Source organism: Gadus chalcogrammus, chromosome 2 (genome assembly GCF_026213295.1).
Source record: "Gadus chalcogrammus isolate NIFS_2021 chromosome 2, NIFS_Gcha_1.0, whole genome shotgun sequence".
Classification (NCBI taxonomy): Eukaryota; Metazoa; Chordata; class Actinopteri; order Gadiformes; family Gadidae; genus Gadus; species Gadus chalcogrammus.
In genome coordinates this window covers 22,699,684-22,770,752 of record NC_079413.1, presented here as the reverse complement: position 1 = coordinate 22,770,752, position 71,069 = coordinate 22,699,684, and the positions used below count along the sequence as shown (strand labels likewise).

The 71,069-nt window shown below is 44.6% G+C and overlaps 4 protein-coding genes, 2 long non-coding RNA genes and 2 pseudogenes across 18 annotated transcripts in view; 2 read left to right on the top strand and 6 right to left on the bottom strand.

Moving 5' to 3' along the window:
• The window catches only part of LOC130400277 (apoptosis regulator BAX-like), a 4,228-nt gene extending 1,132 nt beyond the window's left edge, over positions 1-3,096 (bottom strand). The window contains exons 1-6 of the mRNA XM_056605043.1: positions 3,066-3,096; positions 2,375-2,405; positions 1,973-2,137; positions 1,689-1,827; positions 1,359-1,463; positions 1-456 (exon numbers count right to left, since the gene is read on the bottom strand). The exon at positions 1-456 is cut by the window's left edge and continues 1,132 nt beyond it. Coding sequence (XP_056461018.1) covers positions 328-456; positions 1,359-1,463; positions 1,689-1,827; positions 1,973-2,133 — 534 coding nt within the window. The 5' untranslated portion in view covers positions 2,134-2,137; positions 2,375-2,405; positions 3,066-3,096 and the 3' untranslated portion in view covers positions 1-327. The remainder of the gene's footprint in view (positions 457-1,358; positions 1,464-1,688; positions 1,828-1,972; positions 2,138-2,374; positions 2,406-3,065) is intronic.
• A 1,328-nt stretch (positions 3,097-4,424) lies between these two features.
• Positions 4,425-8,403, bottom strand: LOC130400293 (uncharacterized). Of its 4 annotated transcripts, XR_008902783.1 has the most exons (6): positions 6,809-8,402; positions 6,493-6,594; positions 6,346-6,424; positions 6,171-6,249; positions 5,986-6,097; positions 4,425-5,203 (listed from the first exon to the last, which is right to left on the bottom strand). It is a non-coding gene; the product is annotated as an uncharacterized LOC130400293 (long non-coding RNA). The 4 variants fall into 4 exon arrangements; XR_008902771.1 differs by having other exon boundaries at positions 6,346-6,594; positions 6,809-8,403; XR_008902789.1 differs by having other exon boundaries at positions 5,986-6,064; positions 6,346-6,594; positions 6,809-8,403.
• Positions 8,404-17,228: 8,825 nt separating this feature from the next.
• On the top strand, positions 17,229-18,252 carry LOC130402580 (cAMP-dependent protein kinase type I-alpha regulatory subunit-like; annotated as a pseudogene).
• A 16,713-nt stretch (positions 18,253-34,965) lies between these two features.
• LOC130400200 (apoptosis regulator BAX-like) lies at positions 34,966-38,974 on the bottom strand. 7 transcript variants are annotated; one of them, XM_056605037.1, is made up of 8 exons: positions 38,728-38,974; positions 38,372-38,464; positions 38,147-38,271; positions 37,809-37,839; positions 37,414-37,578; positions 37,131-37,269; positions 36,789-36,893; positions 34,966-36,028 (listed from the first exon to the last, which is right to left on the bottom strand). In XM_056605037.1, exons 3-8 carry the CDS (start codon positions 38,172-38,174, stop codon positions 35,900-35,902), a joined length of 597 nt encoding a protein of 198 aa, XP_056461012.1. In that variant the 5' UTR covers positions 38,175-38,271; positions 38,372-38,464; positions 38,728-38,974; the 3' UTR covers positions 34,966-35,899. The 7 variants fall into 7 exon arrangements, with proteins under 7 accessions (XP_056461012.1, XP_056461016.1, XP_056461011.1 ...); XM_056605041.1 differs by having other exon boundaries at positions 38,840-38,974; XM_056605036.1 differs by having other exon boundaries at positions 38,372-38,974.
• A 1,994-nt stretch (positions 38,975-40,968) lies between these two features.
• On the bottom strand, positions 40,969-49,414 carry LOC130400319 (uncharacterized). 4 transcript variants are annotated; one of them, XR_008902812.1, is made up of 11 exons: positions 49,026-49,414; positions 45,215-48,901; positions 44,892-44,991; positions 44,613-44,632; positions 44,370-44,481; positions 43,948-44,035; positions 43,098-43,736; positions 42,981-43,000; positions 42,738-42,849; positions 42,320-42,440; positions 40,969-42,134 (listed from the first exon to the last, which is right to left on the bottom strand). It is a non-coding gene; the product is annotated as an uncharacterized LOC130400319 (long non-coding RNA). The 4 variants fall into 4 exon arrangements; XR_008902806.1 differs by having other exon boundaries at positions 42,738-43,000; positions 43,098-43,178; positions 43,581-43,736; XR_008902818.1 differs by having other exon boundaries at positions 42,320-42,461; positions 42,738-43,000.
• A 1,589-nt stretch (positions 49,415-51,003) lies between these two features.
• On the top strand, positions 51,004-62,492 carry LOC130400184 (proteasome activator complex subunit 3-like). The gene is made up of 10 exons (XM_056605035.1): positions 51,004-51,210; positions 51,648-51,680; positions 52,566-52,628; positions 54,012-54,116; positions 55,258-55,309; positions 55,463-55,590; positions 56,787-56,855; positions 57,621-57,743; positions 59,546-59,632; positions 60,475-62,492. The coding sequence occupies exons 1-10, from the start codon at positions 51,169-51,171 to the stop codon at positions 60,553-60,555; spliced, it is 783 nt and encodes a 260-aa protein (XP_056461010.1). The 5' UTR covers positions 51,004-51,168; the 3' UTR covers positions 60,556-62,492.
• Positions 52,276-52,394, bottom strand: LOC130376662 (5S ribosomal RNA; annotated as a pseudogene).
• Positions 62,493-68,245: 5,753 nt separating the features above from the next.
• The window catches only part of aoc2 (amine oxidase copper containing 2), a 10,777-nt gene continuing 7,953 nt past the window's right edge, over positions 68,246-71,069 (bottom strand). Inside the window, exons 5-6 of the mRNA XM_056605034.1 lie at positions 70,575-70,707; positions 68,246-69,198 (exon numbers count right to left, since the gene is read on the bottom strand). Coding sequence (XP_056461009.1) covers positions 68,917-69,198; positions 70,575-70,707 — 415 coding nt within the window. The 3' untranslated portion in view covers positions 68,246-68,916. The remainder of the gene's footprint in view (positions 69,199-70,574; positions 70,708-71,069) is intronic.

Sequence of the window (71,069 nt, the reverse complement as noted above, 5' to 3'; positions counted from 1 at the left end):
CTTTGCCCTATGTCAAATACAAATATAAAAAAATCTGTTTGTAAAAATAATTTTGCAATCTGAAGAAACCTATCCTTACAATACACCACTGAGTAACTGAATGTGACTGATACTGATAACAGGCTGGTATAACCGATTTCTCTGTCAAAATGAGAGTAAGATCAAAATCTGTAGGTGAAATGGAGTCATAACTACCACTAAGCAATCACCCAAATGGCTGGAAGCGGCCCTGGCCTCAGGCCCTCCGTGGCCCTGGCCTCAGGCCCTCCGTGGCCCTGGCTTCAGGCCCTCCGTGGCCCTGGCCTCAGGCCCTCGGTGGCCCTGGCCTTAGGCCCTCCGTGTCCGCTTCCAGGCGACGATGCTCAGGAAGGCCAGGCCGGCGATGATGATGATGGTCTGCTTGGTGGTGAGTGGCATGCCCTGCATACGGCCACTTAGCTCTGACAGACTGTTGCTCTGTTGATATGAGAGAGAGAGAGAAGGGGGCACACACAGAGAGAGAGAGAGATAAGGGGGCACACACACAGAGAGAGAGAGAGAGAGAGAGAGAGAGAGAGAGAGAGAGAGAGAGAGAGAGAGAGAGAGAGAGAGAGAGAGAATTATGTTAAGCCAGAATTTAATATGAGCCATATGTTAGCTATGATGTAAGAGAAGTGGAAAAGAACGATTCACAATTAAAGTACATAATTGCGATTTCAGGTGAATTGCTATTTTTAATTGAACAACTTCACATTGAGGGAGTGAAATTAAACCATTGGTAGGAGGACTCAGATCTCTTAATGAAGTGAAAGTAGCAATTAGTGTAAAACTGATCAAGCAAAAGTCCTGTACTTATTTAATAGCACATAAGTGTTAGAAATAAGGGTTAGGGTACCAAAAGTAAGTACTTATTAAGAATGGCCCATTTAAGAATCGTATGTAATCCCTGGAATATAAATAGGGATAGCTTGTAATTAGGTAATAACCTGCAATAATTTATCATGATGTGTAAATTGATTTATATTTTGTATTGATAATCTAAATCTGCAAAGTAAATGGGAAGTTAATTTAGTTTAATTAAGTCTTGTGTACAGACTTAATTCTGTACAAATATCCGTCCTGTTTCTTATTCCACCAGTGTAACTTTGCTGTAGTGTTCTGCATCTAAGGTCAGACTAAAGTAAGACTCCAGTGTGTGGGAAAGGCTTAACCTACCCATCCTCCATGGCTACCGACCCAGCCCAGTAGTAACCTACCCATCCTCCATGGCTACCGACCCAGCCCAGTAGTAACCTACCCATCCTCCATGGCTACCGACCCAGCCCAGTAGTAACCTACCCATCCTCCATGGCTACCGACCCAGCCCAGTAGTAACCTACCCATCCTCCATGGCTACCGACCCAGCCCAGTAGTTTCTCCTTGAAGTAATTCAACGCTATCTTGAAGATCTCAATCACCAGTAGAGGCAGATTATCTTCCATCACCTGGAAGCCACAGGGACACACACACACACACACACACACACACACACACACACACACACACACACACACACACACACACACACACACACACACACACACACACACACACACACATTTAAATAATTGTGAACCATATAGTTTGGGTGGTTGTGGGCTGATTTGTGTTGGTTTTTTGGTTTGTGTATAGTGTTGATCAGTGTTGTTTGCACACACACTAACACACACCTTTATTGCCATCCTTCCGGCAACATAGAACAGCAATATGATTTTATCCCAGGTCACTCCATTCTTAAACACTTTGCCTGCCAGCTGTGAGAACTTGTCCATCATTGAACCTGGCATTCGAATCACCCCATCGATGGAGCTTTGAGAGAGGAAAACAGAAATCGCAGGCATTATAAATGGATTATGGAATGCATGATTTCGAGATGAATTTGGATGCAAGAAAAGTGCTGGTTTGAAGTGCACTGAAAATTATGAAAAAGAACGAGCCAATGTAAATAACATACTCTTGTAACTCTTGGTTGCCTTTGAGAAGGGAGCTCTGTTGGCGAACCCTTCGGCCCAACTCATCCATCAAATCTCTCTCCGCCTCACTCTGCGGCTCGGGGCCCGGTGGCAGCGCCGGAGCCTCGACGTCCAGGTGGCCCTCCCTCAGCTCCTGCTCCATGACCCTAAGACATGCTGGGGGTTATCCGTCGCCTCAACACAGAACCATTAGCTATGATCACACTGCTTATTAATTCTTAACAGCTCACAGACATCTGATCCTACGTTTATTACTAATTATGTGTAAAGGACAACACTGTTCTGGGTGACCAGAACGGTAGAATTATATTAGCAGTTGAATTATGAGCATGGAATTTTAACGTATCTACATTTATAACTTGTAACTTTGATTGTAAGCTTACCCTCTGAGACAAGCCTCCGCTATCCGTTCATCTGTTAAAGGCACCCAGTGCAACTTTCGAGGCTTAAAAATAAACATTCAATTTCTAGTCTTTTTTACACGTAGTAAGTTTCAATAACTCCATACCATTACATACCGACATTCAAGCAGCAAAGATGAGACGTCGTTGAGTGGTGAGAACTGATAGAAAATCGATAACAACAATGCCGCCATTTTCTTTATTTTTTGTAACCTACAATAAATAAAGCAGGCTTCCAGTCAATGGAAAAATGGCTTCTCCCCACCGGCGATTGTTGTTGTTTACGATTTTCTATCAGTTCTCACCACACAGCGACGTCTCATCTTTGCTCCTTGAATGTCGATATGTAATGGTATGGAGTTATTGAAACTTACTACGTGTAAAAAAGACTAGAAATTGAATGTTTATTTTTCATTGAATGTTTACATAAAGTTGCACTGGGTGCCTTTAAGAAACGATTAACATTGTCAAACAACAAGCGGCGCTGGTTTATATTCATTATAAACCCGCGCCAGTTAGTTTCGCCACACCGCCTCTCTTGTAGCCATACTCTTGTAACTTAAAGTAATGCAAGTCGCCGAATCGCCAAATGGATAGGCGCCCCGCGCTGCGTGTTCTTATCTCCGTTACGCTTCTATAGCGGTCTTGAAAACTTTGGGGACGCTCCACTTACATGACTTAAGTAATGTAAATCGCCGAAACACCAAATGTAACTATTATCATATCCTTCTCGTTTTGTAGACACACCTGATATTTCATCTCCGCCACCGTCCATTGTATAGACCTTACTTTCTCCTTCGTCAACGATGTAAACCTATACGATTCAGTCTCCAGAGACCCGTCCAGGAAGTGCTTTGCGGGATCTTTTGATCCTATTGAAATAGCAAATTTAATGACAGGACAAAAATGACTTGTACTGGTAATTAGGCCTACGTTATGTATATCTAGTTATTATCAACACGTTGGCTTTACCTGCCTTGTTGAAATATTAATATTTGTTTGTTCAAGATCGTGTGGCTGTTTCATGGTTTGAATTATTTTATGTCTTAAAATTGTATGGCAGTCAAGGGCATCACAACCTAATGTTTGGTAGGCTATATTTAGAGGTAGGGTAGGGGGAGGATTGTTTCAAAACACAGATGACCAATGGTTTACCATTTCGTCATTTCAAAGTCGTTTCAGTAATGGTCAATTAGGGTCTGTCATGGTCCGCCCCTGGTTTTCCCATTCACCTGCCTGCCACCCTGATCTCCCCTAATTAACCCAACCACCTTCACCTGTGATCCCTCTCCTCTCTCTCCACTCATGCCCCGTTTACACGAAGGGAACGCCGTTTTTATCACAGAAAACTATCATTTCTAAAAACTCCGGCCAAAGTGGACATTTCTGAAAACACCGGTTATGTGTTGAATGAAAATGCCAAAATGATTTCTATGCTTTATTTTGCATGAACATATTTTCATAATGCCTAAAGTTCCATTCCAGTTATTTCAGAGTAAAATTAATACAAGTGAGACAGACTTTACACACACATCTGACTGGGGATAGGATAGGTTAATTCACTTGAGGTGGTAAAAAGGTTATGTTTTTAAACTGTTTATTCTCTTGCCAGAAGGACTATCTAGACTAGGCTATAAATAATTATAAATATTTTGGGATGTCTGGGTTCAGGGTCTGCGTTCAGGGACTAATCGACCAGGTAAACACGCGTCCTGCCGTGCTCCTCCTCAATGTATTGAGCTCCTCCGAGCTCAATACATTCATGATCCAAAATCTGACCGCAGCTGACCACAGATCTGGTGAACTGGGCTTTTATTTCCTTCACTTCATATGTTTCAACCAATCCTGTTGCTGGAGGCAGAGTTATTTGCAGACAAACTAGACCAGCCCATGAACATTTTAAAATGTAAATACAGACATTTCTGTATAATTAAGGTGTAACAGCTCCCTCTGCTGGACAACAGTCTCACACCAAACTACATTTTCCGTTTGAACCAACGTAGCTATAGTACATTGATTTGAGACGGGTTGGTGGATTGAACGTGTCGTAGTAGCAGAGAATGGCCTGCGGGGCAGTATGTACATTGTTAAATACATTAATAGGCCTGAATTTAGTAGTAATATGGAGGTTTCATATTTTTACAAAATGGATTATGTGAACATTGCAGAATAATAATCATGTATATTGAATGTATTGCGGGAGTTTAGCTTGACATTAACCAAGTTAAAGGACAATTAAATGAACCGTTACAAACATGTAGAAGTCAATGTGGGATTTTAATATATAAACAAAAACACTTGACATAAGTTTGATACAATTTTGTAAAGGAAAGCAGAGGAAAACATTTTCCCAAATGAATCTTTTCAAAATGTCACCACCATTCCGAAAGCAAGTGAAGAGGTTTTTGTAAAAGCAGTCCTCCCTGACCAGCTCTGTCCCTGACTCTAAACCCTGACACTCAACCCTAACGCTAAACCCTCTGAGGGCAGGAAGACGCGCCTTCCGTGTAAAGGTTCAAACCACAGAGAAGGAAGAAAAGAGGAAGCAGTAGAGAGTAGTGAAGTTAGTGACAGACGTGAGGGAAAGGCGTGTGGAAGCACACGGTTAGGTGGGGGGTCAAGAAGAACACTCCCACTGGAGGTCATTGATCCATCAGCCTCAGACTGCTGAGCTCAGCAGGTCTTCTGGAGGTCGAGGCTCAGATGAACTGAGGAGACGGGACCAGCAGGATGTCAGGATCAGGGCGGGTTTAGCTCAGGTGTGTCTACCCCCGACCAAACAGGATCAGGTGAGGTTCAGCTCAGGTGTGTCTGCTCGGACCAAACAAGGACAATGATTAGGTTCAATATTCAAAAGATGCAACATTATCTGAACCAAAGATAAGTCATTAAGGAGCAGGCAGGCTTTAGGGCGCCTTGCTCAAGGACGCATCGCTGTATTCTGAGGGCTTGAACCCGGCACCATTGGATTGAGAGTTGAACCCCCAACCCCCTACCTATTCCACTATGTCCAGATAATGCACATTTATGAGGAATCCTTGATGGTAGATTCCTGGTGGTCCTCAGGATTTGCCTTCCAGATGTATGGCTTCTCCATCAGTCCTCCAGATTCCTGGTCTGGTTACAAACGTAATTTGTCTATAATGTAAGGTAACAAACACAGGAGTAGTTGGGCTCTAACGCAAGGTAACAAACACAGGAGTAGTTTGCTCTAATATCAGGTAACAAACACAGTAGTAGTTTGTCTCTAATGTAAGGTAACAAACACAGTAGTCGTTTGTCTCTAATGCAAGGTAACAAACACAGTAGCAGTTTGTCTCTAATGTAAGGTAACAAACACAGGAGTAGTTGGGCTCTAACGCAAGGTAACAAACACAGGAGTAGTTTGCTCTAATATCAGGTAACAAACACAGTAGTAGTTTGTCTCTAATGTAAGGTCACAAACACAGGAGTAGTTGGGCTCTAATGGCGCGTAACAAAGTAGCAGCTGTAGTTTGTCTGGTAAACAACCACAATAGTATGCCGTAACTTGTACTGGACAAACTAATACTGCGTTACAACAAGTCTACTCTGTTTATTTTAGGCAAACTTACGAGGATCCTGGTTGGTGGAGTGATGTCGTCCTCCAGAGTCTTGGCTCCTCCATCAGCTCTCCTCAGCCAGAGTCCTGGTCTGGAACAAACAGCGCGAGTCTGGCCCTAAAGTCTGGTAACAAACATGTAGTTTGTCTTATTTTTAAGCCCTTTATTTCCAGTTTGTTTGGTTAATACAAACTTACAACCCTGGTTGGTAGAGTGATGGTCATCCTCCAGATTCACGGCTCCCCTACCAGCTCGCCTCAGCTCCAGAAACACGTTCTAGTAAGAAAACACAGCGGTTGTTGGTTAACGCATGTCAAAGTAACAGCTGTATTTTACCCTTTAAATCAACCATGTAAGTAAATACAAACTTACGAGGAATCCTTGTTGGTCGATTCCTAGTCGTCCTCCAGCGTCTCAGCTCCTCCAGCAGCTCTCCTCAGACAGTCCTGGTCTGGAACAAACAGCGGAAGTCTTGCTTCAACATGTGGTAAAACAGATGTAGTCGTCTGGTATATATACCCTCTGGTCCGGTGCTGCAGGCCCCTGGTCTCCAGCCTCAGTCTCCGGTCCATCCTGGCACCACAAGCCTCCGGTCCCCAGCCTCTAAGCCTCGCCTTTCAGCTACAACAGCAGGGTTATATCAGCATTTGCCCAACAATAAACTTATTTGACTCATCCGAAACCGAGTTACACAATTAATTGAACTATTATTTTATAGCTCAAGCCAAGGCCCGTTTTTGGGAATGAAGACAGAGCAGTCCACAAGTTTAAAGAAGTGGTTCAGGCCATGCATTGAAACTGACCTGAGAAGACTCTACTCACACAGAGCACTGACCTGTTCTGGAGGACTTCTGACCGGAGGTGGAGGTCTGGCTCTGGGTGAGGAGGTGGAGGTCTGGCTCTGGGTGAGGAGGTGGAGGTCTGGCTCTGGGTGAGGAGGTGGAGGTCTGGCTCCGGGTGAGGAGGTGGAGGTCTGGCTCTGGGTGAGGAGGTGGAGGTCTTGCTCTGGGTGAGGAGGCAGACACCTTGGGACAAACTACATGTTACCTTTTTAACCTTGTACAGTTCTAGAGTATCTTCTACTGTAACATGTGGGAATGACGGCCATTATTTTAGCTTTGATATTATCCAGTTGGTAACTCTGCACCAAAGTCGTTGTTTAACGTCATTCCATTGGGTAGGGTTTAACTTCTGTGGCAATTATTGACACCAGATATTTAGAACGTACGAAAGCTGAAGTAACAAAGAACACTAAGCAGTATCGATATTAAATCAAATATACTCAGCCATATTCAGGTGCTGGGTTCCGTTGAAGAAATGTCAAATTATCTTCCACCTTGAAATGATTTTCAGCCTTCCCTGATGTCAAAAATGGGCCCGCAAGTAGAACGCGGTTTTGAACGCAGAGAGTCCCACAACGTCATCGTGGTTAAAAGTACGGAGCAACCATCGGAAATTATCAACGTATTGTACGACGTACGTCTCAGTATCTATTTAATATCAAACTTTAGTTGATTAAGATAGGGGCAACAATTCCCAATGGAAACCGACTGAAAAAATTGTTTCCGTTGGCAACGACTCGAGGTTACTCAAATACAATCAAGAACGTTCCGCCAGATTCCCTCAGGGGACTCCCGTCAGACTAACTGCCAGGTGGTTTATTATGGTTGTCAAGACTACAACGTTCTATGCTAACCATTGGGACTAAATCAAGTGACCACACTCAGAACCTTCCACGGCGGGAAGCACAAACCGTCCGACTGGAATACGAACATTCCGGCCGGAACCAACCAAAGAAAAAACAGAACCAGCGCCTCACCTTGAGCTGAACGGAGGAAGATCCTGAAGTCAAGCGATGGTCTTCATTAAAACACAGCCAACAGACTTACCTTGAGGAGATCTGTTTGTTGCTGTTGGTCATTAATACTATTCAGTGTACCTTTACATTATTATGCACCCAGTGTGTACAAGTTATATCACTCAAAACCATACGAAGAACCAAACTACCATGTACGTCCCACAACAACTTTAAACCTAAAATCCGGGAATTATTCAATACAAAACCGTGTCTACATTTTACAATTATCTCGATTATTCAGGGTACAAACCACACAGAGCAAATCTAAACGTTGAGCTCACAGAGAGCCGACCATAGCCCTGCAACGTCACCCTGACCGCCTCATCACCAACAGCAAATCATGCCAGCCAGCCAACACATGTACAGCTCCAGTGAGAAGTGGGCATCTGAGTGAAAGCACTGCCCACAATAAAGATTTACAGACTTGACATTCCATTACCTTAGTCTGCTCCCTCGCTACTTATAAAACTCTACATCTCCATCACTAGAGTGTTGCATCCTACTCATGGGGGTGTGGTCTGAGTGAGCAGAGGTGCATGCTGGGATACAGTGCTGTCTGAAGTCTTCAGTTCCGTAGACACACCCCTCAGGAGAACCCAAGTGTTTGAGAATCTGTCGTGACATCAGTTACATGAGCTGGAATATCCTTCAAGATGGCGCCAGGATTCTCAGAGGAGAAAGGCCAAGAGGAAGATGTGTGGGTTCTCCCTCGCAGCCAGTGGAACACAACAACGGTCTTCATCAGAGTACCATGGAACACTTTGAAACATCCTCCTCTTTACACCTTGAAGCCCCAGTGAAGGTTTCCTTTCCTCCTCAGCTGAAGAGCACAACTTCAGCTCGAAGAGCGCACTAGCTGGAGTTCCCGGGTTGGTTCTGATTTAAGGGAACCAATCGTTCAGCTAGTCCTGTCCGAAACAATTACAGTTCAGCCTGAGAAGACGTGCAACTGGGAACAAGAGAAAATCAACAGGGCTCTCCATCAATCCAGCCAGGTAGGAAGAGCCGTCTCATTACAGATCTGAAGGTCATCTTGAACATCCATTGAGGTCCCTTTCCGACTTCAGACTACTTGTGGAATTCCTTTTGGTGTCCATCCTCCATTGATCCTGATTGGTGTAGTCTTAGTTTGAAGTCACTGATCTGAACACGCCGCTTGCATCCTTTTACACTTGATTTGGATACTCTCCTTCCTGCCCAGTGTGTTGGATATCGCTCCGGAGCATCGCTCAGGGCTCTTCATGTCTACTGGAGGCCCTTAAGTAAACGTGTGGCCGTCCATCAGGTATGATTTGGTTGACCATTCTAATCACACAGACCCCCGTATGAACATTATCACTGTCAAAGCAAGCCGGACACACACACATACATAGAACCCAGGACAGGCACGAAGAACCCCATGCCAGGTGTGAGTGGGAGACACACACACAGTAGAACCCTAGAGATGCTCAAAAATCTTCCATCTCATGTCAAACCCAAACACACACACCACTGAGCCATAAAAGGCCAAACAATCATGCAGGGTAAAAACCTCATAGCAAATAACATTCCATCATCCACCCCCAGCTCTCCTGCCAGGGCACCCAGAACAGAACAACCAATGTCTCCAGAGACGTAAATTATGTACAGCATTCTTCAGTGGCGTCCCACATTGGTGATGGATTATGCTTGGCGTCTCCAAAATGTGTCCCAGGTTGATTCAACATCTCTGAAGTCATGTCTTTGTAGTCCAGTGGTTTAGTGATTGAGGGGCCTTCACAGATGCAAACGGTGCAGCTTTAGTCAGCCTGAGGACAGGAAGGAGGTCATCTGTTCAGAAGACCACCCAGTGGAGAGGTGTGGCTCTTGAGGAGCAGGATCCATATGGGGATGGCCCCAAATAAGACCTTCTTGGAAATGAAACTGTTCCTGAGGAGTCACGATGCCTGGAGGGGACTGTTGAATGTGTTCCATGGTTCTCTGTGTCAGACTGACGTTGTGTTTTAGTCGTTGAGATGAGGAGCCCCCTCATCTCCCCCTGGTGTTTCTCCTTCTGAAACCCTGTCTCCATCTTTAAGAACATTCCAGTCCATGCAACTGACGACACGACAGTTTCTCAAACACTCGGTTTCCCCTGAGGGGGCGTGTCTACAGAACTGTAGACTCGAGACAGCTCTGTATCCCAGCATGCACCTCTGCTCACTCAGACCACACCCTCACAGTAGAGCAACACTCATTTGATGAAGATGCAGAGCTCAGGAGAGTAGAATGAAAGAAGACTAAAAATATCAGAACCAAACCCATTACTCCATCTTACAACAATAAGTTGGAGCCTGTAACCATTTTAACAAATCATTAAAACCAACATAAACCAAACACCTAAGTAACCCATGAACCAATAAAACATCCTTACTACTCAGATCAACCTTCAGGTAACAGGTTAACCCACCAGGAAGCCAAAATACATCAATGTGCCCAAGAGTAATGAGAAATTAATGACTTACAGTTTGCAGTTCATCTTCATGGTTAAGTTGGGATACTCACAGAACTGCAGTTAAATATCCAAGATAGACCTTTGAAGGAAGGAACAGTTTACTCATGGTCCAAATTTCAAATGAGAGTTAAAGGGACACTGTAATATTTTAAGTCATTTACTACCTCAAATCAACGTATTCATTCATAAATAAGTCCTCATTGGTGTAAAATTATCTCTGCCAAAAATCTTAACTAATTAAGAAAAACACTTGGCAGGCGAGCTGCGGCTAGTGAGCTAATTAGTAAAACTCAATGCAGGTTCGGCACCCTCTGGTCGCCTTTGTAACAGTGAGAGGCTATTTCAGCTCTGTGTTTGATCTTAAATGACCTCCCTCATTTTAATTAAAGGGATGAGTCTGATTTGACTGATTTAGATTCAAACTTCAAAACGAAAAAAGTCTTCATTCAATTCACCTTACTGTGTGCGCGAGTGAGTGTGTTTGTGTGTGTGTATGAGAGAAGGAAGCTTTCATCAAAGAGACCAGAGAGACTCATTCACTGGTTAAACTGGAGTCATCGCCTAACACACACACACACACACACCACATATAGATTCACACCATATGCACGCACACACCACAGATACACATATAGATTCACACCACATATAGATTCACACCATATGCACACACACCCGATAGATAGATAGATAGATAGATAGATAGATAGATAGATAGATAGATAGATAGATAGATAGATAGATAGATAGATAGATAGATAGATAGATAGATAGATAGATAGATACACACACACAAACCATAGGTATACACTAGTGATGGCAGTGTGACACTGAAGCTTCGATACGTGCTTCAAACCCTGATCTACAACTCCCAAGAAGCACTGCTTCGAAGCTTGCTTCAGAGCAAAAAAAATCACGTGACATGTGACGTCCGAAGCAGCAACTGGTTCGTTGCCTGAATGAATCCGACTGGTCCGCGGCTCGGTGGAGAAGCTTTGAGCAAAAAAAAGAAAACCGACTCAATCCATAAGCCGTTAAAAAACTAAGGCAGCCTACCCCAATACCAAATCTTTGAGTGTCTAACCCCATCCCACATAATCACCCCCTTTCAAAGTTACTCAAGCACACCCAACCACGTTGCCCGAAGCCAGGTCACCGCCTAATTATTTAATGAAAAAAAGAAAATAACAACACACAATCGGAGCAACAACCGTGTACGGGAGTTGCGAAGAGTATTTATGTAATAAAACAAGTGTGTCAACAAGATTAGGGTAGGGGATAACACACTGACTCTGGTGCAAAATACCGGGGTTCCAATCTCGGTACGAAGAATAGGGCATGGCAATTTTATTTATATAGCACAATTCAGGCACAAGGCCATTCAAAGTGCTTTACTGGGGCAAGATTGAAATACAATACATATTAGAAAAGCGAATGAATAAAACATTTAAAAGCGAATGAATAGAATAAGAATAAGTCAACATGTTATAGGTTTTTATAAAATGCTGTTTCAATATCCTAGTCTACTAGCCTATTTGGACATAGGCTGGTCTATCCTTTTAAGAACAATTTAGACATCTGTATTTTGATAAGATGCATCTTATTCGTAAATGTATCATAATAAAAACACGTGACATATGACATCCGAACCAGCAACTGGTTCGTTGCCTGAATTAATCACTTGACTGATCCGCGGCTCGGTGGAGAAGCTTTGAGCAAAAAAATCCCTCAACTCAATCCATAAGGCAGCCTACCTCAATACAAATCTTTGAGTGTCTAACCCCATCCCACATAATCACCCACTAGAGTTACTCAAGCACACCCAACCAACCTTGTCCGAAGCCAGCTGGTCACCGCCTAATTATTTAATGAACAAAAAAAACCACAATCGATGCTACAATCGTTAACGGGAGATGTGCATAGTAGGGTATGTATGTAATAGAACAACGTAAAGCATCGATTCGAGTCGACTAGGGGATAACACACTGACTGGAGTGGAGGATCCGGGCTCGAATCCCATTCCTGGGAGGAACGTTTTTATATGCCGTTTCAATTATATCCTAGCCTACATCAGTTAGCCTATCTGGACAGAAGGCTAGGCATATCCCTTTAAGAACAATTTAGACATCTGTATTTAGATCAATCTTTATTCGTGAAAAGATCATGCTATTAAGTTTTTGGGTTTGTGCGTCAAATAGTTTTCAAAGCAGGGATACGTTGAATCCACTGCAGCCTCGAACTTCGCCAGCAGAGGTCACTGTCACTGAAGCTTCGAGTAATGAACCCATTTTCGAAACATTGGCTCAACTGGTTCAATGCTTTATAAAAGCTTCATTTGCCCATCACTAGTATACACCATATAAATAGTGTGGTACCCTGCTCCCCCAATGAGCCGGGTTCCAGGTACAAGCAAAGTTTAAGCCGCACAATGTAGGCCTATTGCATACATCTTAGACAGATTATACTCACGGTCTCTAGGGCCTCCGTGGGCCTCTAGTCGCTCGCAGACCCGAGGGCTTCCTTCTTCCTCGCTCCCGTTCCTCCCAAATGACAGTCCTCGTGCTCCTTTTAAAATGTCTTCCTGGCTGTCCAGCCAGGTGTCTCCCATCTCGCTGATTGGGGTTCAACGGGCGCTCTCCGTCGCCGGCTGGTGGATGACGGTAGTATATTCCGTCCTGGATGAAACCTCGGGTCCGCCCGGACCGAGGTTTAGGGGGCGGGACGCCACAATACACACACACCATAGATACACACCATATAGATACACACCATAAAGATAAACACACCAAATAGACACACACCAAAGATTAACTTAATAGAGATACAAACGAGATACCCCCCCCACACACACACACACACACACACACACACACACACACACACACACACACACACACACACACACACACACACACACACACACACACACACACACACACACACACACACTCACTCGCGCACACAGTAAGGTGAATTGAATGAAGACTTTTTTCGTTTCGATCTGACTGGGGATGGGATAGGTTAATTCACTTGAGGTGGTAAACAGGTTGTTGTTTATTCTCTTGCCAGAAGGACTATTTCTATCTAGACTAGGCTTCTTATAAATGTTTAGGAATATTTTATTCGGGGCTAATTAAATAACATCCAAGGCTTTATCCCCAAATAAAACAGCATAGGGACGCCACTGCCTTAAGCTAACGTATTTATCCACGATAGCAGACACTTTAAATAAGGGTTATAATTACATGCAACTTATTTCAAATTTCCAATAGTATACTCGATACATACAAATATATATAAAGGAATATATATGAAAATGAAATGGCTAAAGTTAATGCAAAATTAAGATGTAGTCGAGTACAAACAGTCTACTCTCATTGCATTCTTTGGAAGATAATTCTGACTGATATACTGTTATCTTCCACAGCATGACATAACACATCTCAGGACGTGGTAGTGCTCCACCTCGTTGGAGAATCTTCATACTGAAGGGTATAGTTCTTCTGAAGCAGATGTGCTATGAATTCCAATATTAACACAACCGTAACAATGACCTACAAAAACTATTTGTGTGTGTGTGTGTGTGTGTGTGTGTGTGTGTGTGTGTGTGTGTGTGTGTGTGTGTGTGTGTGTTTGTGTGTGTGTTTTGTGATTTAGACCTCACTTGACCTCGCTGGGATGCTGACGGCGTTACCCGCCTACATTTTTTATCCTTTTGGCGGCCCTCAGTCAAATTTTGGGTTCCTAAATTGGCCCTCAGCTGTCAAAACTTTGAGAACCCCTGTTGTAGACCAAATTCGGAAAACTGTAGTTCCACCATAGAAACGCTAGAGGTCAGCAATACTCCCCGTCGCGCAATGACGTCGGTTAGGAAAAGTGGAGTCGAATTCATTTTAAACAGCGCTGTCTTTTCCTGTTTTAAAGGAAGCACATTTCCATCTCTCCTTGACCCGATGACGTTTTCCACAAAGGTTAAGTAAAGGATAGGAGATTTGACTATTCGTAGAGGAATAGGGACACAGCTAAGGAGTCTCACCCATAGATATATATATTAACTAGATGCTTCGTCCGCGCTGCTGGCCAATGGAGTCGAACGTCACCACTGGCGGCCATCTTACCACAGTAAGCTGCTCAGCCATAACATTGTGTTGGTAGTGGTAGGCCTACATGTACTTTTTAAACATCCATTACTTAACCATTTTCAACCGATTTTCAAACGGTTTGTGTTTGTTATAATCGTCAGAGATGTAGTTATGACACTGCATACTTTTGATAGAATAATGAAAAATAGAATAATGTTCTAAAATAGGTACAATATCATAACCACGTTAATAACGTTTGTAATAAACCAAACCGTTTGTAAATCGGTTGAAAATTGAGCAACTTATGGTTATTTAAAAAGTACATGTACCACTACAAACACAATGGGTGTGTTCGAAACCACCTACTTGCTTACTACTCTTACTAACTATGACGTCAAATTGAGTAAGCAGAACGTAGTAAGCGAGTTTTAGGTAAGCGAGTAGTATCAGAGAATGTCTAATATGATTCGTAGACGGGCTCTGGTAGTATCCAAATGTCTTCTACTTCCGGAAAGATTTTGTGTAAGCATCGCTAGCTTACTAGACGTACTCAACCGCCCCAGAATGCACTGCGTCTATTCAAAAGAACAGTGGAAGCAATGGCGCTAAACGGGGAGCCGCAGCAGCAGTGCTTTTAATAATTGTTTAATAATTGTTTTTAACATATCACCGCAAATCCTTAGGTTGAAGATGTACTGTGACGTTAAATGTGACGTTTATATATTTATTTATAATATTTATTAACGGCGCCCGGCCGGTAGGTTATTGACACGTCATTTGATTCACGTCATCTGAGGTGGTTAATTAAGAACGGCCTTCCGAACGTCGATTACTCAAAATGGATTACTCAATCATTGTTAAAGGATTCGAGAAGTAAGCCAAGTATTGAGTAGGTAGTAGGTAGTAAGCAGTAAGCAAGTAGGTGGTTTCAAACACACCCAAAGGACGCAAAAATGGCGCGGCTTTCGAGTGTGAGCGTCCTTAAAAGGACGGCCGTTGAGCATGCTTCCTTGACATTGGGAAACAGCCCTCCTGTCTGTCTCACCTCACACCTGGCCCTCATCTACAATCATGCTCACCTGGTCTTCATCCCCAATCAACCCCCTTCATAAACCCCTGGATTCCCTGCTGTCGGCGCCAGATCGTACTACGCACTACCGTGATAACTATACGTGCCTGGCTCTAGTGTTACTTGCTACCTCGCTCTCTTACTCTAGTCTCTCTTGTTGTTTTTGGACCACATCTAACTTTAGTTCCTCTGCCTGCAGTTACCCGGATCACTCACTCCAGCTCGCCCACCTCGCTCTTCCCCCGGCTCCCTCATCCACTACCTGCTACCCACCTTGTTCAATAAACCCCTTTTTATCCCTTCAACATCGTCTCTGTCTGCTCTTGGGTTCAGCATCGTCTACCATAACACTATGTCTCGCACCCAGTGCCTGTAGCACTTGGGAAATCTTTGGGTTTACCACACTGGCCTCAAAACGTACCAGTGAGGATAAGTCGTCTATCCTATCTCCCAGAACACACACTCTATCTACTGCATCTGTGTCTTCAACACGATTGTTCTCCACATCATCGGCCAAACAAACTTCGGAGCGTATCAATAATCTCCTCCATTGGTGACTATGATCCTGACACATACGAACGTTGTTTCTATTTATTTTTTTAATACATTTTATTGACAATTAGCAGCCAGGGGGTACAGAAATGGCAGACATAAAATACAGACACAAAAATACAAAATGCAGCATTAAATTAAATAAAAATATTATAAAGAGCACACACACTAGGTGTTTTAATAGCTTTCCCATTTCTAGAACATAGAATATTCCCCATGCATTGCCTTGTTTCATTCTCAAACACAACAAAAAGCGGTTTCTGATTAGAGTATTTACATTTATGAATATGCCATTTAGCTAATAAAATAATAAGGTTTATAATAAAATATTGGTTTGCTTGACTAGAGGTGTAATTGAAGAAACCAAACAATACAACAAACAAATCATGTTCAATACAAAAACAGTACATGTTCAATACAAGACACATACGAACGTGAACAAGGAAATTACGAGCAAGTGACGTAGTTCACGCCCGGACACTGATTGGCTGATACGTTTGCCACTTTGCAAATTGACTTTTTGGAAAACGTTTGGATTACGTTTTGGAAAACGTTTTGCCAAATCTTTTGCAAAGCCTTTTGCGGATTGAAATGTCATTTGAATATCGCAACACACGCAGCGTGGCGAAGTGGATTGCAATCACGGGGACGCTATAGCTTTTCAATTTGAATAAAGGAACTCAAAGAATATGTTATTCTATTTTTATTGTAATAACTTTAGCAAATTTAATTGATTTTTTTATTGTTTTTTCCAGCTGATATAGCAGAGCCGACTCCTGAGAGCAGACGTATCTGAAGCTGCATTGTCCCTTTGCATATTAAAATACACTTTGAAAAACGTATTTACAAATTACATTATAAAATTGCATAATGAATTGCCAATTGCATTGCCATTTGAATTTTGCTACATATATGCTTCCATAGTTGTCTTCTTTTAAGCAGTCAAGTGCACCACATCAGTTTGTTTATTTAAAAAAACATTTCTCACTTCAAACATGGAAGATAATGATTCAATAGCCAAACTCAGACATTTCTCAAAACTGGACTTTCAATCCAAAAAGGAGATAATAAATGATGGAAGACCAATGCCGGAGCTTAACGGGTTGCTTCAAACGACGGGACAGAAAGTAACGCGGTCTTTTCAAACAGAGTGGTACCGCCGAAAAGACTGGCTTTGTGGCTGTGCTGTGGGGTATAAGGACTCAATACAGTCAATATTGGTTGAAGATGCCAAAATAAACAACTCAAATTGAACCATGTTCAAATGCGATGTTTTATCCTAACATCCACTGTCTCCATTCCTTCGCCAGGACAGAAGGCTACAATGACATCAGGCAACATGAGCAGCGATGAAGAGAGGAGTATGAGAGAGTGCGAGCAGTACGTGCAGAAACACAACATCCAGCAGCTGCTGAAGGACTGCATCGTCCAGCTGTGCACCTCGCGGCCAGACCGGCCAATGGCTTTCCTCAAAGAGTACTTTGACAGACTGGAAAAGGTGAGGTGTCAATCATGAGCTGACATCTTGGGAGTCTCGTGTGCATTCTGCTCTGCTCTGAAGTCGGTTACCTTCGTATTGGATATTATATGCTGTTGTCTGAATGACCGATGTGCTGCTCTCACATTGGACTTGCTGCAGTTGTATGCTGTGATTTTGGTTTTTGATCATTTGGCGGGATAACTTAATATTAGTGTCCTCGTGGACTCACCAACCTTCTGGATTTTTAATTAACCATTTGACTAGCAACTGATACTGAAACAGGCAAAAATGATATTATATTACGCATGTAAAATGTTGATTTAGAAGCTTTTTTTTCGGGACCATTAGAACAGATTTAGATGGCTTAGAAATACAGACCATCTACAGTAACCTTTAAAACATACATGTGTCTAAATAGTCCCGAGGTTTCACGATTGAATGCTGCAGTAAAAGTCCTCAAGGAGTGAGGGAATGGAAGCGCCCAATGACCGAGCGCTCCCCTCTGGGCCTCGGCCCGCGCCACCAGGAGGAGAGCATGCAGATACTGCTGCAGCAGAAGGCCTCGGGCTCCCGCTCGGACTCCCGCTCGGACTCCCGCTCGGAGGAGGTCTCCCCCCCATGAACCCCGTGGTGCGGGGGCGCCGCCGCCGCGGGGCCATCAGCGCCGAGGCGTACAACGAGGAGGACGCCGCCTCCTACGTCAGAAAGGTCAGCCCCCGCCGCCGCCGCCGCGCTTCACCGCTGTCGGAAACGCACCAGACATGAGCTGCGTGTCCTCGAATGCGATTGGTCAGGCCAGACCTTTGGTCGACTGACGGTCCAATCATGTATGATGTGTTTGTTGGTATGTGCGGTTCAGTGATGCCTCGTTTTGTGTGTCTCTTGCGTCGTTCAAACGGTTGAAGACGATCCCTTGGCATGTCAGGGTTTCCAGCAGCTGTCTGTAGGTTTGTCTCTACCAACAGATTTTACTTTTCACAATATGACGACAATGTCCTCGTCCGTTCATGTCAGCCTCTGCATTCAATTTGACGGAAAATATAGGCTGCTATTTGCCTCATGTATTATGATACAGTCCAATACAATATATCATAATTCATATTATAAATCAATTAAATCAATCAGTGGCTGGTCTCTGGTCAGAGAGCTCCGTTCTCTCGTCAGTCACACCTGATCGTGACGAAACCTTTCATCAATGGAGAGACTGTAGTCGTGTTTGACTGATTGACAGTTTGGAACGCATGAATTTAGCAGAACAGCGAAAATGAGTATACTGAGAGAGAATCATTATCACCGGGACGGATGGTATGATATAACGACTGCTGTTGAAGCAGTTTGGCTTTTTGGATTATCTTTAATGGTTTCTCACCATGTTGCCAAACTTAAGAGGTTTTTTTTTCTTATTTATTGCGGTGTAGTTTCCTTCTACTAGACTACGGTCTAGAATGTGCTCGGTTTTGAAAAGAAAATTAACAGAAAGGGTCAACGTGATAACACAACGGTTTATCAAGCAAACAATGGACATAAATGCAGGCCCGTCGCTATGGGCGGGCCATAGGGGGCCGGGCCCGCCCCCCCACAATAATTGTGCCCCCCCAAATGAGGCACGTCTCAAAAAAAAATAAAATAAAATAAACTTTTTTATTTTATATTATTATTTATATTATTAACGCTCCGTTCACTTGCATGGGCCCTTCACAACTTAAGTATAATTGACCGCTGTCAAGGTAAACAAAGGATTTTTTGCCTTTAATGGCGTCTTTGGTATCGCTCCGCAAGAAGTCCGGTAACTTGTCAACCCCAGCGTCTTCGGTTGCTAAGCGACGTCAACGTCTTTGGCGGACTATTAAATCTGCCGATCTAGGCTACGTAGGCCTACGTAACTACGTCAATTTAGCCGCTAACAGTTACCGCGCATTTTGAAGTGAAGCTGGATGATTTTTCGCTAGCTTACTTTCATTTCTAGTTCATCATCATGGATATTCGTAAGTGGTTGAAAAGCCCACCAACAGTCTAATAATCAGTCAGATAATTTCCTGGACCCATCAAAGGTAACCGTAACACCTCTCCTGCTATTAGCTGGAACTGATGTGGCTGAATCTGAATATACTGTGGCTTGTGAGTTCCTGGTTAAGAAAATGAATGACACCCAGAAGACGGAAAATGGACAATAGCAAACATCCTTAGCACATTCAACTGTGCACTCCAGGCTATGCCGACTGTTCTCACAGCCTACACCCTTGCCCTAACTTTAGGAGCTTCCACAGCAATGTGTGAAAAGTCATTTTCCAAGCTGAAAAACGTCTTCTCAGAGCATCGGCGCACTATGTTGCACAGACGCAAGGCCCAGCTGATTCAGCTTGCTTTTGAAAAGGACCTGACTCACAAGTTTACATCTGAGTGGAAGGATATGTTGATGAGGAGGTTCAGCTCGGAGAAACGCTGCCTCCCGCTGAGGACAGGGAGGGAGGGAGGGAGGACAGCGCTGAATCCACTCAAAGTAAGCTACCGTGGGTGTGTGTGTGTGTGTGTGTGTGTGTGTGTGTGTGTGTGTGTGTGTGTGTGTGTGTGTGTGTGTGTGTGTGTGTGTGTGTAATGGCAATGCATATCCCTCTGTTAACTGCAATTACACCTAATATGTTGTATAGTCCAGTGTTTTATGGATATATATTCATAGCATTGCTTCTATGTATTGCTTTGAATGACGAGGAATGATGTGATGTTGTAGGGAAGGCTATAGGCTACCGGGTGATATTGCTGTTGGTTATGATTAACGTGATGATTATGTGCTGCGCGAATAGAGGAAATATACGTACTGTAGGCTAATAATAATTGTACCCCCCTATGCATTTCATATGCCCCCCTTCAGACTCAGGTCTGGCGACGGGTCTGCATAAATCATGTATGTCCTTATTTAAATAAAAAAGCAAAACATAACCGCATAATAGAGACAATCCCCCTTCCCAGTTAGCCAGGTGATGATCATGTAAAATATATTATTATTAGATAACAACTCTTCCAGTTTGTAACAAACATACTTAATTGCCATAGATGAATCAAGGAGCATAATTCTCAAATCGACGTGTTCAGCCTGCAATCTGATATCATCAGTGTCAGGAAGTGACAGTTGACACTCTTATCAGAGTGAATACACTCTTATCAGATGTCTTCAGTTGACACACAGACTCACGGACGCATGCAAACACAAAAAATATTATTTTTCATTAAATATAAAGACACGCCCGTCGTAAGGTATCAGAGACGTGTAGTGAGGCCCGTGGCTGGTGAGGCACTGACTTTATCAGAGTCCGATTTACAAATATATGAACCCAATTGTTATGTAGTAGAAAAGGCGATTCCTCGTAGCACAGCCACACAGCCAGTCTTTTCGGCGGTACCACTCGGTTTGAAAAGACCTTGTTACTTTCTGTCCCGTAGTTTGAAGCAACCCGTTACACAGGCACAGAGGAGGGCACTCCAAAGGGTCATAAAGACAGCTGAGAGGATTACTGGGACCACACTTCCCTCCATGGACTTTATTTACAGTCAGCGCTGTCGGAAAAGGGCAGTGAGAATCATTAGACTCCCTCCACCCAGCTCACCCTCTACTCAATAACTAACATTGCAAATACAGACTCAGACACAGTAGAGCGGACAGTGTCATCACACACACAACAAGATTCTTCAATAGCTTCTTCCCTGCAACAGTGCGACTGAAGGCATTAACAGAGAACATCTGAAAAATACAATGTGCAATATTGTATTTTATTTAAATATATACTCACCACCCTACCCCCACTTCCTACCCCCATTTAATTTAATATGTATATATTTTTTAATTTTAATCACTATCCACTATCTATGTTCTAGAAATGGGAAAGCTATTAAAACACCTAGTGCGTGTGCTCTTTATAATCTTTTTATTTAATTTAATGCTGCATTTTGTATTTTTTGTGTCTGTATTTTATGTCTGCCATTACTGTACCCCCTGGCTGCTAATTGTCAAAAAAATGTATAAAAAAAAGGTCCATGGAGAGAGAGCGAGAGAGAGAGCGAGAGAGAGAAGCACAATAAATAGTAATAATAAAAAATATAAAAAGTTTTAAAAATTGAGATAAGGACAAATTGCATGTTGTGCATTGCATTTCAGAGAGCACCACAGTAGATAGTGATTACAATTAAAAAAGGTGTATACATATTAAATTAAATTGAATTCAGCAGTGCAACCATACTGTATAACCAACCACATGTAGCAGCGTTGTTGCACGTAGGAAGTGGGGGTAGGGTGGTGAGTATATATTTAAATAAATAAATAAAATAAATAAGCAAAACACAATATTGCACATTGTATTTTTCAGTTGTTCTCTGTTAATGCCATCAGTCGCACTGTTGCAGGGAAGAAGCTATTGAAGAATCTTGTTGTGTGTGTGATGACACCGTCCTCTCTACTGTGTCTGAGTCTGTATTTACAATGTTAGTTATTGAGTAGAGGGTGAGCTGGGTGGAGGGAGTCTCTAATGATTCTCACTCACTTTCAAACAGAGTGGTACCGCCGAAAAGACTGGCTTTGTGGCTGTGCTACGAGAAATCGCCTTTTCTACTACATAACAATTGGGTTCATATATTTGTAAATCTGACTCTGAAGAGGTCAGTGCCTCACCAGCCACGGGCCTCACTACACGTCTCTGATACCTATGTACGTTGTGTCTTTATATTCAATGAAAAATAATATTGTGTGTGTTTGCATGCGTCCGTGAGTCTGTGTGTCAACTGAAGACATCTGATAAGAGTGTCTTCACTCTGATACGAGTGTCACCACTGTCACTTCCTGACACTGATGATATCAGATTGCAGGCTGCTCAGAATTAAAACATGCAACGTGTTTTTTCCAGCTGATATATCAGAGCCGACTCCTGAGAGCAGACGTATCTGAAGCTGTCAGGGAGGAACCATGGCTACCATCTCTGAACCGGACCCTGGACTCTCTGAGGAACCTGGGGACACGTCTTTGGACCGGAGGGAGACCAGGAAGAGAAAATTTGGTAGGTGCCCTTTTGAGAGGATTTAAAATAAATAATCCAGTAAAAAAAATGTCGTTTCATCTGCATACGTTTAAAATGTACTTTTAGAAAATGTTTTATTTCAAATAGGCCGATCTGATGAACCAGTGACCGTATAGACAGATTTATTCTCCTAAATAACGACATGTGTGTGTTTGGGACAAAAAGCTCGCATTTACCTTACTTGACGTGTGATTACGCCCATGAGTTACGGACTATTGATAGGCATCTCAAGTAGTTGTGTGTTTCATGTTTTAGGTCCGTTATATACGTGGAACAGAGTGCAGAGTAACTTTAGGGAGCAGAGCACAAGTTTAGTTTTTTCATGACTTATTATTAATGGTAGTGCAACCTAACATTAGATTGACAATGGTTTATTTAATCAACAATTTTGTGTTTTAATAATGGCTGCTCATTTAACTGAAGCGATATCAGGTGAACTTATGAATTTAACATCATTCTATAAAGTTTGTCATTAATATGACCATATCTCAAATTATCCCACGATACATGTCCTCATATTTTCTGCGTGGGCCGATGTGAAAGACCCTGGTGACACGCAGGCCACATGTTGTCCCCCCTCCATTACTGTGTGTGTACGTATGTGATTCTGTGTGTATTACTGTATACCTATGAGCATATGAGTATATGTCAATAATGAGGGAATGGTAACATTTATGCTAGAGACCAGCTCTTGCTCTGCTTAATTGTGTTCTAAACACGAGAGCCACAGTACCAGTCATCACTTACTGAGGTGTTCTCAGTAGATGTCTTCAGGTGTTTCTTCAAGACGGGGAGGGATTCTGCAGACCGTAGTGAGTCTGGACTGTGAATTACAGCCACGCAGTATGAATATATCAGTGTGAAAATTACTCTGTGTGCGTGTACGTGTGCTTGAGTGCGTTCGTGAGTCTGTGTGCAGTAGAAGAAAAACATTTCCTTACACTGATGGTATCGGAGTGCACGCTGATAATTGGTCAGAATGAAAACAAGTGACGTTGTTTTTCCAGCTGGTAGAGCAAAGAAGAAGGCTAAGTCCAGACGCCGTGGAAGCCGTCAGAGAGTAACAATGGTCACCATCTCTGAACCGGACCCTGGACTCTCTGAGGACCCTGAGGACACGTCTTTGGACCGGGAGGAGACCAGGAAGAGAAGATTTGGTAGGTGCCCCTTTATACAGAATTTAAAAGAAATAATCCAGTCCAAAACAATGATCCAGAAAAGTATGATTTCCTCCAAATACATTTAAGATTTATGTTTCTAAAACATTTTTAGCCGAAGTGACCGTGTGTGTGTGTGTGTGTGTGTGTGTGTGTGTGTGTGTGTGTGTGTGTGTGTGTGTGTTTGTGTGTGTGTGTATGTGTGTGTGTGTGTGTGTGTGTGTGTGTGTGTGTGTGTGTGTGTGTGTGTGTGTGTCCTACCCCTGAACAGCTCTATGGTTTCACATCACTGTCATTGTGAGCATCGGACTGCTGAGTATTCTCCTCATCTCCCTGCGCTTCAGTGAGTCTAAATCATATCCTCCTAAATAGAATTACAATACAGTATAATCATATCATTGATTGTATTAATAGCAATGATAATGTTCAATATTGTTTTTGTTAGATTTAGTGATAATAATAGGGTTAGCACACATACACCGCACGCACACACATAAACACAGCATACACACACACAAACAATCCACACGCACGTGCACGAACACACACGCACATGCACACACACTGCACACACGGGCGTGCTGATGCAGACGTTTCAAGAGCAGGACACCGCATACACACACACCACACACACATGCACACACGCACGCACGCACACACATGCACGTACATACACACACTGCACACACGGGGATGCATATGTTTCAAAACAACGGCAAGATTGAGATAACAGCCCCGCCGTCGACACACTCTCCCACCTGAGCCTTATGTCCATCATAGACACTTTTTTGCAAGACGTTATTTTTCTTTAAACATTATCCACCACATTGAGCCTCCTGAAATGTCTTGTGATATCGAAATCCCCACTGCCCCCTGCCGACTGTATTAGTAGTTTTATTTTTCTTACGTTTTATGTGTAGGCTATGTGTGACTGTAGGCTACTGCTGCCTCTCTTGGCCAGATCACTTGAAGAGATGTTTAATCTCAATGACGCATTCTTCTGTTAACAATAAAAAAACATCTCTCACGTCAGGTAGCCAATGTACAATCTGTAATCTTGCCCTCACAACCCCCCCCTCCCCCTCCCCCTCCCCCACACAAGCCCGTGCTTTAGTTCACTATAGTTAGGTAGGTTGCTGCCTTAGCTGTTAGCTGATGGCGATGAGTTCTGCCCGTTCTGCCTCCGTGCTGTCTGCGGTCAAACCAAAACAAACTATAGTGTCAGCGGCCGCACTTATCCCGCCTCTTGCGAACTAGACCGTACGTCATATCCCGCCCCTTGCAGGCCCACCCCCCTTGATTCTACTGATGTCTGAACGACATCGAAGTCCGCATATAAAGCATCAAGTGTGAATCACCCTCAGGGTCTAATCTTATGATATACAAATGCTGCGAACTTACAATGATTATGCTTGCTTCATAAAGTAAGAAGAAGATGATCATGCTTGCTTCATTACGTTAAAGGTGAACCAATATGTTGGTTCACCCATGTATGTACGCAAACGCATACATACAGCGCAAGTACACAGATACACACCGCATCCACACACACCGAACACACACACCGCACACATACGCAGCTGTGCACAAACATACACGAAAGCACACACACACACACGCACACACACCGCTTGCCAATACAAAGGCAGCGACACACTCGCCCAGGTAAGAGGTTATGTTTTTAACCATAATGGCTCCGCCATCGACACACGCGCAGGTAAGAACACACACGCTCGTTGTTGGCTCGTTCGTTCGCGAACCGGTTCAAATGAACGAGTCTTTAGGACGAATGAACCGAACCGGTTCGTTTCTCTCATTCGTTCGGACGTCTCGTTCACCATTCGATTCACCGGAAACTCGACTGAATGAACGAACGAGTTTCCGGTAGCACTAACTCCACTGAGTCTGACTGACTCAGCTGAGAACCGCGCAATGGCGTGCATTACCTGATGCGATTCACCGCTACCGGAAACTAGGCTCATTCGCGAACGACTCCTCCACCTCCTCCACTGAGCTGGGAGAAGTCGTTCGTGAACCGTTTGTTCGCTCAGCCTGGTTTCCGGTAGCGGTAAATCGCATCAGGTAATGGACGCCATTGCACGGTTCTCAGCTGAGTCAGTCAGACTCAGTGGAGTTAGTGCTACCGGAAACTCGACTGAACGAACAAACTGACGAACGATTCACGAACGACTCCTCTCGGCGAACTGAGTCACGCGAACGGGGTCACGTAAACGAATCATTAAATCCACCACTAACACGCACACGCACACACCGCAGCGACACACGCCCAGGTAACACGTTATGTTTTCAAACATAACGGCTCCGTCATCGACACACGCGCCCAGGTAAGAACACACACGCACACACCGCGACTCGCCCAGGTTAGACGTTATGTTTTTAAACATCTTACTGCTATAGAATAGCAGGCCTGTCGCACAAGTGAAGGTGCGTCCACACCAAACGCGAAGGGGCGACATGACTCCATACAAATTCAACGTAGAGACGCGAATCGGGCAGATTTTTTGCTAGAAAAATCCTGCTACAAGATTTGATTTGTAGCACCCTGCACCGGCGAGCGCGTTCATGAGGATTTGCAATGCGACACTTTGGCTGTTTCCCGAAGTGAAGGCTGCAGCCTTTCACTCGAGTTGAAATATTTGAACTTTGCCGCGACATTCGTGTGATGACAGCCAATCAGCATTCAACAGCGTGGCCACTGAGTGACATAACGTAACAGCCAATCAGCTTTCAACAGCGTGGCCACTGAGGGACGTAACGTAACAGCCAATCAGCATTCAACAGCGTGGCCACTGAGGGACGTAACGTAACAGCTAGTCTCGCAAAGCCAGACCAAACTACAGCAAGTAGAATGGTCTGGAGCCACGCTACCTCGAGCCGTCTATCCGTGGGGAAACTGGGCGGGCCTGTTTTTATTTCTTTAAACCAATCACAATCGTCTAGGGCGGGGCTAAGCCAGGGAAGCAGCAGCGGTGTCCATGCAAAATAGAACATCTTTCTTCCTCAGCAAATGCTGTAAGCAAATCTTTTGCAGTTCTTTGCAATTTTCGACGGAAAGAGCCAAACGTGCCAACTTTACAGCGCCGTCAAAGTCCTCTTCAGAACTCGCCATACTGCCTAGTTTCCGAGTGTGAGGGGGAGCACAATACGGGAACGCCAGCAACCGGAAGGGGAGGAGTCGCGGCCAAATCCGACGCTAGGCAATAGACGCTGTCCACTTCCGTTCAGCCAGACTACGTAACAGCCAATCAGCGTTCAACAGCGTGGCCACTGAGGGACGTAACGTAACAGCCAATCAGCGTTCAACAGCGTGGCCACTGAGGGACGTAACGTAACAGCCAATCAGCATTCAACAGCGTGGCCACTGAGTGACATAACGTAACAGCCAATCAGCTTTCAACAGCGTGGCCACTGAGGGACGTAACGTAACAGCCAATCAGCGTTCAACAGCATGGCCACTGAGTGACGTAACGTAACAGCCAATCAGCGTTCATCAGCGTGGCCACTGAGTGACGTAACAGCCAATCAGCGTTCAACCGGCCAACCGTTCCCCGCAGTGCCGTCCGGGGTGAACCGCAGCATGGAGGAGAAAGGGATTGTTGCCGTTTGCACTCCCGGAGCTCTATATCTAATAGTGTATAATATTATATAATTAAATGTGTTATATTACGGCCAAAAGCTGTGTGAGCCTCCGGACGGCCGTTGCGCGTAGGGATTGGGCTTCGAGGGGTTTGTTTACTGGCGTTGCTATGGTTACCGGTCTTGCGCGTTCCAACGGTTTAGCGGTGGTATCTAATAATTCGCTGTCTGATCAATACTTCATTCACTGCCTCTTCCGTGGTCATTACGATATTATGGACCGACTGCGTCTGGTTCTGCGCCGTCCCTCGCTCTTCCACAACAGGTAGAGACATGTTACGGTGGTTATCTCGGCCGTGGTTGAGAATGAATTGGCATGAAGCTCCGTTGGCGGGCAAAAGATGCTTGCTTCATGACGTAGAGAGGAAATTATTATGCTTGCTTCATTACGTCATAGCTGAACCTAATTGTTATACGTTGTAACATTATAGGCAAAATGTAATTATATTATGTGCTCAGAAATGTGTTACATTATCGACTGGGGTTTCCACATTATGGCTATGGGTTTAATTACAACTAGAGGCTGAGCGTGCAATGCGCGCGCTCATCCTGGAATGATAGCAATGATAATGATCATTATTGTATTTGTTAGAATTTGTGTTAGGCATACTAATATGAATAATTGTAACAATAGCAATAATGATATTGATAACTGTAGTTATTGCTATTTTAATTAGTATTAATTTTATGGACTTTGTGTTTGGTTGGCTGTGGGTCCTGTGATGCTTAGAGACGATGTCGTTCTGTTTTAGAGCTCATATCTTCTGTATTCCTCTGTCCTGTCCTAGACTCACCGTCACCCTGGATAGAGGGGAGAGAGCACTTACTGGATGAACTCGGTGAGGGTTTTATCCAAGTTATTAAATCAATCGCGTCATTAACATTCATTTCAAAAACACCCTTTGCTTCTCTGATTCATATTGTGGTCTACTAAGGTCAGGTTTCTATTGTCGTCTATTAAGGTCATGCTTCTATGTGGTCTGTTAAGGTCAGGTCTCTGGGTTGTGTGTCCGTAACGAAGACCGTAAGATAAGCAGTTCTCTGTTTGTTCAGGATGTTCTTTTACATTCAACAGATGAATTGACACTTCAGGGCTGGATGCTTCACGACAAGAGTCTCTACCTTGTTTCTATTACTAAGAAGGGCTGGAGGGCCAGTAGAGAAGACTGTCAGAAGAGAAAGGCAGACCTGGTGGTCATCAACAGCAGAGAAGAACTGGTGTGTGTGTGTGTGTGTGTGTGTGTGTGTGTGTGTGTGTGTGTGTGTGTGTGTGTGTGTGTGTGTGTGTGTGTGTGTGTGTGTGTGTGTGTGTGTGTGTGTGTGTGTGTGTGTGTGTGTGTGTGTGTGTGTGTACTTTGTGGTCATGACAACAGATGCATTTACCTTTAGAACCAGGTTTCCAGGTTTGTCAGCAGATTGGTGGGTTCTTCCTGGATTGGACTGAGTGATCGAGAGAAAGAGGGGACCCACAAGTGGGTGGATGGTACCCCCATGACCTCAAGGTAAGGCTGAAGACTCTGTTCAGCAGCATCTCTTCTCTGAGAGTGACAGACTGACCTCCACTGTCTCCTCCTCGTGGTTCTCAGTTGGAGACACGTTAAACCACGCGATGACGGCGGAGCAAGAGACTGTGTCGTAGCAGGGGAGGACGGCTGGTCTGAAGAGCCGTGTAACAGACTGCACCACTGGATCTGTGAGAAGAGCGTAGACCTGGATCATCTGGAGGCTGAGCGGAACAAAGAGGGTCCGTAGACTTAGTTTGTGTTCATGAGTGGAGAACGGATCCTCCTTTCTGTTCTCTGTGCCGTAGATACAGTAAATACACTCTTTAAGAGTTGAAAGGTTGTTGGATGTGTTTAGGTCTACCAAGGTCTGGGTTTATATTGTGGTCTACTAAATTCAGGTTTCTATGGTGGTCTACTGAGGTCAGGTTTCTATTGTGGTCTACTGAGGTCAGATCACAAGGGTCAACCCTTTCCGGGTTCACTTGCACTAGTTTCTATTGGAGCTGCTGAACGGTTTTGCGTTCTCCTCCACAAGCTCCGCCCCCGACTCGTTAATCTCTTCGTGGAGTGACTTCCCCTCCCTGGGTAATCTTTGTAGACACTGCTGTGATACTCAATCATGTATGAAAAGGCAGGCCAGAATACTGGGTGTGAATCCCCTGGTCGCCCTCTAGTGGACGGGTGTCAGGAGAGAGTGAAGGGAGTGTCTGACGCTGCATCTCTAGATCCGTGTTGTAGACGTTCACTCCTCTCCTCCTGGTTTCTTCAGGTTCAGTGATGCCCACGGAGGATGAGGAGGAGGCCCCCAGCATCACAGAGTTCCACTCCTCTACCCACGTGTTGCCCGTGGGCCAAACGGCCCGCTACACCTGCCACGCCGGCGGCACGCCGGAGCCCACAGTAGAGTGGCTCCACAACGGCAGGCCCCTGGAGAGGGACGGCACAGACGACCAATCAGAGGCCTGGGTGGAGAGGGGCTTCCTCTTCGTCAGAGGTGGGAGGTACGGCGTGAACACGGTCTGCTGCATGGCGAGCAACAGCGCTGGCACGGCCAATCACAGCGCTGAGGTGCTTGTCTTTGGTAAGTCCTGGATCCAAGGAGAGACCTTTGTTGATGTATTCATCCTATTTTTAATTGATCACTTATGTCCCTGCTTGTTTATATTGTGTTATACATCTATCACTGTTTGTTCATTGTTCATTGTTATTGTCTTAATGTATGCATCTTACTCACCAAGCCAAATTCCTGGTTGGTGTAAAACCCTTCTTTCAATTAAATCCTTTCTGATTCTGATTCTGATTGCTGATGTTTTCATAATATTGTTGTTGATGTTTTCATAACGTTATTGTTGAGGTGTGTGTATCTATGTATGTGTACATATGTATATGTATGTGTTCATATCTATGTATATGTACATATAGCGCAGGAGAACAGTACTAGTGATGATGATGATGATGAGGATGAAGAGCGGTTCAGCAGCTCATCATGTCTGGTTCTCCCTCAGATGCCTGTGACCTCACACTGGACCCCAACACGGCCCACAGACACCTCTCTCTGTCTGAGGACAACAGGAAGGTGACGGAGGTTCTAGAGGACCAGTCGTATCCGGATCACCCAGACAGATTTGACTCATGGCCCCAGGTGTTGGGTAGAGAGGCTCTGACTGGCCGCTGTTACTGGGAGGTAGAGTGGGAAGGATGGGTTGGTATAGGAGTGACATACAGAGGAATCACAAGGAGAGGACGGGGTGGTGACAGCCTGCTTGGACAGAACAACAAGTCCTGGAGTCTTGATTGTTATGATGATCGTTACTCTGCCCGGTACAACGGTATACCAACAGCCCTCCCTCTCCCCCCCGCTGGCTCCACCAGAGTAGGAGTGTATCTGGACCGGCCTGCTGGCTCTCTGTCCTTCTACAGAGTGTCCCCAGGTGGAGGAGGGTCCTCAGACACACTGACACACCTCCACACCTTCTGGTCCTCCTTCACCCAGGAGGACCTCCTCCCGGGGGTGAGGGTCTGGGGGTGGGGGTCAGCCTCTCTGTGTCGGCTGTAGAAAGAGAGCCAGTGGCAGCGGGGGGCGTCTCGGTGGTCCCTCAGTTGTAGAGAAATGGGGGGGGGGGGGGTCTGCGGGGTGCCTCAGAGGTGGAGGGGGGAGGGTGGAGGGGGTGAGGGGTTGAGGGGGGGGGGTCTGGAGGGGGAGGGGGGGTGGAAGGGGGGAGGGGGGGAGGGGTGGAAGGGGAGGGGGGAGGGGGTGGAAGGGGGGGGGAGGGGGATGAGGGGGGGGAGGGGGGGTGAAGGGGGAGGGGGGGGGGGAGGGTTATGAGGGCGGCACTTTTCACACTACTAACTACGCACACATACGCATGCAAACACATACACACACACACATAAACACACACACACAAACACACACCGACACACACACAGACACAGGAACACACAACGCACACACCAAAAACACACACACACAACACACAGACAGACACACACACGTGCACACACACAAAAACAAACCTAACATAAAAACACACATACTGAGAGGACTGACGACTCAGGTGTCTCGTGGCAGTTATAGTCCTCTCTCTCTCCTCTCTTCATCTCATTCTCTCTCTCCCCTCTCCTCATCTCTCTCTCCTCCTCTCCTCTCTCATCTCTCTCTCTCTCTCTGGTAAAGCATGATAAGACCATGAAAGGCTTTTAAGATCTCCCATAGTTAGATAAGCACATTTATTATTTGAAATGTACATAAAATACCTATTGATGGTCCATCTTTATATATAACAGTTTAAGTCTTAAGGGCTCTTATATCATCATTTTTGTCATAATCCTGATATGCGACCTGATTTAAAGCAGATGTTATGTTTTATTCATAATAACCAAGATGTCTATGGGATAATGTTGCATGTTGTAAACGACTTTAAACTGAATCTTGATTTTTTGTGTTCTGTTGGGAACCAAGCGGCCGCAGAACATGTTCAGTTATTAAAGATATGTGCTCACCTGTTGATGATTTGTAAAGTCTGCTGCTTCTATTGTTTTAGTCCTCGTGTTTATTGTGTTCATGTAAGGGACTATTTTTCTGTCTTTTTTGTTAATGAAGCATAATTGTAATAAACAACTCAGTGGATCCAACTGAATGTTCTCGTGTGTTCAGCCGATGATTTCTTGTTTTATTAGTGAATAATGCTTCCATAAGTGCCTTAAGAATAATAATATTAATCAGAAATTATACATAAAACAATAAATGTTCCGATTTTATTCTGGGACCTCCTCCCTGGGTTTTGGTTGGGGGGGGGGGGGGGGGGGGGGGTTGTAGAAAGAAACCACAGACAGACGGCCGGACACACTCTCACTGCCCTTCTTCCTCTTCTGTTGGGTAATGATTGATTGATTGATTGATTATTTTAATGACCACACAGCCAGGCTGGTGGAATTTGTTGTCAGCTTGGTACAGGTTCCAACTTGCAAAACATATAACACAGAGATACATACAGAAATACACACTACACAATACATAAGGGCCATGCTTAATCCTTAACGTTCCGAGTTCAGAACGTTTATTGCAGTTGGGATGAAACTGTTTTTTAACCGGGTTGTTCTGGAGGCAATCGTCCTGTAACGCCCCCCAGAGGGCAGTGGCTGGAAGGCATAGTGTGCAGGGTGAGAGGGGTCGGAGATGATTTTCCGTGCTCTGCGTAGTGTCCGTTTGTGGTAGAGTGAATCAAGGGATGGAATATCCTACCCATGATGCTTTACGCGAGAATATAGACCTGATTGGATGAGACTATCCTATGTGAAATGAACTAGAATCCTAAGATCAATACATTTCAAAATAATTTCACACTTCAAACAGACGAAAAACGCAAATGGCATATCCATATTTGGCTCCTTTTTGGCTTCCAGACTGACTATCTGTCTATCTGACCCTGGATCTGCCGGCACCAGAACATTACATTGCAGCAGCCGGGGACCCTCTGAGCACCAATCTAGGGTCCCTGTTAACATAGTATACATAGTATAAATAGTATGCATAGTATACAGTGGTACAAAGGAAGACAAGGATGCACACCAATTATATTCAAATGCCTTTATTTATGAAGTTGCTTGTTGCTTGATGCAGAATGATGTAATGAAGCTATGCATTAGGATTTTTAAATGTAAGCGATATTTTTGTATAACAGTGATGGTAAATACTTTGACAACAACAAACCCTGTATTATTTTATGGCCAGACGTTTCCAATATAATAGATTTCATAAAAATAAATATTGGATAGTTATAGGATTACAGTTTCTACTATATATGTAGGACTACTGCAAAAATGAGAAAGCACCATTTTATATTGACTCAAGTAACTGATAAACCATTGAGGGCTGGGGAACGTCTAACTTGCAGGGATTTCTATTGTCCCCCATTGCTCCACCGAGACACACCCCTCTGCCTTCACTCCTCCCTTCGCTGTAATCTCTGCCACTTCCTTCACCTCCTCCATCTGACACTGCTCCATTCGTGTTGACTGCCCAGAGTCCACGGATTTGATCTGTGGAAAATAACCTCCACCTCCACCTCCAGGCACCCGTGAGCATGACCTCCTTCAAACGTTCCTTTGCCTCATGAGTTTGTTAGATGTTGTTGTTGTCAAAGTCCATGGTTTTGCTATTGTTCCAGAGCTCAGTGCTGTTATCCATGTCGTAACTTGATTACGCGGCCCAAGCCCTTAACCAGGTGGCCTGAGAACAGAAGCATTCATTGTTTAAATGGGAACGCAAGTGAACTGGAGAGAACGTCGTAGAACAGCCGTACGTCTTGCATAATATGCAAAAATATGCATTCATGGAATTCTATCTGAATTGTTGATATTTCACCATGCGGTTGCTACATGGTCAGGTGATCGCAATTGTAGACAGGATGTATCCAGAGAACAAGGCTGGTCCCGGCTAGCCAGGATGTGTTTCCCTTAGAAACAAGGAAGTTCGTTCGACGCTCAGCTGTGGGGCAAAAATCATGGCATGTTTGCATAGTAGAAAGACCAATGTTAATGAAGCCAATATTGACCAAAGGAGGTCTTATATCTAAACCTGTAACGACTGACCGCTTCATAGCATACAGATGCTTTGTCTAGTGGTGCTGGGGATATGGGCGGAGTTCCCTTTCAATTCTATTATGTTCTATACATTCTATAAATTCTGTAACCTGTGAGGTGTTCATTAAAAGGTCACTACCCAAATCTTTCATGTGTTGTGTTTAAATTGTTGTACTTCGAGTTTAATATTTTATTTACCTGGGGCTGCCTATACATCTGACTCAGACCGCCTCATTATCGAAGCGGGAACTAAGGCAGCAATTACATCCCCCTTTGGTGGCTTTTCGTACAGAATTGCATGTATAAGCTTCAACAAAGATGCGAATCCAGACGTGAAGTATCACACACATACAAAGATGAGCTAACTGTAGCCGGGACTCTGCCCTTCAAAAAATGGATCCAGTCTGTCCTGTCCTTTTCAGGTTTTGGGAGATTGTCAGTGGTGGGATCGCCCTGCGTCTCTCCAAGAGCTCCGCAAGGAAAGGTCCCCAGATGGGAAGTCCCCCTGCATCTCCGGGAGCTCCGCGAGGAGAAGTCCAATCCACTGACAAAAGCAAGGACTTCTTATACTGTGGCAGACAGGCCTCAAGGATGCTGAGAACAGCTGTGCCCCCCAATACAAATATAGTATTGTTTAAGCCATATTGTAATCCATCGATGAACCTCCTCTGGATGTCATAAGGGGGGGTAAACGCCGTGCCTTATCAGATGGAACCCTGGCTTCTCGACCCACCCCAGAGGTTCACGAAAACAGCCCCCTACCACCAAACGGAAAATATATTTATTTCCCATTATATGTCCTTCAACCGAACGTCTTCCATAGACATGTTGTAGCTCCATTGGTCGCTACGCTAGCTAATGGTGGCTGCAGGGACTATGGACCTATTTATTGCACTTTATTATGTGCAATGGAAAGTAAACGTATTCACAATTTACATTACTGCACAACCTATGAGAACATAAATAACATGCATTAATAACGCAAGCATTGAACCAAATAAGATTCAAGATTTAAGATGATTTATTTATTGTCACATGTCATATTAGAGGTGCGGGATTATGGCCAACATGATTATCACAATTATTTTGATCAATACTGATATCCAGATTATTTACCACGATTATTCATTTGATTGACAAATATTTTTATTGAACGATCACGTTAACATAACACTGCTTTAACAACCGTGAACCATTGTGCTACATTCCTGCTAATGTACAAATCTTTGCATAGATATCACCAACTTAAAATCAACAGGGCACAGATTTGACAATGTTTAAATTGTAAAAGATTTGTTAAACTTGTAAATAAGGCGTTTAAATAAATATGCCACCAGAGAATGCACCAGAACAAAAGGCGTTGTCCCTGACGTTTTGAATACAACGCCATTCTGAAAAAATAATTGAGCGAGGGGATAGGGATTGTTTGATGCTGGTTCAAATCGCTTGCCCTAAATCCGAAATATTTCCAGATAACGGACGATGATCCGCAACGAGGGACGAGCTCTTCGACTTCTGCTGTGTCAGACATGCAGCCGAGTCAGAGCGTATACTGCATGGACGAGGCCCGCTTATTTAGTTATTTATTTTTGCGGAGCATGCATTATTTTCTTTGCCCTATGTCATATACAAATATAAAATAAAATCAGTTTGTAAAAATAATTTTGCAATCGGAAGAAACCTATCCTTACAATACACCACTGAGTAACTGAATGTGACTGATACTGATAACTGGCTGGTATAACCGATTTCTCTGTCAAAATCTGTAGGTGAAATGGAGTCATAACTACCACTAAGCAATCACCCAAATGGCTGGCAGCGGCCCTGGCCTCAGGCCCTCCGTGGCCCTGGCCTCAGGCCCTCCGTGGCCCTGGCCTCAGGCCCTCCGTGGCCCTGGCCTCAGGCCCTCCGTGGCCCTGGCTTCAGGCCCTCCGTGGCCCTGGCTTCAGGCCCTCCGTGTCCGCTTCCAGGCGACGATGCTCAGGAAGGCCAGGCCGGCGATGATGATGAGTGTCTGCTTGGTGGTGAGTGGCATGCCCTGCATACGGCCACTTAGCTCTGACAGACTGTTGCTCTGTTGATATGAGAGAGAGAGAAGGGGGCCGAGAGAGAGAGAGAGAGAGAGACAGAGAGACAGAGAGACAGAGAGACAGAGACAGAGAGAGAGAGAGAGCGAGAGAGAGACAGACAGACAAACAGACACACAGACACAGACAGACAGAGAAATTATGTTAAGCCAGAATTTAATATGAGCCATATGTTAGCTATGATGTAAGAGAAGTGGAAAAGAACGATTCACAATTAAAGTACATAATTGTGATTTCAGGTGAATTGCTATTTTTAATTGAACAACTTCACATTGAGGGAGTGAAATTAAACCATTGGTAGGAGTACTCAGATCTCTTAATGAAGTGAAAGTAGCAATTAGTGTAAACAAACTGATCAAGCAAAAGTCCTGTACTTATTTAATAGCACATAAGTGTTAGAAATAAATATACCTAAAGTACCAAAAGTAAGTACTTATTAAGAATGGTCCATTTAAGAATCGTACGTAATCCCTGGAATATAAATAGGGATAGCTTGTAATTAGCTAATAACCTGCAATAATTTATCATGATGTGTAAATTGATTTATATTTTGTATTGATAATCTAAATCTGCAAAGTAAATGGGAAGTTAATTTAGTTTAATTAAGTCTTGTGTAGGCCCTACAGACTTAATTCTGTACAAATATCCGTCCTGTTTCTTATTCCACCAGTGTAACTTTGCTGTAGTGTTCTGTATCTAAGGTCAGACTAAAGTAAGACTCCAGTGTGTGGGAAAGGCTTAGCCTACCCATCCTCCATGGCTACCGACCCAGCCCAGTAGTTTCTCCTTGAAGTAATTCAACGCTATCTTGAAGATCTCAATCACCAGTAGAGGCAGATTATCTTCCATCACCTGGAAGCCACACACACACACACACACACACACACACACACACACACACACACACACACACACACACACACACACACACACACACACACACACACACACACACACACACACACACACACACACACATTTAAATAATTGTGAACCATATAGTTTGGGTGGTTGTGGGCAGATTTGTGTTGGTTTTTTGGTTTGTGTATAGTGTTGATCAGTGTTGTTTGCACACACACTAACACACACCTTTATTGCCATCCTTCCGGCAACATAGAACAGCAATATGATTTTATCCCAGGTCACTCCATTCTTAAACACTTTGCCTGCCAGCTGTGAGAACTTGTCCATCATTGAACCTGGCATTCGAATCACCCCATCGATGGAGCTTTGAGAGAGGAAAACAGAAGCCGCAGGCATTATAAATGGATTATGGAATGCATGATTCGAGATGAATTTGGATGCAAGAAAAGTGCTGGTTTGAAGTGCATTTAAAATTATGAAAAAGAACGAGCCAATGTAAATAACATACTCTTGTAACTCTTGGTTGCCTTTGAGAAGGGAGCTCTGTTGGCGAACCCTTCGGCCCAACTCATCCATCAAATCTCTCTCCGCCTCACTCTGCGGCTCGGGGCCCGGTGGCAGCGCCGGAGCCTCGACGTCCAGGTGGCCCTCCCTCAGCTCCTGCTCCATGACCCTAAGACATGCTGGGGGTTATCCGTCGCCTCAACACAGAACCATTAGCTATGATCACACTGCTTATTAATTCTTAAAAGCTCACAGACATCTGATCCTACGTTTATTACTAATTATGTGTAAAGGACAACACCGTTCTGGGTTACCAGAACGGTAGAATTATATTAGCAGTTGAATTATGAGCATGGCATTTTAACGTATCTACATTTATAACTTTGATTGTAAGCTTACCCTCTGAGACAAGCCTCCGCTATCCGTTCATCTGTTGAGAAACGATTAACATTGTCAAACAACAAGCGGCGCTGGTTTATATTAATTATAAACCCGCGCCAGTTAGTTTCGCCACACCGCCTCTCTTGTAGCCATACTCTTGTAACTTAAAGTAATGCAAGTCGCCGAATCGCCAAATGGATAGGCGCCACGCGTTGCGTGTTCTTATCTCCGTTACGCTTCTATAGCGGTCTTGAACACTTTGGGGATGCTCCACTTACATGACTTAAGTAATGTAAATCGCCGAAACACCAAATGTAACTATTATCATATCCTTCTCGTTTTGTAGACACACTTACCTGATATTTCATCTCCGCCACCGTCCATTGTATAGGCCTTACTTTCTCTTTCGTCAACGATGTAAACCTATACGATTCATTCTCCAGAGACCCGTCCAGGAAGTGCTTTGCGGGATCTTTTGATCCTATTGAAATAGCAAATTTAATGACAGGACAAAAATGACTTGTACTGGTAATTAGGCCTACGTTATGTATATCTAGTTATTATCCACACGTTGGCTTTACCTGCCTTGTTGAAATATTAATATTTGTTTGTTCAAGATCGTGTGGCTGTTTCATGGTTTCACTCAACACTCGACCGTCAATACGTTTCTCAGACTTTGCAAACAAGAAATAGGAGATGGGTGATGAATATGGCAGGCTAAATTGGCTGGATATTGAATACATCCAGTATATACAGTATATATTCAATATATCCAATATCCTTCACTCTCTCGAAGGCGAGGCTGTGCTCACTGAGTCTGTAGTAAAGGATTTCCATAGTTTTGGATCAGTCACAGTTAAATGTGCTTTCCAGGGTAGGCTACCAAGAGGTTGTCAAAATTAATATGAGTAAATAACATAATGCATTAATGTATTACTTTTAACTATTACGTATGCAAGTGCTCTCGTAGTCCATTATCGTGAATGTATAGCGTACATGGGTCGTCGCCGTCGGAGGTTCCATTGCGATGTGTTTGTCTTCAAACTTACAATCTAAAATATGCCATCGCTTTCTGCGATAAGTTGCTCAACTTGTGATGTTGTGATAGAATATAAACACTAATTTAGACTAATATTGTCGGAAGGAAGAGCGCCTCGAACTAAATGAAAGTATGGGGCGTTGACAATAAGCGAATGCGCGTTCACGCGAAGGGGGGTCGTAATATGCGGGGGGGGGGGGTCGAAATTCGGCACAACACCGGCCTGTCTGATTCCCTGTTTCCTGCTCCTCGCCTGCCTGTCTGCCCTCCCGTTGCCGACCCCTCGCCTGTCTGACCCACCGCCGATTCCCTGCCCGCCTGTCGGTGTCCTTACTGTTTGCTCTCTGCCAGCCCGATCCTGCACCGAATTAAATCAAACTGTCCTCAACTGTCGCCTGTCCGTGCACTTGGGTTCTACGTCTACCTAGCCGTTACAGGGTCCAAATAATCTTTAAAGGTCAATGAATAATGTTATCTTTATGATTTTCAGATAGGAAAGGAGACAGGTGTTAATACTGATTCCCAGCTGACATTACAATGGGTATAATAATTTATTTTAGTATGGATCCCCATTTAGAAATATTTATATATATTTTATTATTTCCAAACATATCTATTTTAAACTCATCTGGTTTCACATCCTCCAGCCACACTGTACATCACTCCACAACGTTGTAGTAAAGGGCCTTAAGAGAACAGGATTTAGAATTGAAGGCTGCTGCAGGCTAAGTGTATCCCGCATCTTAACATCATTTTGGCACAGCTCGGAACAGGTAAGTGATGTGGAATAAACTAATTCGATCCTTTGTGGTGTGGTGGTCTCGTGGTAGGTATGACTCGGAGAGTGGTAAATGTTCAACACGTGGTTTATGCTAACAGAGACACAAGGTAAACGGGCTTGCATTCTGGAGGTGGTTCATGAAGCATCTGCCGAACACAGGTAAACAAACACTTATATTGGGAGTAGGCAAAATAGGCCACGCCTACGTTCTAATTTACCCAGGTAAACCTTTGGTCTGTCTTGGCTTATGACAAAGTGGCCATGTTCTTTGTCTTTATTTATCATTACAACCTTATATGGTGTTGTCCATTATGTGCTGAAGATTCATAACTGTGTTTAGCTTGAAACATGTCATCAGAAATAGCATAGACTAAAGTAATTTAGGGCCACACCCCCACCGTCCACCTTGAGATGGCTAAGGCCAAAACGCCCATGTTACCTTCCATGTAACGCTCCCTAAATCTGCTCATAAAGTGGCAATAATCCACTTACATGCTTTATAATGCACATGTTTGATTCAGACATGCCGCTGCTGACAGTATACATATATCCACGATATCTGTCGTGTAACCTTTTAATAGTGCATCAGACATGTAACTAGCTGCAACTCCAACACTGAGCCGTGAGGGTGCGTGGTACAACAGAAGCATATTGGCGCTCCCGGAGATGACGCGCTACCATGGACAATGGACACCGGATTCCAAAATGGCGCCCATTCATTCCTATAGAGTGGCGAAGTCACGCCCTTTCCGGTAGAGCTCATGGGACCTATGAGATCGAAAAATATGAATTGGTGAAAAATTATCATTTAAATCCACAAACAACATATGTGTAATCCAGGGCATATAAAGACTGGGACCAGAAAATAATTATTTTCACTCCATTGACACCGATTCATATTTTTCGATCTCATAGGTCCATGAGCCCTACCGGAAGGGGCGTGACTTCGCCACTCGTGATTGCAAAAACATGCATTTGTGAAATGAGTTTTTGATGGGTCCACTCCTTAAGCCAGGGGTGTTTAGGTTTCATAAACATCCGGGGCTTAGCCCAGACGGAAAATGAAAATGCCAAAATGATTTCTATGCTTTATTTTGCATGAACATATTTTCATAATGCCTAAAGTTCCATTCCAGTTATTTCAGAGTAAAATTAATACAAGTGAGACAGACTTTACGCACACATCTGACTGGGGATAGGATAGGTTAATTCACTTGAGGTGGTAAAAAGGTTATGTTTTTAAACTGTTTATTCTCTTGCCAGAAGGACTATCTAGACTAGGCTAGTACTTTTTACTACTATTATTTATTTTTTTAACCCAAAAATTATATTCGGGGCTAATTAAACAGGGTCTGTGATTAGGATGTCTGGGTTCAGGGTCTGCGTTCAGGGACTAATCGACCAGGTAAACACGCGTCCTGCCGTGCTCCTCCTCAATGTATTGAGCTCCTCCGAGCTCAATACATTCAATCCAAAATCTGACCGCAGCTGACCTCAGATCTGGTGAACTGGGCTTTTATTTCCTTCACTTCATATGTTTCAACCAATCCTGTTGCTGGAGGCAGAGTTATTTGCAGACAAACTAGACCAGCCCATGAACGGTTTAAAATGTAAACAGACATTTCTGTATAATTAAGGTGTATAACAGCTCCCTCTGCTGGACAACAGTCTCACACCAAACTACATTTTCCGTTTGAACCAACGTAGCTATAGTACATGATGTGAGACGGGTTGGTGGATTGAACGTGTCGTAGTAGCAGAGAATGGCCTGCGGGGCAGTATGTACATTGTTAAATACATGAATAGGCTTGAATTTAGTAGTAATATGGAGGTTTCATATTTTTACAAAATGGATTATGTGAACATTGCAGAATAACAATCATGTATATTAAATGTATTGCGGGAGTTTAGCTTGACATTAACCAAGTTAAAGGACAATTAAATGAACCGTAACAAACATGTAGAAGTCAATGTGGGATTTTAATATATAAACAAAAACACTTGACATAAGTTTGATACAATTTTGTAAAGGAAAGCAGAGGAAAACATTTTCCCAAATGAATCTTTTCAAAATGTCACCACCATTCCGAAAGCAAGTGAAGAGGTTTTTGTAAAAGCAGTCCTCCCTGACCAGCTCTGTCCCTGACTCTAAACCCTGACACTCAACCCTAACGCTAAACCCTCTGAGGGCAGGAAGACGCGCCTTCCGTGTAAAGGTTCGAACCACAGAGAAGGAAAAAGAAGAGGAAGCAGTAGAGAGTAGTGAAGTAGTGAGGTTAGTGACAGACGTGAGGGAAAGGCGTGTGGAAGCACACGGTTAGGTGGGGGGGTCAAGAAGATCACTCCGACTGGAGGTCATTGATCCATCAGCCTCAGACTGCTGAGCTCAGCAGGTCTTCTGGAGGACGAGGCTCCGATGAACTGAGGAGACGGGACCAGCAGGATGTCAGGATCAGGTCGGGTTCAGCTCAGGTGTGTCTACCCCCGACCAAACAGGATCAGGTGAGGTTCAGCTCAGCTGTGTCTGCCCGGACAAAACAAGGACAATGATTAGGTTCAATATTCAAAAGATGCAACATTATCTGAACCAAAGATAAGTCATTAAGGAGCAGGCAGGCTTTAGGGCGTCTTGCTCAAGGACGCATCACTGTATTCTGAGGACTTGAACCCGGCACCATTGGTTTGAGAGTTGAACCCCCAACCCCCTACCTAGTCCACTATGTCCAGATAATGCACATTTATGAGGAATCCTTGATGGTAGAGTCCTGGTGGTCCTCAGGATTTGCCTTCCAGATGTATGGCTTCTCCATCAGTCCTCCAGATTCCTGGTCTGGTTACAAACGTAATTTGTCTATAATGTAAGGTAACAAACACAGGAGTAGTTGGGCTCTAACGCAAGGTAACAAACACAGGAGTAGTTTGCACTAATATCAGGTAACAAACACAGTAGTAGTTTGTCTCTAATGTAAGGTCACAAACACAGGAGTAGTTGGGCTCTAATGGCGCGTAACAAAGTAGCAGCTGTAGTTTGTCTGGTAAACAACCACAATAGTATGCCGTAACTTGTACTGGACAAACTAATACTGCGTTACAACAAGTCTACTCTGTTTATTTTAGGCAAACTTACAAGGATCCTGGTTGGTGGAGTGATGTCGTCCTCCAGAGTCTTGGCTCCTCCATCAGCTCTCCTTAGCCAGAGTCGTGGTCTGGAATAAACAGCGCGAGTCTGGCCCTAAAGACTGGTAACAAACATGTAGTTTGTCTTATTTTTAAGCCCTTTATTTCCACTTTGTTTGGTTAATACAAATTTACAACCCTGGTTGGTAGAGTGATGTCATCCTCCAGATTCACGGCTCCCCTACCAGCTCACCTCCGCTCCAGAAACACTTTCTAGTAAGAAAACACAGCGGTAGTTGGTTAACACTTGTCAAAGTAACAGCTGTATTTGGCCCTTTTAAATCAACCATGTAAGTAAATACAAACTTACGTCGAATCCTTGTTGGTCGATTCCTAGTCGTCCTCCAGCGTCTCAGCTCCTCCAGCAGCTCTCCTCAGACAGAGTCCTGGTCTGGAACAAACAGCGGAAGTCTTGCTTCAACATGTGGTAAAACAAATTTTAATATATAAACAAAAGCACTTGACTGAAGTTTAATACAATTTTGTAAAGGGAAGCAGAGGAAAACATTTTCCCAAATGAATATTTTCAAAATGTCACCACCATTCCGAAAGCAAGTGAAGAGGTTTGTGTTGACCACAAACCTCCTGACCACCCTTTGTCCTGACCAGCTCTGTCCCTGACTCTAAACCCTGACTCTCAACCCTAACGCTGAACCCTCTGAGGGCAGGAAGACGCGCCTTCCGTGTAAAGGTTCGAACCACAGAGAAGAAAGAAGAGGAAGCAGTAGAGAGTAGTGAAGTAGTGAGGTTAGTGACAGACGTGAGGGAAAGGCGTGTGGAAGCACACGGTTACATGTGGGGTCAAGAAGATCACTCCCACTGGAGGTCATTGATACATCAGCCTCAGACTGCTGAGCTCAGCAGGTCTTCTGGAAGAGGAGGCTAAGATGAACTGAGGAGACGGGACCAGCAGGATGTCAGGTTCAGTTGGGGTTCAGCTCAGGTGTGTCTGCCCGGACCAAACAAGGACATTGATTAGGTTCAATATTCAAAAGATGCAACATTATCTGAACCAAAGATAAGTCATTAAGGAGCAGGCAGGCTTTAGGGTGCCTTGCTCAAGGACGCATCATTGTATTCTGAGGGCTTGAACCCGGCACCATTGGTTTGAGAGTTGAACCCCCTACCTAGTCCACCATGTCCAGATAATGCAAACTTACGAGGAATCCTTGATGGTAGAGTCCTGGTTGTCCTCAGGATTTGCCTTCCAGACGTACGGCTTCTCCATCAGTCCTCCAGATTCCTGGTCTGGTTACAAACGTAATTTGTCTCCGATGTAAGGTAACAAACACAGTAGTAGTTTGTCTCTAATGTAAGGTAACAAACACAGTAGTGGTTTGTCTCTAATGCAAGGTAACAAACACAGTAGTGGTTTGTCTCTAATGCAAGGTAACAAACACAGGAGTAGTTGGGCTCTAATGCAAGGTAACAAACACAGGAGTAATTGGGCTCTAATGGATCGTAACAAAGTAGCAGCTGTCGTTTGTCTGCTAAACAAGCACAGTAGTATGCCGTAACTTGTACTGGACAAACTAATCATGCGTTACAACAAGTCCAATCTGTTTATTTTAGGCAAACTTACGAGGATCCTTGTTGGTGGAGTGATGTCGTCCTCCAGAGTCTTGGCTCCTCCATCAGCTCTCCTCAGCCAGAGTCCTGGTCTGGAACAAACAGCGCAAGTCCGGCCCCAACGTCTGGAAACAAATATGTCGTTTGTCTTATTTAAAGTCCTTTATTTCCACTTTGTTAGGTTAATACAAACTTCCAATCCTTGTTGGTAGAGTGATGGTCATCCTCCAGATTCACGGCTCCCCTACCAGCTCACCTCCGCTCCAGAAACACGTTCTAGTAAGAAAACACAGCGGTAGTTGGTTAAGACAAATTTAAACACTTAAATTAGACAACGTCTGCAGTTTGTCGCGTTCAGCAATTCATCCACTACGGTCGTAGCAGCACTAGTAACATTAATGGCTCATATCACTCTTGCATAACCCCCGTATGAATTAACTCACAGCTGGGCACAGATTTAAAGTCATAAGATGATCAAAACCAGACCTAAACTACCATGGATTTTAGTGTTTCAGATGAGCTTGGTGATGGTTACCTCTGGTCCGGTGCTGCAGGCCCCTGGTCTCCAGCCTCAGTCCCGGTCCACCCTGGCACCACAAGCCTCCGGTCCCCAGCCTCTCAGCCTCGCCTTTCAGCTACAGCAGCAGGGTTATATCAGCATTTGCCCAACAATAAACTTATTTGAATCATCCGAAACAGAGTTACACAATTAATTGAACTATTATTTTATAACTCAAGACCAGACATGAGCATCCCGTTTTTGGGAATGAAGACAGAGTAGTCCACACGTTTAAAGAAGTGGTTCAGGCCATGCATTGAAACTGACCCGAGAAGACTCTACTCACACAGAGCACTGACCCGTTCTGGAGGACTTCTGACAGGAGGTAGAGGTCTGGCTCTGGGTGAGGAGGTGGAGGTCTGGCTCTGGGTGAGGAGGTGGAGGTCTGGCTCTGGGTGAGGAGGTGGAGGTCTGGCTCTGGGTGAGGAGGTGGAGGTCTGGCTCTGGGTGAGGAGGTGGAGGTCTGGCTCTGGGTGAGGAGGTGGAGGTCTGGCTCTGGGTGAGGAGGTGGAGGTCTGGCTCTGGGTGAGGAGGTGGAGGTCTGGCTCTGGGTGAGGAGGTGGAGGTCTTGCTCAGGGTGAGGAGGCGGACACCTTGGGACAAACTACATGTTACCTTTTTTTACCTTGTACAGTTCTAGAGTATCTTCTACTGTAACATGTGGGAATGACGGCCATTATTTTAGCTTTGATATTATCCAGTTGGTAACTCTGCACCAAAGTGGTTGTTTAACGTCATTCCATTGGGTAGGGTTTAACTTCTGTGGCAATTGTCAGCCGATATTTTGAACGTACAAAAGCTGAAGTAACAAAGAACACTAAGCAGTATCGATATTAAATCAAACGTACTCTGCCGTATTCAGGAGCTGGGTTCCGTTGAAGAAATGTCAAATTATCTTCCACCTTGAAATGATTTTCAGCCTTCAGCCCGTCAAAAATGGGCCCGCAAGTAGAACTCAGTTTTGTACGCAGTGAGAGTCCCGCAAGGTCATCGTGGTTAAAAGTACGGCGCAACCATCGGAAATTACCAACATATTGTACGACGTACGTCTCAGTATGTATTTATTATCAAACTTTAGTTGTTTAAGATAGGGGCAACAATTCCCAATGGAAACCGACTGAAAAGTAGTTTCCATTGGCAACGCCTCGAGGTTACTCAAATACAATCAAGAACGTTCCGCCAGATTCCCTCAGGGGACTCCCGTCAAACTAACTGCCAGGTGGTTTCTTATGGTTGTCAAGACTACAACGTTCGATGCTAACCATTGGGACTAAATCAAGTGACCGCACTCAGAACCTTCCACGGCGGGAAGCACAAACCGTCCGACTGGAATCCGAACATTCCGGCCGGAACCAACCAAAGAAAAAACATAACCAGCGCCTCACCTTGAGCTGAGCGGAAGGAAGATCCTGAAGTCCAGCGATGGTCTTCATTAAAACACAGCCAACAGACTTACCTTAAGGAGATCTGTTTGTTGCTGTTGGTCATTAATACAATTCAGTGTACCTTTACATTATTATGCACCCAGTGTGTACAAGTTATATCACTCAAAACCATACGAAGAACCAAACTACCATGTACGTCCCACAACAACTTTAAACCTAAAATCCGGGAATTATTCAATACAAAACCGTGTCTACATTTTACAATTATCTAGATTATTCAAACCATACAGAGCAAATCTAAACGTTGAGCTCCAAGAGAGCCGACCATAGGCCTGCAACGTCACCCTGACCGCCTCAACACCAACAGCAAATCATGCCAGCTAGCCAACACATGTACAGCTCCAGTGAGAAGTAGGAATCTGAGTGAAAGCACTGCCCACAATAAAGATTTACAGACTTGACATTCCATTACCTTAGTCTGCTCCCTCGCTACTTATAAAACTCTACATCTCCATCACTAGAGTGTTGCATCCTACTCATGGGGGTGTGGTCTGAGTGAGCAGAGGTGCATGCTGGGATACAGTGCTGTCTGAAGTCTTCAGTTCCGTAGACACGCCCCTCAGGAGAACCCAAGTGTTTGAGAATCTGTCGTGACATCAGTTACATGAGCTGGAATATCCTTCAAGATGGCGCCAGGATTCTCAGAGGAGAAAGACCAAGAGGAAGATGTGAGGGTTCTCCCTCGCAGCCAGCGGAACGCAGCCAGCGGAACACAACAACGGGCGTCATCAGAGTACCATGGAACACTTTGAAACATTCTCCTCTTTACACCTTGAAGCCCCAGTGAAGGTTTCCTTACCCCCTCAACTGAAGGGCACAACTTCAGCTCGAAGAGCGCACTAGCTCGAGTTCCCGGATTGGTTCTGATTTAAGGGAACCAATCGTTCAGCTAGTCCTGTCCGAAACAATTACAGTTCAGCCTGAGAAGACGTGCAAATGGGAGCAAGACAAGATCCACAGGGCTCTCCATCAATCCAGCCAGGTAGGAAGAGCCGTCTCATTACAGGTCTGAAGGTCATCTTGAATATCCATTTAGGTCCCTTTCCAACATCAGACTCTCCTTGTGGAATCCCTTTTGGTGTCCATCCTCCATTGATCCTGATTGGTGTAGTCCTAGTTTGAAGTCACTGCTCTGAACACGCCGCTTGCATCCTTTTACACTTGAGTTGGACACTCTCCTTCCTGCCCAGTGTGTTGGATCTCGCTCCGGAGCATCGCTCAGGGCTCTTCATGTCTACTGGAGGCCCTTAAGTAAACGTGCGGCCATCCATCAGGTATGATTTAGTTGACCATTCCAATATCCCAAGCCAATCACACAGACCCCCGTATGAACATTATCACTGTCAAAGCAAGCCGGACACACATAGAACCCAGGACAGGCACACACACACACACACACACGCACACGCACCAGGCCTCCACATAAGCACACACACTCGCACCAGGCCTCCACACACACACACCTCAAAAATCTTCCATCTCATGTCAAACCCAAACACACACCTCTGAGCCATAAAAGGCCAAACAATCATGCAGGGTAAAAACCTCATAGCAAATAACATTTCCCCCCCCCCCCCCCCCAGCTCTCCTGCCAGGGCACCCAGAACAGAACAACCAATGTCTCCAGAGACGTAAATTATGTACAACATTCTTCAGTGGCGTCCCACATTGGTGATGGATTATGCTTGGCGTCTCCAAAATGGGTCCTAGGTGGATTCAACATTTCTGAAGTCATGTCTTTGTAGTCCAGTGGTTTCCTGAATGAGGGGCCTTCACAGATGCAAACGGTGCAGCTTTAGTCAGCCTAAGGACAGGAAGGAGATCATCTGTTCAGAAGACCACCCAGTGGAGGGGGGTGGCTCTTGAGGAGCAGGATCCATATGGGGATGGCCCCAAATAAGACTCCTTGGAAATGAAACCGTTCCTGAGGAGTCACGATGCCTGGAGGGGACTGTTGAATGTGTTCCATGGTTCTCTGTCAGACTGAAGTTGTGTTTTAGTCGTTGAGATGAGGAGCCCCCACATCTCCCCCTGTTGTTTCTCCTTCTGAAACCCTGTCTCCATCTTTAAGAACATTCCAGTCCATGTAACTGACGACACGACAGTTTCTCAAACACTCGGTTTCCCCTGAGGGGGCGTGTCTACAGACCTGTAGACTCGAGACGTCTCTTTACCCCAGTATGCACCTCTGATCACTCAGACCACACCCTCATTAGTAAAGCAACTCATGTAATGAAGATGCAGAGCTCAGGAGAGTAGAATGAAAGAAGACTGAAGATATCAGAACCCAACCCATTACTCCAGCTTACAACAATAACTTGGAGCCTGTAACCATTTTAACAAATCATTTAAACCAACATAAACCAAACACCTAAGTAACCAATGAACCAATAAAACAACCTTAACCGGTTAACTCACCAGGAAGCCAAAATACATCAATGTGCCCAGAGTAATGAGAAATTAATGACTTACAGTTTGCAGTTATGCTTCATGGTCACGTTGGGTTACTCACAGAACTGCAGTTAGATATCCATGATAGACCTTTGAAGGAAGGAACAGTTTACATATATTCCAAATTTCAAACGAGAGTTAAACCACCACAATCCCTAATTACCTTCACACATTATCAGTGATTTATATTCAACATATACACAATTCTACTCACAACAGGTTCAGAGGAGATGCTCCTCTTTACTTCAAAAAGTCTTTAACCTGTGAAACTGGAAGAGACAGTACAAACAAATGTGCTGTCCGGTTCCCTTTTAAGTGAAACACACCAGATGCAACCAATTAACTAATTAAGAAAACCACCTGGCAGGTTCGGCACCCTGTGGTCTTCTTGGTAACAGTGAGAGGCTATTTCAGCTCTGTGTTTGATCTTAAATGACCTCCCTCATTTTAATTAAAGGAATGAGTCTGATTTGACTGATTTAGATTCAAACTTCTAAACGAAAAAAGTCTTCATTCAATTCACCTTACTGTGTGCGCGAGTGAGTGTGTGTGTGTGTGTGTGTGCGTGTGTGTGTGTGTGTGTGTGTGTGTGTGTGTGTGTGTGTGTGTGTGTGTGTGTGTGTGTGTGTGTGTGAGAAGGAAGCTTTCATCAAAGAGACCAGAGAAACTCATTCACTGGTTAAACTGGAGTCGTCGTCTACCACCACACACGTTAACACACAGACACACACACACACACACACCAACACACACACACACACACACACACCATACAGACACACACCATACAGACAAACACCATACAGACACACAATACACCATATAGATACAAACCATATGCACGCACACACCACAGATACACACACAATTTTGATACACACAACATATAGATACAAACCATATGCACACACAAATGACAGATACAAACCATATATATATATACACGCACACACCATAGGTATACACCATATAGATACGCACACACCATAGTTACACACCATATAGATACACACCATAAAGATAGACACACCAAATAGACACACACCAGAGAGTAACTTAATATAGATACAAACTAGATACCACCCCCTCAAATTTCAAATAGTATACATACAAATATATATTAAGGAATATATACGAAAATGAAATGGCTAAAGTTAATGCAAAATTATGATGTAGTCGAGTACAAACAGTCTACTCTCATTGCAGTCGTTGGAAGTTAATTCTGACTGATATACGGTTATCTTCTACAGCATGAAAACACATCTCAGGAAGTGGTGGTGCTCCACTTTGTTGGAGAATCTCTATACTGAAGGGTATAGTTCTTCTGAAGCAGATGTGCTGTGAATTCCAATATTAACACAACCGTAACAATGACCTACAAAAACTGTTTCTGTGTGTGTGTGTGTGTGTGTGTGTGTGTGTGTGTGTGTGTGTGTGTGTGTGTGTGTGTGTGTGTGTGTGTGTGTGCAGTCATTGCAGACGGTTTGCTCATTTCACGGAGGAGGGCAGAGAGATGGCAAAAGGAACTCTACCACCTATCTTAAGTTAATATATCTATGGTTGGATGTCCATGTCCTACAGGCTCCAGCGAGACCTTACTCCCACAGCCCGCTAAAAGGGGTGCAATACCAGACTTGGCCGCTGAGCACTGGTGAATTGCGAAAGTATGCTCCCGGGGGCTTGGGGCTTGCGCGGTACAGAAGAAGAAAATTGTGCTGCAGATGCTGAATAATCGCAAAAACGAATACATTTAATGATGGAGTCTCCGTCTTTCGTTTAGAAATGGCAACAATTTATTATGGATTTAACAGAGAAAATTCAACATTCGAAATTTATAAAAAACCTTGATCAAGGAAATGTAACATTTACATCAATACAACCTCCAGCTTTCTTCAAGAGTGCCCGGTTTGTTTACATGATGTGGGCGCATCTATCTGCGTCACACAAAGACCCGGCGCATTTACTGACGCAAATTACGTTTTGAAATGTTCAGCGTAGTGTCCGAATTCTCGTTTGTTCGTTCCCTATATAGTGCAATATATCATGAAAACTATATAGGGAATAGTGAGTGAGTGTATAGGGAACGATTTCGAACACAGCCTATAGGTCTGCGGTTTGAGACTAGAACGGTGTCCCCTCAACATCGGTCCGACAAGAAACACGTCGGTGCACACATAGACGGTGCACATGTCACAACCACGTGGTGTCGCTTTCCGTGTACGTCACGTCATAACTTTGGAAGCGGCGTCTCGCTTGAAAGCGGTGTGTGTGTGGCTCCAACAAAAGTATCCGCGGTCAGGATCTCACATACTGCGTTGTGTTTATCGTGTTGTTGACCTTTTCTCTAGTCGTACGCGATGTCGTCCTCACTCAAGGTAGACAACGAGCTCAAGTCGAAGGTAAGGACCCACACGTTGTGGATTTTAGACAGTCCTGTAACCGGACAGCGAACCCCATGGGTCTCGGCCTGGTCCACACAATCCACGTCCGGGGCCACCAAAAGAGAGATAATACTTAGCGAATGGTTATGACTGATGATAGTAGGGCCATTCACGGTAGTTCCCGCCCTCCATTCATTTCCTCTTGTTGTGGACTCGACTATTCTTCCATTTTCTGTTGAGGCCTTTACATGTGGACAAGTTGTGACCACGAACCTAATATTCCACGTCAGTGTAGTAAATGGGCAGAGGTTCCCCCTGTGTAAAGTGTGGTTACCCCGTATTGAATGCTGTTCTGATCTGTATATGTTTCCGTTCAGGGCCTGATGTGCTTCAGTGCCGTTGAACTTGTCTTTTGTTTGCTCTCATTGTTGTCGTTATTTTTTTTTTTTTTACAGGTGGATGCATTTCGAGAACAGATCACAAGCGAGGTATGCTTTTATTTTATTTTTTACATCTTCTTAAATTGTAATGCATAGTACATTTACAGAGATCAGGTGTTGTGGAGATAAAACTGCATCTCCCAGGTAGCTGTTGAAAGTGGATTCGTTTTGTTTATGATTTTTTTAGGGACATTGTACGCATTAATAATAATAATGGATTGAATTTATATAGCGCTTTTCTAGACACTCAAAGACGCTTTTACAGGGAAGGGGGAACCTCACTAACCACCACCAGTGTGTAGCACCCACTTGGGTGATGTACGCACGGCAGCCAATCGGCGCCAGAACGCTCACCAGCTTGAGATGGGGAGTGAGGGAATTAATGAGTCAGCCAATTATATAGGATGATTAGGGGGCCAGATTGAATGAGCCTGGTTGGGCCAGGACACCGTGGTAGACCCTACTCTTTGCGATAAGTGCCCTGGGGTCTTTTATGACCTCAGTGAGTCAGGACCTCGGTTTTACGTCTCCTCCGAAGGATGGCAACTTCCACAGCACAGTGTCCCCGTCACTGCACAAGGGCATCGGGATTTATGAGTGAAGGGGCCAGAGGGAATGCCACCTATAGGCCAACACCCGACACCACTTACAGCACCTGGTATTCCCAGGCGGTCTCCCATCCCGGTACTAACCAGGCCCGACCATGCTTAGCTTCCGAGATCAGACGAGATTGGGCGTGTCCATGGTGGTGTGGCCACCATGGACACAATAAGGAGGGATTTATGTGTTTCTTTATTTGTTTGGCGCGTATTTGCATGTTTTGAGTGATTCTTAATGCTATAGTGACCTTAAGGGTTTGTCCTTCCATAAGCACAGAATGCACAGAGAAATTGTATGCAAAAATGTATATATTTATCCTTCTACTCTTATCAGGCAGAGCACCTCGTCGCTAGCTTCTTCCCGTTGAAGCTTCTCGAACTTGACAGTTTTTTAAAGGTAAGTCCTCTTTAAGTTGAGGGAATGACGCCACTGAAGGACTAGGTTTAGTCTTTTCTTTTTTATTATTATTATTAATATTCATATTGAACCTGGCATGTGGCCCAGTTAGTTGACACTGCCTCCTCAGGTCCCGAGCATAAACATGCCAAGTGGGAAGTAGATCAGATGAACAGTTATAGAGATATAAACAAAAGACACTCGCACAGACATACAGACACATAGTTGTACACTCACACAGACAAACGGTTGTACACTCACAGACACACAGGTGTGAAACTGACTTCGGCACGGTACAGATGGCCTAGTGTGAGTGCGTCCTTAAACCCTGAGGGAGAGAGAGAGACGGGTGTACACTCGCACACAGAGAGAGAGAGACGGGTGTACACTCACACAGAGAGAGAGAGAGACGGGTGTACACTCATACAGAGAGAGAGAGACGGGTGTACACTCACACAGAGAGAGAGAGAGAGAGACGGGTGTACACTCATACAGAGAGAGAGAGAGACGGGTGTACACTCATACAGAGAGAGAGACGGGTGTACACTCACACACAGAGAGAGAGACGGGTGTACACTCACACAGAGAGAGAGACGGGTGTACACTCACACAGAGAGAGAGACGGGTGTACACTCACACAGAGAGAGAGAGAGACGGCTGTACACTCATACAGAGAGAGAGACGGGTGTACACTCATACAGAGAGAGAGAGAGACGGGTGTACACTCACACAGAGAGAGAGAGACGGGTGTACACTCACACAGAGAGAGAGACGGGTGTACACTCACACAGAGAGAGAGAGACGGCTGTACACTCACACAGAGAGAGAGACGGGTGTACACTCATACAGAGAGAGAGTCGGGTGTACACTCACACAGAGAGAGAGAGACGGGTGTACACTCACACAGAGAGAGAGAGACGGCTGTACACTCACACAGAGAGAGAGACGGGTGTACACTCATACAGAGAGAGAGAGAGAGTGGGGTGTACACTCACACAGAGAGAGAGACGGGTGTACACTCATACAGAGAGAGAGTCGGGTGTACACTCACACACAGAGAGAGAGAGACGGGTGTACACTCACACAGAGAGAGAGACGGGTGTACACTCATACAGAGAGAGAGAGAGAGTGGGGTGTACACTCACACAGAGAGAGTCGGGTGTACACTCACACAGATGGGTACGCTTTAAAGGCAGATGGCGAGAGCCTGCAGATTTACTATTGTAATGCATTTTATTCTATCTTTTTTTATATATATATAATTATTCATACTTTTATATGAATAAAGTGACCAAGAGTGGGGCTCCGACCGCCCCACGCTTGGTCGGAGCCTCGTCGGCGTACCGTCGGTGGATGACTCGATGCTTGTGCCCCGTCTCCTAGGAGCCCATACTGAACGTTGAGGACCTGAAGGAGATCCACTCTGAGATCGTCGTCAGGGTGCCAGATCCCATCCTCTTCACAAACAGTAACCACGGCCTCGACCCGGTACGCCATCGTCTGGTTAAACCAATACGTTCGGATATTTACGAAACGCTTTAGTCTATTTATTAGCTCTGCTTGCTAGTTAGCGATGGTAGCTATTGTTCTAATAATGAGCGGATGGGGTTTCCTAGTTGCATTGACCGTCTCATATTTTAAAGGCAGACATGGTTGTATCCTACGAAGGATACACCCGTTGTGTCCTTCAAATCGGTCCAAATGAAGGCTGTATCGATCGGTTGCCTACGGAGGATGCCTCCCATCGGGACAGCGTTCGATGACGTAGCAGCCAAGAAGTGCAGCCTACGACAGTCGCGGCTGAGGCAGCGGGGTCGGCTTAGCTCGGGAGGTAGAGCGGGTTGCCTTGTATCCGGAAGGTTGCTAGTTCGATCCCCGGGCACGTTCTAGCCGAGTGGCGAGGTGTCCCCGAGCAAGACGCAAGACGCAAGACGCCTCACCCTGACTGCTCTCGGGGAGTTGGCCGTCACCTCGCATGGTTGACTCCGCCGTCGTTGTGTGAGTGTGTGTGTACGAACCGTTGTCAGTCGCTTTGGACAAAAGCGTCTGCCTAACGCCCTAAATGTCCATGGTTTGGGACACAGCTAATGTCTGCATAGGTCCTTTCCAAAGCGGTGCCATCGTAGGACAAAAAACAAAGTGTTGCTTGTTACGACAACTATACATCTGCTCCTTGTATGTACCACGGTATGAATAGTACACTAAACTAGGGACTGGGAAACTAGTACCCAGTACCCACCGGTTCCCTGGTACATACAAGGAGCAGGCCTATAACTGTACCGGGTTGTCCTGCTTGTATCAAGCTGGAGTAGGAATGCCGCGTGTGTTATGCAAATGTATTGTGTATGGAGTACAATAGGAAAGCCCCAGCCATTTCACAATTCACAATTGAAATGAATTGTGAATTGTGAGTTAAATGTGTGTGTTGGACTGCCTTTGATATATTTTTTTGTCTATCTCCTATTGCTATTTATTGTATTTATTAAGTAATTTATTATGTGAGACGGGAAACTGTGAACGAAATTGCCCATTTTGGGATAAATAAAGTTTTTCTAATCTAATCCATGTTCCAACGTAAACAAATCGACCAAAGAGTGTACTAAGACGTGTGTGTGTTTGACCTTTCCAGCAAAATGCCAAGAAGAGGAAGTTGGAGGACGGAGCTGATGAGAACTGTCGGGGTACAGACCATTTTTTTCTTTTAATGTTTTTGAACGATTTGATGCTCATCCATAAAATGTACTGCAAAGCCATTCAAGTCGTTCCAGTTGTTTGGGGGTTGTCACCTGGGGTCCACTAACGGAAACCCCCTCTGGGCGCGTCCTGGGTTTCAGACGGCAAAGGAGAGGCCAAGGTGCTGGTGGTGGCGCCGGAGAACATGATGCGCTGCAACCGGCGGCTGGTGGATCTGATCGAGCGCGTCAAGCCCGAGATCCGGACGCTCATTGAGAAATGCAACACGGTGAGGCTCTCTCTGCACTTGTGTTTAGAGTTCTGGCGATTTCCAGTATCGGATATTTCTCGGCGGGTACGCAAGTCTATGGGCCTATCCGATATCATCCCATGACTAGCTCAACTAGTACACTTTCACGGAAAAATCCAAAACACTATGGTGTTTTGCTGCGTTCGTTAAAGGTTGGATTTGTAACCGCGTCATCCCAGACCAATGTGCGTTCGAGCTACCAAGTCGGGAAAACATGGATGCGTGGAACTAACTTCCTCCTTATCGCCGTCATTGGTCTCCTTCTTCTTTTAATCTGCCAGTCTTTTAAACTCGTCTGGTAATTCAAACGTGTGATTTGACAAACAAGTGAGTTTGTGTGAGCCATACCCACACGGTGCTCGTCTATATCCACTGGGTGTTGGCTAGCGGCTAGCTGTCAATTATTCATCTTAAAGAACCTTTATGGCATGTTTTATAGACGACATCTCTCTTCATATTTCTCATAAAAAACGACGGTAACAAAATAAATGGCACAAAGTTGCCATGGGTCGTAACACACCCCCTTCTCCCCTAAAACTCTCAGCCAAAAATACGTTATTAAATCTCGTAGTGTTCGAATTCGAGCTGAAACGGGGGTTTCACTCGCACTATAACGTTGAATTGAATTGCATCAGCACACTGTTGTATTAGGTTATGTTCACTTACTTAAATGTCGGGACATTTTCAATGATAAAATAACTTGCATTCATGAAATTTCTTCAGGGGAATCCTATCCAAATAGTTTTGCGGTTGGAATCACAAAGTTAGTGGTGCCTGACATTCATACGCTTTAGAAGCAGGTGTAAGTAGTAATTTAAGTAATATAAGAAAAAAGATGGAGGCATCTCTAACCTCTCATGAAAACCAGGTGCATATAGCATTTGCCTTTTGAGATGGTCGATAGTCTCAAGTCTCTTAAGAAATGGTAAGAGTTAGCTTTTCACATTTTACACGTCATCAAATTGAGGTTTATGTGCTTGTTGAAATGGGTTTTCAAGTTAAGTCAACCTAGACAAACTGACAAGCTATGAACTATTTGGCGTCATCTGAACCAATCGCCAACGTCAAATGCGTTAACTGATGCACCAGAGTTGGTGCTGTGGTTGTGAAAACTCTTAGCTGTCACTCACCCGCTCTCACTCACCCACTGACTCCTTCTCTCTTGTCATTATCAGGTGAAGATGTGGGTCCAGCTTCTCATCCCCAGAATAGAAGATGGAAATAACTTTGGAGTCTCCATACAGGTCAGACATGGTGCAGTTCAATGTTTAAACACAGGAGGGCGATCTTTGCATGGGTTTTAAACTGTTGAACGGTTGAACATGCATTTTCTTGTAATTAAATGAAGGTTGGAATGGCAGTAAAATCGTAATTTACTGCAACTTTAAAACTGCTAAACTCTAGAGACCAGTCCTATTTTAATCACTTCTGCTCCGCTGCAGTACAGACACTAAAGGTCCTTTTACATCAGACGCATAGAAAATATGTGATAAGTGTGTGCGCACACTTAAATAAATTTCCATCTTTTGCCTCCCTGTCTGAAAACTAAAGTTAGACTATCACTTTTGGAGAACTTGGTATCCAAAATGAAACGCTTGCGATCCAACTGATCACCGTTGTATCAAAGCAAACTTGATTCACGTTACGCAGTGCAAGTAGACATCGGCTTATAGCGCAAACTGACATCGAGATGAACCATGAAGACATACAATGGATAGAGATAATTATGTCTACGAATGTCAGTGGGGGGGTTTCCGTTTCAGTTCCATGGGATGACCATTGTGGTGGACAGTATTACTGATGCATTATTGAACTTTATATTTTATACCTGATGGAAGTATGTTTTATTTCCCTACAAGTTTTATTCTTTGTTAATGCATAAATCTAAAAAAAAAAATGGATAAAAAAAAAAAATCTATATAATAATGATATATCTTTTATTTTATTTGGGGGTAAGAATATTCGGGGTTAAGGCCGCTCTTTGTGTGTGTGTGTCCGTGTGCGTGCAGGAGGAAACGGTAGCGGAGCTGAGGACAGTGGAGGGGGAGGCGGCTTCCTACCTCGACCAGATCTCCAGATATTATATTACCAGGGCCAAGCTGGTCTCCAAGGTCGCCAAGTATCCCCACGTGGTGAGTGGGGGGTGGGTGTGTGTTTGTGTGGGGGGGGGGGGGGGGAATTATGTGTTTTCTTTGCTGTGATTGTGTTGTTTTTTTGTTTGTGTGGTGCACGGCATAGGTCAGGATATACACTCAATGTTTGTAATTGGTTAAAACTATGTCAAAAATGGTTGTAAGTTTGTCAAGGATGACTTGCCAATCATTATCAACCATTCGCAACCGCAATTAATTAACGGGTAAAAGGTAAAAAAAAAACGTGTGTGTGTGTGTGTGTGTGTGTGTGTGTGTGTGTGTGTGTGTGTGTGTGTGTGTGTGTGTGTGTGTGTGTGTGTGTGTGTGTGTGTGTGTGTGTGTGTGTGTTCAGAGGTATTTGTCTTAAGACCGCAGAGAAACTGCCAATCGTCCCGTCATGGGTCTGTGGCTGTCTGTAGGTCAATGCACACTTCAGTCATTCTTCAACTCGTGTTTGCAATGGCTGTTCCTAAAAATGGGGAGCAGCTGATTGCAGAACTGGTGTTGCATTGTTGTGATCAGTGTCCACAAGCGCATGACGGACAGGAACTGGGCTGACGGTCTCCAAATCGCCAAACCACATCCTGTGTGGTTAAAAAAACAGGATGTACGGATTTAACTACGAATGGGGTCAGTGATTATACTGATCGTCGAGGAGGACACCTGAAACTTGGGATGCAAATGCAGAACTATTGCCCCATGGAATGAGTATTGGAATGCAGCCTGTTGTTTTTTCCCACCAACTCTTATCTCTTTCTCGTAACCTTTTGTCTGTTGTTGTCCTGCGTCTTTCCTCACCAGTCAGTTATCTGCAGCCTTCCCTTTCCTATGCTGTCCATCCTGTCGTGCATGAGCACTTTTAATCAGGCCTGAAAAGTTGACCCTGACAATTCATCGTCAGTGTCCGAGGCCAGCGGCCTGTTTTCCCCGCCAGCAGAGTCCCGTTGTTTTTTTTTCTTCTCTAATCCGAAACAAGGGCTCTGACGGGACAGTCAGGCCCTGGTCAGGTCCGACGGAAAGTTGCCTATAGTGAACAAGAGACGACGACAAAAGACGGATGATCCCAAAGGTTCCATGACATGCCACCAGGTGCGAGTGTGATTACAAGCTGTTTTGGAAACTAGTGGGCGTGTCCAGTGTCCACCTAGATCTTTGCTGGATAGATCAGTCTACCAGCCTACGCAGTGGACTGTAGCAAACGTTGCTCATCGATCCGTCACACATCTAGGTGGACACGCCTACCTGTGATGTCATAAGGGGAAGATTTCCAAAACGGCATGTAACGGCTAATCACACTCGCACCTGGTGGCATGTCATGGGACCTTTAAAGTTGACTTATTATACCACCAGGTGAGACACGCCCACCTGTGATGTCAGAAGAGGCAGATTTCGAAAACTGCCTTTAATGGCTAATCACACTCACACCTGGTGGTAAAATATGTCCCCTCTAATAACCCCCCCCCCCCGGCCTAAAGCGCGCGCGTTCAGAAACAAACAGCTAGTAAAGCACTGCTCAATTTCTGCAATTATAGGAAGCATGGTTACCTGGAAAATGTGCCGTTTCTTGTAACCCTGAAATTGTGGGTTGCATAACACTGTGCTGACCTGTATTAATGTGCTGGCTCATTCCAAAAGTTTGATTCCTCATGACGATTTGACTTGTAATGTGGAATCATATAAAGTATCTAAAATGTGTTGTGGGATCATATAAAGTATCTAAAATGTGTTGTGGGATCATATAAAGTATCTAAAATGTGTTGTGGGATCATATAAAGTATCTAAAATGTGTTTTCCGGCTGCAGGAGGATTACCGCATCACGGTGTCGGAGATCGACGAGAAGGAGTACATCAGCCTGCGTCTCATCGTGTCCGAGCTCCGGAATCAATACGTGAGTGATGGGCACCGCTGGGGAGGGGGGGGACACACGACACGCACAACACCCAACATGAGCTCCAGCCTCTGGGGCCGCCCGTAGTCGCCCGGGGCCCTGGCCACGGGGCCCTGGCCACGGGGCCGTGCAGGCCTGTGTTACAAACTGCACACGTACTCCTGCTGCTGCCCTTTTCTTCAGCACGAGAGGCGTGATCAACGGGCCTAGCTCAAACGACTCGGTACGCAATTGGCCTGCATGCCGTCGCTTCCCTGTCCTCGTTGTGTTGAAACAGCCAATGGCGCGCCAGGGGGGAAAAAGGCCAGCTTGTCGATTGGCTGCCGCAAAAACGTATCTGAAGCAGAACGAAATGTATTGCTCTTCTCCAGACCCTTCTGCAGAGCGAACTCAAACCGCCGGCAGAATGGGCGGGGCTACCCCAGCCTATCCCAACAGACCAACGCTCTGGCCTGCGCTGGGCAGTGATTGATTTCCATATATGGGCGTTGCCTTAAGTCTTCCATTAAAAAAAAAAACGCTTTTGCACTCTTCACTCTTGCTGAATCCTATTGGAGGTAGAGGAAAAACGTATTCCCCACTGGAAATTCCCCACCCTTCCCTGCTGATAAAGAGCAATTTAACCAAACCCCCCCCCCCCCCCATTGTCATGGTCTTATATGATCCGAAACGTGGTACCATTCTATGCCATTTTGTCGCTGTAACTAAAGGAAGGCAGTTGTTTTGATGAGTAAAATTCAATGTTTTTGCCAGTCTCCCAAAAAACGTTAAGTTTGACTTTTTTTTTTTTTTAACCATTCGTATGATTACCAATCTGCTCACATGTTTTCTTTCCTTCTCAGGTGACCCTGCATGACATGATCCTGAAGAACTTTGAGAAGATCAAGAAACCCAGGAACAGCAACGCCGAATCTCTTTATTGATGACCTCTGTTACCCCCCCCCTACCCCCCCCCCCCCACACACACACACTCACACACACACACACACACACACTGCGTCAAACACTCACACACTCAGGTCTTGCTGTCGGGAGAGTGAGCATGTGCAGGGCATGCTTCATTGACTGCTGCAGCTCAATTTGGACGGTTTCATAAACACAGTAGGAACACGGGCACTCACCCACGATTCACCTCATCCCCCCCCCCCTCTGTGCGCACCCCCCCCCCGGCCACACATTATGTGTATTAGTTTAATTTGCTAACCCGCTGCCCTCTTTGGGCCTCTGGATTCATTGGTATTTCCTGTCTGCTTGCGCTCTCAAAACAAGGTGCATCCACCAGCGGTCTGTTTTCAAGTGGCCATCCATTATTCCCCTTACTCGGCTTCAACTCCCACTCAACTCCCACACGCGCACACAAACATGCACACACACACACACACACACACGCAGTCTTTGCTATACAACGTATAGCGAAACGAAATGCAGCGAATGGTTGCCTTTTGTGTAGCTTTCTTCTTTTCGTTCCTCTTTTTAGCCGATGCCTCGGAGATGCATTAGGGGTTAACGTGGGGACCGCGTACCGGCAGTTTGGCGTCCCGGAGCTTTGCGGTGACGTGATTGCTCGCCGGTGTTGTCATGTGAACCGTCGTCTCTGTGTATCTCACGCAGCCAACTCTCCCTCTCTCTCCCCCCTTTCACTCCCTCTCTTGCTCTCCGTCTCCCACTCTCTCCCCTTCCTTCCCCCCCCGCTCTCCAGCAGGCCTGGTTCGGGAGAAGGCCAAACACATTACGAACTGAGCTAGGGGCGGCGGGGAATGATAGACGGTACCTAAAACTGCCCTTTTTTTCCCCCCTCATGGTTTTTAATCAGTAAAGCAGATTTCTGTGGATTTCCGGTACTTTTTAGTTTTTGTAGGCTTTCCAGTGTATTCCGAGGCATGTGTGTGTGTAGTGTTCCTGCTTCCCCACCTCCCCCCCGGACGCGTGAGGTCGAGGGTGAGCCGTGAACAGTGTGTAGCGTCTGAACGCTCTGTGTGCGATCTGTTCCGCCGTTCGACACGAGTGCGGTCGCGCCAAGTGTGCTGACCAGAGTGTCTCATTGTGTTTTTTTTTTTTTTTCATTATTTGTATTATTTCAGTTGAGAAACTTAATGTTGCCATCGGTAGAGTGCACCTTTGTGGCGTGCTTCTTTTAAATAAACTCAAATCAAATCCAGTCTTTTCGTGTCATGATGTGACCACTGCTTAAAGCTGCACCTTTGACCTTCACAGGTCACCCCCACACCAAGATGTCATGTTTGGTTTTTATGGCCCCTTTTATACCATCTTCCTGTGTTTTAGTGATCTCCCAAGTTGGCGTGTCAACCTATACAGTGGAGAGAACAAGTATTTGAACTGACTGAGTTCAGCTACAGTTAGGGTTGCCACCTTGGATTTGGGGAAAAAAAGGGACACTCGATCAAATGTTTGGGGCGGAGGGCTCGGCCATTATTACCAGTTCAGACTGACCAATGAACATACAATTCGGACAAAGGAGACGGAAACAAAGTCATGTTAATAAATGTATTTGTTCAGGGGTCACCAGGGAGGATGTACACCAGCAGATAATTTCAGTCCAGCAGCCATGTGAACACACTAGACTAGAACACAGAGAGACATCACATGAGAATTGATCACAAACTTTCAACATTGCTATTATTTCAACATTTATATTTTTGTACTTGTTTGTTTTGGTGTTGTGAGTGTGTGTGTGTGTTTGATTATACGTCTGTGATTGATTAGATTAGTATGTGTTTATGTTTGTACGAGACTCGAAATGCTGTTTATGGACTCCAGGAAGAATAGCTATGCTACTGTGCTGCTGCAAATGGATATCCAATAAAAAATTAAATCAATAAATCAATATGGGCTATTGGAATTTTATGAAGACCCCCATGAAACTAGCCGTGCTATCTATGAGCAAATTGTGGATATTATAGAAAAAATGGTCTGCGTGTGTCAGATTACCGTTGACCGTAAAGGCCTACTGTTTTTTTCCTACACGTGGCTTGCATGTTTTATTTGCTCCATCTCCTTCCTCGTCAGTCTCTCCTCCCATTGCAAATGAAGACGCAGCACTCGACTCCACTCACAGTGACTTTCCTCCACTTTAATATGTTTATGTTTGAAATTGTGTTCCCGCCCTGTCTGAGAAGCGCAAGAATGGGGCGTCACGGTCACGTACGCATAGACGGGAAAAAAACTGGGACAATTTTAAGAGCCATAGAAGCACAGGAACCGTATTAGACTACAGAACGAAAGTAATCAAATTAGGTGTTTGTCGTTTTCCCCCAAAAAACGGGACAAATTGTGTCCCGAGAGAAATTTATTTTTTCCCGGGACAGCTGGTGAGAAAAGAGAACAATTCTGGGAAAAACGGGACGGCTGGCAACACTAGCTACAGTCCACTGTGTAGGCTGGAACACTAGATCTTACCATCATACATGCATACCCTGTATGATGGAAAGATCTGGTGTTCCAGCCTACACAGTGGACTGTAGCTAAAATCAGTCAGTGCCTTTACATGGGACAGCTAGATCGGATTAAGCCTTATACCGTTTTGCTAGTCGAACGGACCGTGTCAATTATCCAAACGTGCTTGGCCTTTAAGAGATTGGATAATGGCCGAAGCACGGCTGAATCCGCTATCCTAGGTGGCGCTGTAGCTCTCTCAACGAGTGGTCCAGCCGGAGGAGTCCGCATACGACCGAGAGGTCGGAACAATGGAGCGTCGGAGAAATGACTATAGACCCGAAGTGAACTGACAGCTGTCCCGCATACGGTAACAATCCCTTTCTCGATGTAGTGTTTCAATCTTGACTTCAGAGAGTCAAAGCCAAAATTCCTTCTCCATCATGGCCGAGACAACCCCCACTACGACTCTTTATTGTGGAAGTAGGCTACCAGAGAGTCGGAGAACCCGACGCAGTCTTTAAGAATCATAATATCCCCGTCAGTTCGGTCGCGGCGCAATGAATGAATAAAGATCGTATACACGTCAGACGAAAACTTTATTTTGTCAGACGTGCCCGAAGTTCCTACTATACAACCGATAACCAACTTTGAGGAAAACATGTCATTTTAATTTAGCCTTGGGTGAAATCGAAGCGTAGTGTGTAGGCTACTGAATGCATGTTGATGATACACTTCTAATAGGGGGTAATGGCGTGACACCGCGCCCTCCATCTTCTGCGTCAGCTTTTTAAATAAATCGCCGTTTCTCGTTTTCCGAGGGCGACAACCATAAACATATAAAGAAATACGAATTGTTTGTCTATGGCGACATCAACACGACTACCGTCTCCTTCTACTTCCGGCTCACGTCCCCCGGCCTCAAGATCTCGAGCATGCTCAGAACGTGAAATCCGATACATGAATCCGATGCGGATTTACATGCAGTTAGAAACCGGACTAAATTCGAGTTATCTAGGTGTTCTCATCCGATCTCGCTTGTCCGTTCATGTACCGATTTCTGTCCGAATTAGATCGGGTAAAGGTGGTGTACATGCATTTTAAAAGTCTGGTTGAGGTCTTATTCGTTTCTTTATCCGATAATGACTGCATGTAAACGCACTTAGTTGGATTGGATGAGGGACCAAATGCAATTTCTTACAATTAGAAAAGATGAAATATACTTGAAAGCAGCTGTAGAGTAGATTTAAGAGCTATAAATGTATCTTCTTTTTTTTTTGAAATGCCAGTCTTCTTTTGATTTTTGCTGGGAGAAATGCTCAGTGAGAATAGATGTGGTTCACCAGGAGTCTGGTACGAGGCCATATCGATTTAACACCACTCCTGGCTCCATTCCGACCATCGCTATTCCCTGATGGTTTGGGGAGTCTATCTCGCCTGTCAAACATGCCTTAGCGCGTGCGTGCACACGAAAACATGATCGTGGAGAAATGAAAGGGGGCATGTTTTGAGGTTTGTTTATTTTCAATTATAGAGCATCATTAAGACCTGGCAACACATTTGTTGAGCAATCTGAGCTCGGGGACCTTTTTAATGGAAGCCCTCACATAATTAAACGGTTACAACCAATTTGGTATTGAATGGTCATCTGACGAATACTGCTTTGGTGATAGTAGTGTTTATTATTTTGTCCTACCACTTTGACCTGACTTTAGTTCTCATGAATCTTATTTAAAGACACCGTCCACTCTGATGTACTTGTATTCGGACCCCCTCCCACCCAGAGACCCTCCAGATGGGGCCGTTTGGTGTTTTGGATAGATTGCCCTTTCTTGCTCTGCAGAGGATGTTGCAGCCTAAAATATGTGTGGCCTGTGAAGTACGCCCCTCAAACGAATTCTACAAGTCAAGAAAAACATTTTTTTGTTGACATTCATGCATCTGGAACATGTAAAAGCCTAAATATTGGGGCGCTCTCTTTAGTATAATTTCCAGTTTCTATACAGTTCCTCGTCTTGACTCCCAAGCCCCTTGGGAGTAACCTGCATTTGTGATCAAACTCTCAGACACCAGAGTAGGGGGGGAACCAGGGGCCCGTTTCAGAAAGCAGGTTTAGTGAAAACTCTGAGTTAGTTAACCCTGAGATGAGGGAAACTCTGGTTTTTCAGTTTCACAAAGCCAGTTCAGCTTTACTCTGAGTCAGTTACCCTGGCAACATACTCCGTGAACCTAACCTGCTCGCTGGCAGGTTTTCTTCAACTAACCCCGAGTTTCTCCTGCTCTTAAGTTGAAGCCTGCAGACTGAAGGCAGTGGCAGACATGGCGTGTCCTTTTATTGAAGAGCCAGTTGATGTCGAGGCGCAGATACTTGGATGTTTTATCATTCCCTGATGAGTAGCTCCCTGTTTGAGCGTTTCCGTTTCTCTGCATCATCAATAATTTATATAAACAATATTCTCAGCCCTCACATCGCTCACATGACACATCGTGGACACGCTCAGTTCCGAGCAAATTTTTTGTATTGCACTTTTGTTTTGTTTTGCCAACGGCAGTTTTTTGTATAACGTTGGTGATGCAGAGCATGTGTCCAAGGAAACTGTCTGTCGGGCTGTCCGAAATGTGACACTTGCACTGAAACGGCTACTATGCACGTTTGTAGTGTTCCCAAGTCACAGACCCACCAGACTTCTCAGAGAAGAGTTCCACAGAATTGCAGGTATCAGTCTAAGCAGTAATTCTTTTATGTATACAAAGCATGCATAAAGCTTTGAGACTTGAAGCACTAATCAGTCAATTTGATATTTTTTAGGGTTTCCAGGTGTGATTGGCTGCATAGATGGCACTCACATTCCTATCATAGCTCCTTCAATAAATGAAGGAGATTATGTGAATAGGAAATCTGTCCACAGCATTAATGTACAGGTAGGCCTAAATAGTAGCCTTTAACATTCCAAATGAAATATGCTTCACTATACAGCTAATTACTGTTCTCCACTGTGAAGATCATATGTGACGCAGCCCACATGATAAAAAATGTGGAAGCGAAGTGCCCTGGGTCTGTGTATGACTCACAAATGTTTCGTGAGTCTACACTGAGTGCCAGATTTGCCCGTGGTGAGTTTATATATATAGTTTATATATCCAGTATATAGTTATATCCTATGATCAATATTTTGTTTCCTCCTATTACAACTGAAACAATAAAGTGTATATTGTATTATCATAGGAGAGTTTGATGGTTATCTACTCGGAGACAGAGGGTACCCCTGCCAACGCTATCTGCTGACCGTTTACCCTGACCCTGACCCTTGCCCACAGCAACACTACAACTTGGCTCACTGCAGGACACGAGCCAGAGTGGAGATGACCATCGGCATACTCAAGGCCCGGTTCCAGTGCCATCGTAGGCTCAGGGTCACCCCGGAAAGGGCTTGTGACATTATAGTGGCATGTTTGGTTCTCCACAACATTGCCACTATTAGAGGAGAACAATGTCCTACTCTTTCCCCCAATGATCCAGATAATAATCCTGACCCCCCTGCTGATGCACGAGATGGAAGAGCTGTTAGAGACATGATATGCTTCAATCATTTCTAACTGACTCTGCCTTTTTTCTGTTGGCTATAATGGAGGTCAAATTTTAAGATAACCAGAAAAAAAAAAATTTGGAGACTTATATGTATAAAAGGCATTTAGGTGTTGCTTTCATATAGACAATATTAAATACTGGCAATGTTGGGATTTTTCTTTGTTTAGCAGATTTCCCTAATTACTTAAATATATCTATCACATGTTGAATGCAGCCACTAAATGCTGTTTAATGAGGGCAGGCTAAACAACATCACAATTGCGTGTACTTAAATTATACCTTATCTGTTTGAACTACATTTTTATATTTCATTTTTAGTTGCAGCCAAGTCCGTTTGGGGCCTGTTGGGTTGCACCTGTGCGCACAAACACACATATGGAATATAATTGTTGAATAAGTGGAACATTCAAGAGAAAACATTTTATTTTTCTCAAATACTCTGACTCGGTCTGCTATTTTTTTTCCACGCGAGCTCCCGCTTTTCGGCTGCTGCCATAGTATTGCTTTTTAGTAAAAAGATATGCTCGCTTTCTGCATATGCAGTCATTAAGATTTGCAACTCCGCTGGGGAGAAGTAGGAGGATCGAAGCTTGTTAGTACTTGTTGCCATGGTGAATCATGTTATCTGTGTTCCATTGATGAGGGCTTTTTATATCCTCATGCACGAGCTTCACTCAGAGTTACCTTGACTCAGAGTTGATTGAACTAAGCGTTATCACCTGTTCTGAAACCCAAAATTCAGAGTTTTACAGCTCAGAGTTGGTCAACCTAGAGTTAAGGTTTTAACTTGGAGTTTGTTGAACCTGCTTTCTGAAACGGGCCCCAGTTCACTAATTTGTGTCGGGTTATCCAGGTCCTGCCATGACAAAATGTTTGCTCAGCTTTTGCTTCAGTCAGATGGCTAATGAAATAATCTCTCTCTTGGGCCACACATCGTACTGCACTGTACACCACACATCGTACTGCTGAACTACCAAATGTAATTTTACTGTGCAAACGGCCGTCTGGAGCACTAAGACTCTTTAATATCAGAGGTTTACACTGCCCAGAGGGCTGTGTGGTCGGTAGGATCCAATGTAGTAGGATATAGTATGTACTACAGTAGAAGTACAAATATGGATCGCTCCCTCTCATAACTCTGTCCAGAGAATGACAATGAAGGCAAACAATAAAAGAGAAATCTATTTGGCAAAGTTAGAACATTTACAAATTCACAAGGATATGCAGTTCCAAAGATTGATTGTATCGGTCTGGCAAACTGGTACTTTTAAGTGTTATAAAAACAAAGTTTTACAACATTAAATAATGTTATATTTATCATCAATTGTGTGTATAAAAAAGCCACTGAATTGTCTACATATGTTATTGCATATGAAAGACCAAAAGCAACATGTGTGTCAAATCCATTTTATTCAATCAAGAGTAACTTCTTTTCACTGGACTGGACGGACTAACAGTAAATCACAGATAGAACATTTTCATTTTTTCCCTCAAACTAAGTGCTATTTATTTTACTCCGGGTTTTCACTTTCACAACAGTGAAAACGGGGATAAAGTTTCACAACTGATAAATTGTACTCCAGACACTCGAATAAGTCACAGAAGCACTGGAGTAAAACGTATCCGTTCTATTTTATCCAATGCAACTCAACATCAAGCCTCATCTCTCCTGAACAGCATCCCTCTAAATGTAGTAGTTAATAGAAGGCTGGGTATTTAAGTAGACCAGCGAGTGGGTAAAGGTGCATGTGTGGAAGAACATTTAGCTTTTATAGCAGACGCTGCTGCCCCAAGGTGCTTGGATACGACTGAGGCTGAGAGAAGTCTCATACAATCACAACGGGGGTTACTACAAAGGTGATACTCGAATATGTATTAAAAAAAACATCAAAAAACTGGACGGGATATGAATATGATGATGAATCAGGACCTGGTCCGATCGCTGGTAAGCATAGAATTTTCTGGTGTTCGGTTAAAGGTGACATATTACACCGCCAGGTGCAATATGCACCTGGCGCTGGGTAGATCAGTGTACCAGCAAACTCGGTGGACTTCAGCAAACGTGGCTCATCTCTCCGTCATACTTCTAGGTGGACACGCCCACTTTTGATGTCAGAAGAGGCAGATTTTCTAAACGTGCGTTTAACCGCTGATCACACTCGCACCCGTTGGTTTAAAATGTCACCGTTTAGACACGTTCGTTTGTTTTTTTTCATAGGAAAAAGTCCAGATGTATGCAAAAGTACAACCTGCAAACTCTGATTCCCGAAACCCTTTTCCCCCCCAAACGGGTCGACCCGAACTAGTCAAACTTCAGGACTCCTTCGAAGCCGTTGTAGGTGAAGGGTTCCCGGACGGGGCTGCAGCTGTCCTGAGCCAGGCAGGCCATGCGGTTGGTGTCGCAGCTCTGCTCCGACTGGGGCTTGATGTACACGGCGTCGGGCGACTCGCTGGACGGGTCCACGTCAAAGTAGTTGTGCGGCCGCAGGAGGACCCCGCCGCCGTTCCCCACCGTCACCGTGTTGGGGACGTCCTCCGCGTGCGGGATGTGGAGGAAGCCCGTGGTGATCCAGGCCACCAGATCCTGGGTCGGGGACAGGGTGGAGTGTTTTTAAAAAAAAATTAACTGGTCGGTCGATGACAGTGTGTGAGTCCGATGTGCTTGCTCTGTTCGGGGTGTGAACGCACTAGCGGTGAACTCCTCCACCACCGCGGCAGGGTTCTTGGCTGAGTTTTGGGGAAATGAACCAATCGTGATTATTTCGACCACTATTGCGTTTGCGATTTAGTATGCGATTTTTGTGAAGCAATAAATCGTTCTACGGCATGAGCAACACAACATTGGAAGCAGTCAACATATGAACGGCTCTTATCTTTAGGCCAGGCCTAATGTGTCGAGATGAATGGACGCATGAATTGATATTATAACATCTTTATCTAACTATTGAATTGTAAAAGAAAGTAACTAATAATTCCCTGCAGCCTTCGCGATTTGCTTATCGCGTTCTTTCCCACTGAGGCTCGTTGAACCGAGTGCACCCCGGTTGCGCCATAGTGCAGCTGAGCATGGTGTCACCGCAGCCATTAGGGGAGGATGATTCCCTCCTTTCCTTTGCGGTTGGAGGAGATACCAGGTGGTTCTGGGAGTTATGACAGTGTTGGGAATTATGACAGGGGAGGGAGTCATAACGGGGTTGGGAGTTATAACAGGTGTGGGAAACATGACAGGGGTGGGAGTTATCAGGGCTGGGATTCATAACAGTGTTACCACGGAGATGTATGTCTTGTTAGGGGATCTAACAGTGATGGAAGCCATTAAAGTGTCAGGGGCTTAAAATAGTTAATTCTCACCAGTGTCGTGAGAATTAATCATGTTGTGAGTCGTGTTCTCTTGTGACACGTGTGCGGAACGACGTGAAGAATTGCACTAGCATCGAAAGAATGAGTCCCACTGCGGCTACTTTAACGTGTATCCCAGCAGCTGAGGAATGCTTAGCTGGGCATTGTGTGAGAGCAGCCATACATTGGAGCCATGCCACGCTCCGCCTCATCTGTCATTGACTAGGGGTCAACGCAGACTAGGGCTTTGACTTTTGCCCAAAAATCATATTCGAAGTTCGTTTGTTGATTAATATTCAAATATATTTGAATATTTATTGATAATATTTTGACCATTAAATGCCTTCGGTAAGACCTGGATTGGGCTTCGCGAGGTTTGTTTACCGGCGTTGCTATGGTTACCGGTCGTGCGTCACTGCCTCTTCCGTGGTTATTACAATATTACAATGAATAGACTGCGTGGGGTTCTCCGACGTCTCTCCCTCTTGGCCTGCCCGTAACAGGTTCCAATATTAACGGCTGCCTAATATTTGTTTGAATCTTGATTTATTTTTTGATATTCTAATTATATTCGAATAACGAAGTTCGGAGTCAAAGCCCTAACGCGGACAGTGTAAATACCTCGTTGTCGATGCTCTCGTTGTCCGCGATGTACTTGCTGAAGTCCACCGCGGGGCTCCAGATGTCGTTCTGACTGTACAGACTGCTGCTGGTCTGCTCCGCGTCTTTGTGCTTGGTGATAGCCACCTTGTATCTAAAGAGAGAGAGTTTAGATTAAGATGGTAAACAGACTGCATTTATACAGCGCTTTCCTAACCGGTGGCCACTCGAAGCACGATGCAGTATTGCCTCCCATTCACCCACCGACGGCGGTGTCAGCCATGCTAGGTGACAGCCAGCTCTTTGATTGCAGTTAGGGGTTAAGTGTCTTGCTCGGTGACCCCTCGACACTCGGATGGAACTAGCAACCTTGTGGTTACCAGCCAACCCGCTCTACCTCCTGAGCCTCTTGCTGCCCCATTAAGAGCGGCGATCTGAAGGCTAAGCAGAGACTGGTGTCTCAGAAGGTTTGGTTCAATGCTCCTCCAGCAATTGGGGACTTCCGGTTGTCAGATT

Excerpts from the sequence above, each read along its gene's own strand:
- LOC130400200 (XM_056605036.1), bottom strand. The coding sequence starts at position 38,174 with ATGGACGGTGGCGGAGATGAAATATCAG. Across the intron at positions 37,840-38,146 it reads TGGCGGAGATGAAATATCAG|ATGAACGGATAGCGGAGGCT; the intron begins GTAAGTGTGTCT and ends GTTTCTCAACAG. Across the intron at positions 37,270-37,413 it reads GGCAACCAAGAGTTACAAGA|CTCCATCGATGGGGTGATTC; the intron begins GTATGTTATTTA and ends CCTCTCTCAAAG.
- LOC130400184 (XM_056605035.1), top strand. The coding sequence starts at position 51,169 with ATGTCGTCCTCACTCAAGGTAGACAACGAGCTCAAGTCGAAG. Across the intron at positions 55,310-55,462 it reads AGCTGATGAGAACTGTCGGG|ACGGCAAAGGAGAGGCCAAG; the intron begins GTACAGACCATT and ends CCTGGGTTTCAG. Across the intron at positions 55,591-56,786 it reads TCATTGAGAAATGCAACACG|GTGAAGATGTGGGTCCAGCT; the intron begins GTGAGGCTCTCT and ends TGTCATTATCAG.